The sequence below is a fragment of the Indicator indicator genome, chromosome 16 (genome assembly GCF_027791375.1).
Source record: "Indicator indicator isolate 239-I01 chromosome 16, UM_Iind_1.1, whole genome shotgun sequence".
In the NCBI taxonomy this organism is placed as follows: Eukaryota; Metazoa; Chordata; class Aves; order Piciformes; family Indicatoridae; genus Indicator; species Indicator indicator.
This window is the reverse complement of record NC_072025.1, coordinates 13,589,389-13,659,986: the sequence shown is the minus strand read 5'-3', so window position 1 is coordinate 13,659,986 and position 70,598 is coordinate 13,589,389. Positions and strand designations below refer to the sequence as shown.

At 50.1% G+C, this 70,598-nt stretch overlaps 1 protein-coding gene across 2 annotated transcripts; it reads left to right on the top strand.

The window, feature by feature from the left end:
* Positions 1–41,030: 41,030 nt before the first annotated feature.
* Positions 41,031–66,301, top strand: GOLM2 (golgi membrane protein 2). 2 transcript variants are annotated; one of them, XM_054387845.1, is made up of 10 exons: positions 41,031–41,357; positions 48,573–48,627; positions 49,423–49,525; positions 50,989–51,079; positions 52,121–52,265; positions 53,131–53,211; positions 53,553–53,651; positions 55,538–55,711; positions 61,098–61,265; positions 65,217–66,301. In XM_054387845.1, exons 1-10 carry the CDS (start codon positions 41,031–41,033, stop codon positions 65,288–65,290), a joined length of 1,317 nt encoding a protein of 438 aa, XP_054243820.1. In that variant the 3' UTR covers positions 65,291–66,301. The 2 variants fall into 2 exon arrangements, with proteins under 2 accessions (XP_054243820.1, XP_054243819.1); XM_054387844.1 differs by having other exon boundaries at positions 52,118–52,265.
* Positions 66,302–70,598: the final 4,297 nt, after the last annotated feature.

The window sequence follows — 70,598 nt, the reverse complement described above, 5'->3', positions numbered from 1 at the left end:
CCGCGCGGACCGAGGCAGTAACCGGGCGGGAGGCGACTGCTCCGGATCCCGGTCCCGCTCCCCGTCCCGCCACGGCACGCGGGGGGCGGCGGAGGCTCGCCCGGTCCCCACCGCTCTGAACCCTGCTCCGGACAGTTACAAAATCTAGCCGCTCATTAGGGCAGAGTTAATGAGGGAGGCAGAACCGGGACACCCCGGGATGCGGCGGAAGCCGGGGTGAGCCCTCCCTGCCCGGCAGCATCTCCGGTACATCCACCGCTGCCCAGCAGCACCGCCTGTACATCCAGCCCTGCTCGGTACAGCGCCGGTACATTCAGCAGTGACCGGTACACCTCGGTACTTTACTTCGCACCCAAGTCCGATCCGCGCAGCCTCCGCAGCCGGCACCGCCGAGCTCCGCGGGGCCCGGCCGCCGCTACCCCCAGTTCCCCTGGCTACCCCTGCCCCGCTTCAACGCCGGCAGCGCTCTGGTGATTGCAGACACCCCCAGCCCGGGTGCTCTCCGCGCTAGCCCCGCACACCTCCGCGGCGGGAGGCGGCGGAGCGGGGCTGAGGGGGAGTCTTCCCTGTAGCGGCGGGAACCGGGGATGAGGAGGGAGGGGCGTAGATAGGACGAAGATACCGCTCTACATCACATGTTCACTGCGGGGGAACCATGTACTACAGTCACTTTTTATTACTGCATATAGCGGAGATCATCTACTAGGAAAGCAGCACTCAGTCTTTATGCAATGCCTGCTGTGCACTAGTCTCCAACACATCCTCGGACACAATCCTTCCTAGGGGGGGGGGGGGCCGGTGTGTACTGGAACTGCTTGAAATTGTGTAAGTAAAACATCGAGCGCACGATCGATGATGTAACTGGATGCGTGCTAGCAGCTAGCTTCTTGCTGCTAGGCTGCGGAGCATTAGCACTCGCGCGTCGAACCCTGGCTCAGCTTGAGGCTAGTCCGATCTTAACCGAGCATCTGCCTCGTAACTACGGCACCATTACGTGACTCCCTACATGGTGTATACGCCGGTCGTTGCAGGGTGTACCCATTTTTCCTCTGTATAATTGTTTTATGTGTCAAGAGCAATTGCGAATACTAGATCGCGTTCATAAGTCGCTGTTTAGCAGAACAGGAGCGGAGCGAGGGCGCGAGGCGAGGCGTTGCAAACTGTATCCGCTGATGCGCTTCCTAGCATGCTTCACGTGAGGTTTCCCTCTAGCGCACAAGTCGAACAGTCAGTACAGGTTCGACTGTGTCTTGAGCTTCCTGCCAGCTAAGCAAGCAGCTCAGAGGGGGGGGGGGGGGGGAGCAGCTTCTCCGCTCGAGCACATCTGTCTCTCCAGAGGGGGCTAGCGAGTGATGCTGAGAACATCCGGTCGCTACTACCGCGCATGTATTCCCACTCGTCTGCACACTGTCTTCACGCTGCCTGAGGGCACATGCAGGGTAGCAGTCCAGCGGGCTGTGGCGGCTCACAGTGCGATCCAGCTCTGCCCTCCACGGCACTCAATCCCTCCCACCAGCCCCTGGCGTCAGACACAGCACAGCCCGCCTCACCAGGCGTCGGCCCTGGGCGCGCTGCTGAAGCCGTGACTCAGCCGCGCACGGCCTAGCAAGCCCGGCCGCGATCGCTTGCGTGTCCAGCCCTGAGTATCCGCAGGTAGCGCGAGACTGGAGAGCGCGGGCTCGACTCAGCTAGCACAAAGAGCCCGGCGTAACAACTTAGTAGGTAGAGTGGGATGGGTTGATGAGAGGGGGGGGGGGGGGGGGGGGGGGGGCGGGGAGCGGGGGGGGGGTGGGGGGGGACCGCATCATCAGGATCATCTGCAAGGTCTCTTCGCCATGCAACCGAATGGCTTGCTGCGTAGCGGACACAAATGCCGGCGCCCGCAACAACGATGACTAGGCGTCTCTGCCGCAACACCCAGATGCCGCTCGAGAGAGCAGGCGCGAAGCAGCAACGACAAACCCCGCGGGGGGGTTTGGGGGTATAGGGGGTAATGGTAAGGTAGTCCGACAGGGGTGTCGTGGGTGAGAGGATAGGTAGCAAGAAGCGGGAGCTTAGACGTTCTGTTTGGCACTAGAGTCCAGGGGCTGGCGGCTGGACCAGAGTTGCTCGGCCTTAGGGGCGTGCAGAGGAGAGGCTAAAGAGGGAGTAAGAATACCGAACCTGACCATCTGGCCAAGCCCAAGTTGACTGTTTAATTATTTGTACACAAGGGTGCAAATGACACGCCTCTCTAGCAAGCCCTGAGAGTGATCGCACAACTGCACGTGGGCAGCAGCGGGACACTGGCTAGGCGATGCTGTCGGATGGTGCAAAGCTGGACACGCCACGCACCGAGCGCACCCAGCCTCTAAAGCAGGATGACACACACGGAACTCTGGGATCGTCAACCTTAGAGCTGAGGTCCGTTTTGCCACGCGCGAGGAGAGTGTCTCTTATTGAATGGGGTGCATAGTGCGGCCGAGGATCGCCGAGAGCTATACATCATACTACGTTCTTTGCATGTCGATGCGATCGTAGCGCATAAGGGAGGGAGAATGGGACATCACTTTGTACCAGACTTTCACACAGAGACAGCAATACACATTTCACTCTGAACACAGTGCAGATAGGGATTGCCCAAGCATCTTGGAGTTCTCAGTCACAGCAGAGCGCAGGATCTCTGTTGGCGGCGAGACTGCCCACAGAACACCTACCACGCAGTTGATGGGAGGTCTGGTATAGCCCTCTTGCTGTGAGGTTCCAGTGCGTGAGAGAGTTGGGGTGTTTATGTACCCTAGGACAGCAGATAGCGCTCTAGGAGCTTCTGGTGCCTTGTAAGCGGACTATCACGAGTACCAGCATGCAAGAGAGGAGATATTCCTTTCCAAACAGGGGGGGATGGCCTAGATTCTGTTCGAGCAGGCCTGCTCGAGCATTGACACGATGTAACAGCAGGGACATGCCCGTTGCTATTGAGGTGTTTTCTGCTATCTTAATACACAAAGGAACCCGGAGAGAGTCAAAGTTGATGAACTAATTGGGGTTATTGCAGGCTTAGACAATTGAGTTAGACACAGTCTGAATAGTATAGGTAGAGGAGAATCCTCCGCACTACGTAGAGTAAGCGGTTAGAATAAGTACTGACTATTGAGTGACAGCGTGACACACAGGCCTGCTCCAGGAGTTGCCCGGAGAGGAGAGGGAGCTGGCCCAACAGCCCTGCATGACATTGCATAGCGAGACTGATATATAAAAAACACACAACGTAAGGATCTATTCTTGATCGCGTAACTCTGAGCACACATTTGCTCTAGGTTGCAGCTGTATACTCCTTCGTCGACGTCATGTATTTATAACGCGAAAAGTGAGAGGTTGAGCTGAGAAATACAAAGTCTCTAAAGACAGAGAGGAACATTGAGGGGGGGCGAGGCGGGGGAAGTAACCAGTGCGGAGACTTCACTACGTCAGATTTTCACATGCAACTACGCTAGAAGAAAGCAGCATCAAAACCGCACACTCCACACAACCAGACACATGATAATAGCCAGAAGGGTAGGGGCGGAGGGTCGCCGAAGGCGCGCGGGCCGCTGGTGTGTTAGCGCTAGACTAGGACTAGCACACTAGCAGTGCTACAGGACATGAGCTAGCCTGCCCTGCCGCAAGGACATCCAGACGCTCGCGAGTTCGGTGTTGGAAATACTAACAAGGCATGGTACTTCCTAACATCCAAATAGCAGCCCTGCAAGAAAGTTTCTGGATTAGGTGCGAAGAGGTTGAGCAGTAGGGCGCGTGGGCGGTGGGAACCGGGTATGATACATGAGACTGACTGGACGAGTCCATACGTCACCAAAGAAAGGTTTCAACATACCTCAAAGATAACTGTTATAAAGAAGAAGAAAAAAAAACATATCACGCTCACATGAGATGAGAGGTAGCTCATGGGAGGAGTCATGCACACGACCACACCCTATGTTAGAAGCTCAGCTTATACGTGATCACGTAGCTTATAGGAACGCAACGATAGCGCTGCCTGATCGACACTGATAGTCTGTGGTACTAACTCGGACGTCACGTGTACATGACAAGTGATCGAGTCGGATTGCCTAGGATGCACAGCTCGACTCTGAGCAATATGAAATACAACACCTAAGGAGCAGAGTGACTCACTACTGAGTCGATCCAGATCGGATCTTCGTACGATTCCTACAGCCAGCAGCTCTAGCTTGAGGCATACATCTCTCAATCTCTGTCTAACTACTGAATACATTAGCGACAACACTAAACGCCGAGGTGTCGTTCCACTTCTGCCACCAAATTCGTGCAACAGTCACCTCCCTCTAGAGACACTAACAGGACACGCAGGTGGAGTCTCATTTGACACAGTCTATCTCACACACACAGCCACGACAGCGCAGCTACCGACACTACGATCCAAACGACACTGAGAGAACGCGCGTCTAGACAGCGCCAACAGCAATGACAGGCATCCTTGTGATCGGATCTAGTCGGCTTAATCACTGCGCAGAAACACGAGCATGCCTATACGCGGCGTAGACAGACACATCTTACTCATTGAACATCCGCTCACTGGTTCCTTGTGCGCCGTGAGAAGAAGAATCTGGAGCATGGGGAGGGGCGACACTGGGTGATGAGAGAAGCTGGCTTACATATTAGTGAAGCGAGTTGCTGCTACAAAAAAGAGAGAGTGTGGATGAGAGAGAGGGTCGGAGGGCGAGAGGGGGGGGGGGGGGGTTTTATATATATCAACATTTGTGGATGGGACACATGCACGACAACAAGAGGACAACACAAGACACACTAAGTTTACACAACACGATCTAGAGAGAGTGTAGATGGGGGGGTTTAGTTTGTGCTTTCGTTGTTTATGAAATAGTTACGACAGGATCTGGAAAATAAAGTAGATATCGTATATTAGTTATGAGAAGGAGTAAGGGAAGGATAGTGGAGATTGAAAGGAAAGAAATGGGAAGATGAAGGGGAGAGATATGAGAAAGAAATTAAAGTGAATGTTCTCTGGAGATGGAGGCGAAGGGGATTAAAGTAGAGGAAAGGAGAAAATTTAAGAGATAGATTGAGTGAGAGTTTGTGGTGGAGGGAGTGTTGGTGTTAAAGAGTTTTGAGTTGGAGGTGGGTTTTTCTTTTGTTTGGGGGTGGGTGTGTTTGAAGGAGTTATAGAGTGTTGATGTATAGTAGGCACTAGAGAGGTGGTTGGTGACAACAGACTAGGTATAATTGTGAAATGTGTTTAGGGGGTGAGTGATGGGGGTTGTCTTTAGAGAGGAATTATATTTACAATGTAATGATGTGTAAGGAGTAGTATCACGGATAGGGTAGAGTTTTTATACGATAGGTGAGCCTGTGAGTAGACATGGCTAGGATTGTGATGACTATGGGAGTCTATTCGTGGGAGGGTGTCATGTAAAGTGGGATAACATGTATGGTTCACTACTGGGTTACTGGAGATTTATTGTGTGCGGTGATTGGTTAACACTATAGTTTGTTATGGGTATGAAGAGAGCTGAGTGGAGTTGATGAGTGTTGTGGTGAGTTTGGATACTGGTTTGTCGAGGTTGATTCATGTTTGCATGTTGGTATGGATTTAGGGGAGTGGTGTGACTAGATTGTTTGGTGATGTGAGGAATTGAATGGGCTAGCTATTTTTTGATGCTGAGGTGTGTAAGTTGATGGACGTAATGCTATTGGCTCAGGGTGCACACTCGCTGCTTTTGTTTAGCTAATATGATTGGGGAGGTGACTGGAGGCACGTTGGAATATGGGGGGTGGGGTATGGCACATGGTGGCATGGGGGTGAGCTGTTATATGTGAGCGTGGATGGTGTTAGGGGTATAAGAGAGTGACATTTGTGGTCTAGTGCGGGGATGCTCAGTGGTCATTGGAGTCTATTGGGGTGGGGTAATTGCAGAGACTGGATAAGATACTGGGATGGAGCGTAACTCAGGAAGTGGTACTTTTTCATAGAGAGAGAGGTGATAAGAGGACGCGACAGGAGAAAGTGTGATATGGGAATCAACATGTGTTGATGTGGCAGGTCGCGGTCCTGCTGGTCTAGTTTATCTTTCGGGCTCCCGAGATCTCCGCTACTGATGAGTTCCCTCAGCGTTCCCGGATGATTTTCGGGGGGAACTGGGTATCTCTACTACAGTTATATATGGGTATGGGGACTGGATTTTCTTTGGGCTGGGATCACACAGTGAGAGCGAGGGACATACACTGCGGGCTTCTGACTCTATTGAGCAGTGGATCCATGTGAGACTGGGATCCTGGTGCTTTTCTTTGGGATGGAATCCATGTGAGGCCTGGGATCCTAGTGCCTTTTCTTTGAGGAGCTAGTCGGATCCTTGTATGACGTCGTCTCGGCGATCACTCAGGGGTGCTTTGTCTTCTAGGAGCGTAAGGTATCCTCGTATGAGGATAGGGCGATCAGGACCTGAGAGAATGCTATATAATCTTGGCCGAGATCGCGAGGGGAGCGAGTGGGGGGTGTTACTGTGAGTGCGAGAGGGGGGTCAAGACCGGGGCTGAAGGATATCATAGTAATGAAACTGGCGATACACAGGGGGGGGGGGAAGGCGGGGGATCACGAGTGGAGCTTTATCTTCTATGGTGCGAGGGATCCCTGGATTAGGACCGGAAGGCATGTGTACTATAGGGTCACGAGCGATAATCTACAAGATTTCAGGAGATTCGAGGATGCAGCTATAGGTCTCTTTATGAGAATGTGGATCCCTTTGGTGCTTCTTCGCTACTGAGAGGCGTGGACTGCTATGTCAGGCGATCTTGCGAAACTCACTGAGCTGCTAAACTAACAATCATTTTTCTGATTTTTCTTATGACTGGGTATCCTCATGTATTACTGGGATATCGCTGCTACTTTCCAACTTGATGGCTTAGTGCATCTGACGATCTGTTCAGGTTCATGGTATTACGTGTGAGCGCGTACTCTTAATTAGATGGATAGGCTGAATCCATGTGCGGCACTGGTGATTGTCCAGGTGCTTTCTATTTGATAGTCCCTATATTATTGAGGCGCGTGGGTGGGGGGGGGGAGGGAGGAGGTTTACTCTGTATGTAGCATGAGTAGAAATAGAGGATAAGTTATTAGTTTGCTCTCTATATTATACACACACAGTTCTAAGCTGTTATTGTCACGTGACATTTATGATCGAGCGCACACGACTGATGAGAGGTCTCTTAGTCACGACACTCTACTAAAGTGAGTCCCACGTATCATAGGGTCTTTGTCTTCCATTAGGCTTGATGAACATACGGCATGGACTGAGTCTCTACTGACGCAGAGGCATACTATGAGATGAGAAGCGAGACGTTTAACAGTGTCTACACAAAGTGAGTTAGTGACGGGAAAAGCGGGATGCGCAACAAGGTGCGGCTATGAGAGTCCATCTCGGATATTAAGTAAGTAAACAAACAGCTGAGGGGCATATAAAAGATCAGTTACAGAGTGCTCCACAGTGAAGTGATTCTGAACAAACAACTAGCAGGCGGCGCACAGATCTTCCTCAGGGCGGACAATCATGAAGCATTGACACACTGTATCACTTCGGCGGTTTAAAGAGAGTCACGATGGATGTTATCAAAAGAAGGCACAAAGGACAGACAGCACACGGCCTCTCTCGCGACGGAGCAATACTGATAACGGACACCCACAAAGAACTCCAGCGGGCGCGAGGGATACAGCTCCACACAATACACAAGAACTTATTATTCTCCCCCAGAGAGAAAGTCTGACTCGGTCTGCAGTGACCGTGCTATCGCGCCAGTTAAGCCGATGCTAAAGACATGCGTGAGTCCTCGCGGGTGACAACACACACACTTTACACACACGCACACACACACACGACACCAGGGCCTGCTCCCCGACAGATGATGGATAACAATTGGTCTCAACACATACAGACACACACACTACTACATAAACACGGTAAGACACACACGGGACACACACATAACAACACAAACACACAACACACAATATCGTGTAGATTAACAGACACAGACACAACACAAACAGACTAGAAGCTAGTGCAAGGTTGGAGTATATTTATGATATCAGGGTATGTATATTTGATAGGTACATGTCAGGATGCGAGGTGATGGATTAGGGATTCAGGATAAGGATCAGGTAGTTATAAAGACAACAATTGATGTGGAGAAGGTAGAGTGAATGTCGTGGTAGTAATCATTGTCATGAGGAGTATTGGTAGATAATCAGATTGACTTACTTTGAAGTTACTGTTACTTCTAGAGTGAGTGCGGGGAAGATTGGAGGATTATGGACAAGTGGGAGTACAATAGCAGAGTGACAAAAACGTAGATCACGGCTATATGGGGGCGGTTGATTGGCGCTGTCACTAATCTTGTGAGTACAGACAGAGTGGACATATGGATGAGGGGCATAGTGCGGTCGGGGATATATGAACATATTTTCTGTACTATGACAGAAGTATGATTGTGTAGTTTATTCGTAAAGAGGGATTGGGGGCGTATACTTGGATAGTGTGATACGACATTTGTTATCTGGTAGACAAAGGCAATGAGACTTGAGAAGAGAACTGGAGATAGGGTTGGTATGGAGGGTCGGGGGCGACACACAAGATTAGAGCATACGCATCATGGAGAGACTTGGTGTGAGTTCTAGGAAGGGTGACGGAGAGGATGGATGGAGGGAGTGGGTAGAGGGACTGATCGGAGAGGTGATAGTGGTGACACAGGGAGGAGAGATAAGGGATATTAGCGGCAGAAATTGGTTGTGGACTGATGTCTCAGTGAAGTTATCATGTGATTGTGTCTTGACGTGACGTTGAACTCTCGATATAGAGTGGTGTATTACTGTATTTATCTAGATTGGGTACAGTAAATCGGTGAATTGGATATAGGTAATAGTGATGGGGATGAGGAAAGGGAGTGGTTGGTACAAGGTGGGGGAGGTGGTGGTGTTTTGAGTAACAAACAGAACAAAAGGGCATAATATTTGGTAGATGGGGGGGGTATTTTTGGGTTCTCTAGTCTATACAGGATGACACAGTAGGGAGGAACATAACTAGGTGTGGTTATGTTAGGTTATGACTAGGTGGGGAGGGGGGGTAGGAAAACACAGGTACGATGGTGTGGAGAACGGGATGAGACTTGAGAATATGTTCATGTACACATAGTGGGGTAAGGGGGGGTACTTGAATGGTTAGATATTTAGTGGGAGTTGATGATAGACTAGTATGTGTGATGGTGAAGGGCATCTTCATGGTGTTGTGGGAGGATAGTCTCTTTATGAGTGTCACGGTTAGGTTTTGTGAGCGCGGCGGAGGGAAGATAGTGTTGGTGGGTAGTTGACACGTGGTTAAATTCAGTTGGACATTGATACATAGTGATATTGGACATGGATATAAGAATTATGCGGAAATATGGGGATCACTGGTTGGAGGTGGGGGGATTTACACAGTTGAACTTATGAGATAACATGCTCAGTATAATGGTTTAGTCTATAAATAGCTGATATTAGGTCTCTCTCTTAGTATATAGCAGAGTCTCTATTATATGGAACGAGATATATCTATCGTCTAGAGGGGTAAGAAGGAGAGGATTACTGATAGGTGACGGAGATGGGGAAGGATGGAGAACGTTACTAGCTATATCATGACTTAACTAGAAGAGACACTCTGACATTTCAGGCATATATATGATATATGGAGATGAATTTTAGTTGGATCTTAAATGAAGATAGTTAGGCAGGGGTTTATTGGGGTTTCACAGTTACATCTTACAATATGTGGTTCTATTGGGATCAGAGATGTGATTAGGAGATAAGGTTATGGGGTGGAGTGAGCTATTATTGTCTTAACTTATATTTTTGGGGGGTAATGAGGTAATGATTTGAATAGACAGACTGAACTGATTTTGATGACTTTGACGGGGAGAGAGGGATGTTGTAGGCTTAAGAGGATCATGTGGTGGATGTGTGGTGATTGTATGGCAGAAATACAGTGAGAGTCATACAGCGCTACAGGATTGTATGGTCAGGAGGTTGGGAGGGAGGGGGGGGGTAGGGAAAATGAATGATGTAAGATGGTAAAAGGTGAAAGGAGATGATAGAGAGAATAGTTGGAGTGATATTGGGCACATTGTGGTAGTGATACAGGGATGTGGTGGGAGGATGGGACTGGAGGTTTTGTTATGTGGATTGTGAGTGGGACTGCTTGGGCGGGGTGTGGTGGTGGGGGGAGGGAGGGTGGTGTCTATGTGGGGGGGTGGTGAGGGGGATTAGGGAGTGGGTGTTTTGGGGATGGGTAGGGGGGGGTTTTGGTAGTATATCTCTCTATCTATATTGTATCTCTCTAGTCTTATCTTCTCTATTCTCTATAGAGTGACTGTGAGTGGAGCGTGGTAAAAAGTTTTAGGTGATTTGGAAGTGAATGGGCGGGTTAGAGGGTGTAGATGGGGAGTTGGTGGTAGTAAAGTATAGTGTCTGATAGATGCGATGTGGGTTATTTAGGGGTGCAGGGGTAGACTTGGGGAAAATATAGGCGACAAGTATGGACTATGAATGGGGGGTAATCACGGTGGGATGTGTCACTGGACGCTAGACACATAAGAGATGTTGGGACAAGGTAAGTCAAGGAACATTGGGTCATATGAGAAGGTTGAGAGGGGGTGCGTTGTAGTGTCATGGTATATCAGCTAAGACGAGGGGTCATGTGGTATTGTGGGTGGGGTTGCACTCAGGACAAACGTGAGATAGTGGGTATGGGAGTAGGGAGTGGTTTAGGGAGGGAATAGGGGATTGTGGGGTCACTTTAATGGAGATAGGGGGGGGATGGGACTGGTGGAAGTCAGGGGTGACTGAAAAGGGATGATGAGGCAGTAGAGGGGGGGACATGGGGGATTTGGTGTTGTGGGAGGGGGGAGGTGGGGGGGGGGACACACACACAAGGAGTAGAGGTGTGGTTGGATGCACAGCATGGGGGGGAGTAGGTTACAGGGGGATGTACGTGTGAGTGTGTGAGTGTATGAGTGTAGAGTGAATGGAGGGATAGGTGGAGGGGCGTAGGTGAGGATGTGGAAGACAAATGGGGGTAGGTGGGTGTTGGTGTATGACACAGGGGAATTATTGAAACAGAATGTGTAGGGGATGGATTCTTATATCATGCTAGAGGTACGGTATTGAATAATGAGGGGGGAGGGGGGGGGTGGGGGGGGGGGGGTGGGGGGGGGGGGGGGGGGGGGGGGGTGAGTAGAGAAGGGTGGGGAGGGCAGGATGGGGGGAGGGGGGGGTTGGGGGGGGGGGGTGGGGGGGGGGGGGGGGGGGGGGGGGGGGGAGTGGGAGGGGGGTGGGTTGGATATTGGAGTGTAATGTATGGTAGAGTTATTAGGGAGGGGGGGGGGGACGTGGGATGTGGGGACAGGAGGTTGGTGGTTTGTTTTGGGCATTTGTGTATTGTTTATTTTGATTGGGACTGTTTGGGAGGTTAGGTGTGTATACTTTGGGTAGTTGGGTTGTTAGGTTATGGTTAACATTGGTTCTGTATTGAGGAGGAATTTCTTAGGATGACAACGGGGGGTGGTAGGGTAGGAGCACAGGTAAGTGGAGCATGTGGTGAGAGAGAGAGCAAGTATGAGAGGGGAGAAGGTTGTTGGTGGTTTTACAATGTTCGGTAGTGATGGTTGGAGGGGGGGGTGGAGGGTTGCATAGTGTATTTGATTCTCTATGGATTTAAAGGAAAGTTGAAGTGTAGTGTGGGGGGGGGGGGGGAGAGATTTGGAGGGATTTGGTAGACTAGGGAGATTGGGACTGATGCGATGGGGGTTAGGTTAGTGGGTTGGTGAGGAGTAGGAGGGGATAGTGTGGGATTGGGTGTGATGAGTGTGAGATAGTATGGGTATTGTTATAGTGGATGAGGGATTGGGGTAGGGGGGGTATGTGGGGTTGTTGGTAGTGTTGGAGGATAGATTGTTTAGTGATGGGTACTAATTGATATTTTAGGTGGGATCAGGAGTGTTGGGGGTTCATTAGAGATTGATATTTAAGGAGTTAGGACTAACTATGGATATGAGTTTATGAGGGAGTGGAATGAGTGGTAATGGACATGGATAGATAATAAACATTTATGTAGTTGTAAGAGATTTTAAAATAATATTGAGATAAAAGGTGATAATGGTATCAGTGGACTTTGGTGGGTATTTATAAAAATTGACTAGAGTTGTAAATATGAGTTGGTGGAGTATGAATTAGCTTTATAGGGAGTGTGAGGGTAGTTTAAGGCTGTTTGGGGAGTGAAAATGGAAATTTAGAGGGGGTGGAACGCAATGAGTGTGATGAGGGTTGGTTAGTATATATCGATACGTGGAGTGTTTTCTTTGTTGTAAGGTGGGACAGTTGGGGAAGAAATTGAAGAAAATAGTATAGAGGAGGGGATGAAGTGGTGGGGGATTAGTTGGTACAAGGAGGTATGGGAGATGTGCAGGACAGGTGTACTGTATGTGTTGTGCTGTTGATTACTTGATTAGGTATGTTCATGAATTGGAGCATCGGCGATGGTGTATGCGATAATAATAGGGTATGGGGACGTGTGTAGAGAGATGAGACTAGTGCTGAAAATCATGGAGTGGAACTGATGGGATGTGGCACAGATGGTGTTGAGAGAGGGCAGCTTAGGGGGATGCGAACTTTACAGTTCGACATAAATTACCACGTTGTGTGTGTTGGAGGTGTTCTTTATTATGTAGACAAAATAGTGTTATATTTAATTCATAACATCCCTAGGAGACGAGAAGGGCGGGACATGATGGGGATGAAATAAGATGGTGTGGGTGTATGGTGGGGGATGTGGGGGAGGGCAGGGGGGGGCGTGGGGAACTATACAGGTCACGATAAACAGTATTAGAATATGCATCGATCTGTTGGGTGGAGTTAGGTCACGAAAACTATACTGAAGCTTCTTTACTGCATTGGGTAGAAGCCATATGGGTCTCTATAGGGTGATGTCGTAGTGGTAAGAGGTAAATCTGCAGGGATACTATAATAGTTTCATGATCTGCTTGGATAGATAGTTATTGGTCCTGATCACCTCGGAGCCGGCCATACGCGCTTATAAATTCATCGCGTGAGGAGCACATAGATAGATTTGGTGGTGGCTCATTCTCGGCATCCTGATGAGAGGAGGCGTAGGTGACTAGATGAACTATGGAGAGGGGGGGGGGGGAGGGGGGGAGGATATCTGAATGACAGGTGTAGGGCCTAGAGCTACTACTTACAGAGCAGTTATGCATGCGACTGACAGAACGGTGAGCTGAGTTGATTCAGGGTTATAGTAAGGCATCTAGGGGGGTGGGGGATGGGGTAATAAAGGAAATAAAGGGGGGGGAGAAGTATCTATCTATAAAGTCTATATGATCTCTCTCTATATCTCTTCTAGTATATATAGATACATATTTGGGGGGTGGGGGGGTGGGGGGGGGGGTGGGGGGGGGGGGAGGGGGGGGGAGGGGGGGGTGGTGGGTTTTAATTGATGTAAAGTTGGGGGAGAGTATGGAGGGGTTAGATATAGTGAGTGAGGTAGGATATGGTAGTGAGGATATGACTAGTAGGTCTAAGGGGGGGGGGGGGGAGGGAAATGGTGAGGGTGAAGAAGGATAGTAGTGAGTGGTAATAATGGTTGTGTAAATGATTTATTATTGTGGAGGTGGGATGGTGAATAGATGGAAGAAGGCTGAGAGCCCTGGGGCTGCTGAGCCTGGAGAAGAGCAGCCCCAGAGGGGATCTGCTCAATGCCCAGCAAGAGATAAAGGGTGGGGGGCAAGAGGATGGGGCCAGACTCCTCTCAGTGGTGCCCAGTGACAGCACAAGGGGCACTGGGCACAAAATGGAAGCCAGGAGGTTCCATCTGAACAGGAGGAGGAACTTCTTTGGTGTGAGGGTGCTGGAGCCCTGGAGCAGGTTTCCCAGAGAGGTTGTGGAGTCTCCTTCTCTGGAGAGCTTCCAACCCCACCTGGCCATTGTGATCCTGGGCAAGCTGCTGTGGGTGCCCTGCTTTAGCAGTGGGGGGCTGGACTGGATGATCTACAGAGGTCCCTTCCAACCCCCACTATGCTGGAATTATGTGAAACAGGGCTGGAGACTCTTCCTTTCCACCTGTACATTTCCACAGCCTTGCTGGGAGGAGGAGGTCTGCTCTGGCAGCCCCAGCTTGCTGCTGGAGGCAACAGTTCTGCAGATAGATGTGGAACGACAACTGCCTGCCCCAGCACTCCCAGCCCATGGGCCTCATCCTGCTGCCCTTGGTCAGGCTGTGAGATGCTGTGATGCCACGCTGGTGCCAGTGGGCTGGGGAGTCAGTGATTTTCCAAAGCAGGAGGACTGGGTGAAGCTCCATGACTGGAGCACACATGGGGCAGAGGTGTTAGAGCAGCATCTGCCAAGGGGCAGAGGGGAGGGGGCTCCTAAGCCTCAGAGACAGCCCTGAGGCATGTCCATGCCCCTGCTGCAGGTATGCTTTCCTCTGCTCACTTTTATTTTTCCATTAAATATGTTTAAAATCACTGTCTTCAGATTATTTCTGCTAGAAGCCCATTGTCTGCTGAAAATGGACTCCTGGGGTGCTTCTGCATCTGCAAATCCAACAGCCTGGGTCGAGTATTTACTATTATCTTCATTTTGTGTGCAGATTTGGGGGGAATTGGAGCCACAGGAGAACTGCAGAGAGAATTTGTCTGTTGGCAGAGATGTCGCTGGGCTGTCAGCAGGGAGGGGACAACCCCCACCAGTTCAGAGCCTGGGGCATTTCCTGCACACCTCGGGTGGAAAGAGATGGAGAGGCTTGTGGTGGCCATTCAGAGCCCACCTGGCAAGGCTGTGAATGCCCTGAGGTGCTGCTGTCCCTGGAGATGTTCTTCAGACATGCTGCTGTCTCGATGGCACTAACATATTTGGCCATTGACTGAGACTCCCACAGCTCAGTGCTGGGGCCAGTTCTCCTTAAAGATCTCAATCAATGATCTGGATGAGGGGACTGAGGCACCCACTTGAGAGATGACACCAAGCTGGGAGGCAGTGTTGATCTGCTGGAGGGTAGGAAGGCTCTGCAGACGGACCTGGCCAGGCTGGATCAGCGGGCCAAGGCCAATGGGAGGAGGTTCAACAAGGCCAAGTGCTGGGTCCTGCCCTTGGATCACAACAACCCCATGGAATGTTCCAGGCTTGGGGCAGAGTGGCTGGAAACCACCTGCTGGAAAAGGACATGAGGGTGCTGGTTGAAAGTGGTTTAAGACACAGTGTGAGCCCAGATGGCCAAGAAGGCCACCAGCATGCTGGCTGGAGTGGCCAGGAGGACCAGGGCAGGGATCATCTCCCTGTGCTCAGCACTGGTGGGGCTGCAGCTGGAATCCTGGGATGAGTTTTGGGCCCCTCACTCCCAGAAGCACATTGAGGTGCCGGAGTTATTTAATCCCAGAAGATCAACACAAGGATGACCTCCACTGGTTCTGCAGTAAGTGGCTTGGATCCTCTGTACAAGTTGACGAATCCTAAGGAAAAATGATGCTTTTCCAAGTGTTTTCCTTGAGGAGAGGATGGGGAGAGGATGAAAGCTGGGGGTGTCCTGTGGTGCTGCGGCAGGGCTGCTCTCTGGGCACCAGGGCAGCGGCACTGGGTAACAAATTCAACATCCTCCTGCACTTGGAGAGCCCCTGGGGCTTTGGCTTGGCTTTGTCTGGGGTTTGGTTGCTTTTCTTTGTATAAAGTTACCCTTTTATTTAGAGTCAACACAAAACTCTGCCATCCCTGCGGACCTTGGAGTGCTGCTGGAGTCAGAGACTGAGAGAGCTGCAGGGAAGCAATGGAAAAGGAGATGTTGTGCAGAGGAACTCAGAGTAGGTCCCCTAAGAACAAACATCCTTGTGGAAGCACGTTTAGGAAAGGGATTGGAATCTGTGTGAGCTGGTTTATGAAATGCAAGGAGCTCGTTTATCTGGGTTGTTGTCACAGCCTTGTCCCCAGCTTTGAGAGTCACAGCACAAAGGCTTCCCCTTCCCTGAGAGACTGAGAGATTTGGAGCTTTTTAGTCTGGAGAAGAGCAGCCTGAGGGAGGATCTCATCAGTGCTGATCAGTACTTCAAGGGTGGATGTCAGGAGGGTGGGGCCAGGCTTTTTTTCAGTGGTTCCCAGTAAAGGGACAAAGGGTTACAGGCACAAACTGGAACATCAGAAGTCCCATCTGAATATGAATCAGTCATCATGGACACACAGAATTGTTTTGGTTGGAAAAGACCTCTAAGATCATTGAATCCAACCAGCAACCTAAGACCACCATAGCCACTAAACCATGATTTTAGGGCAGTGGAGATCTGGAGCAGGCTGCCCAGAGAAGTGGTGGAGTCTCCATCTCTGGAGACATTCCAAACCCACCTGGATGTGTTCCTGAGTGACCTTCTCTAGGTGACCCTGCCTTGGCAGGGGGGTTGGACTCAATCTCCAGGGGTGCCTTCCAAGCCTTACCATTCTGTGATTCCACTCTGCTCTGCTTCCTCACTGCCTTCTCCTAACCCAGCCCAGCATTCCAGTGCTGTGAGTGTGGGTTCTCCCCTGAGGCAGAGCCCAAAGGTCCTTTATGGATCTATGAGCAGGAATAAATTGGAGGTGAGCAGCACTTAGAGAGTGCTGAAGCCCTTGACCAGGCTTCCTAGAGTGGTTGTGGAGTCTCCTTCTCTTCAGCAGCAGGGTTGGTCTGGATGATCACCAGAGGTCCCCTCCAGACTTCACCATGCTGGGATTCTGGGATTCTGTGAAGAGCAGCTGAGACACACCATGCTCCAACACAGTCATCTGGAGAGTTTTAATACAGCCAAGAAGAAAATGGGACTTGGGAGTGTAGGATCCCTTGGCCGTGCCCAGGCAGGATGTGGTGATGATGCCAGAGATGCTCCTGGAAAGCCCTGGGAGAGCAGAGGGCAGTGAGTGTGCCCAGTTACACCTTTGCTGAGGCTGCTTCTGCAAGCCAAGAGCTGCTGGGCTCAGCCCTGCTCAGAGCAGGACACCTGGGTAAGGAGCAGGACATCTGGGCAGGGAGAAAGGATCCCACACCCAGTGAGCTGGGAAGCAGGAGTGGTCAGCACAGGCTCCCAGACACCACAGCCCCTCCCGTCCCAGCCTCTTTAAACGGCAGGGAGTGCCAATGGCAAAGGGAGGGTTCCCATGGGAACGCAAAGTGCTGACATTTCAAAACTAAAAAAAGGAAAGAAGCAGCAAAGTGTCTGCTCAGCAGGACCAGGGCACCTGTGGCTATGATGCCTTCTCCTCTCTGCTCTGCTCAAAGGCCTCTTGTGTCAGGACAAGGGGTGATGGTTTGAACTGAGAGAGGGAGATTCAGACTGGAGAGAAGGAAGAAATGTTTGACCCTGAGGGTGGTGAGAGCCATGAACATCACTGCATGTTTCTGTGATTCTGTGAGCTGCAGGCTGTCTTTTGTGGTGGGCAATGGTTCCTTTAGAGATCTCAGAGGTTAGCTGCTCAGCTGAGCCCAAAGGTCCTCACCTCCCTGAAATTGTGCTATTAGGGAGATTAGGAAAAATGTCTTTGCTGCAAGAGTGGTCAGGCTTTGGAACAGGCTGCCCAGGGAGGTGGTAGAGCCACCACCCCTGGAGGGGTTCAAGAAACGTGTGACCATGGCACTTGGGGACATGGTTTAGTGGCCATGGTGGTATTGGGTAGATGGTTGGACTCAATGATCCGAGAAGACTTTTCCAACTCAAAGAATTCTATGATTCTATAACTAAGAGTCAAACTGGGCTAGGTGAGTCCACCAGTGCTGGAGCATTTCTGGCTCTGGGAGGAGAAGCTGCTCCAAGCTCCCTTTCCTGCAGCAGCTGCTAGTGTTGTGCTTGCTGGATGCTCTGTCTGGATGTAGGGTAAATTGATACTGGGCATTAGGAACAAGTTCTTTACTGTGGGGGTGGTGGAACACTGGAACAGGTTGTCCAGGGAAGTGGTGATGCCCCATCCCTGGAGACATGCAAGTCCCATCCCAATATTGCCTTTTTGGGAGGCAGAACCACTCTGCTGAGCAGGCAGATGTGGAGGGAGAGGTTTCCCAAGCAACAGTTACCAGGTGAGAGCAGGACCCATCCTCCTCATTCTCTTCATCTTCCTCATTCTCTTCACTCATCCTCCACACTCCTCCTCCTCACCCTCCTCAGTGATGGGCTCTGTGCACAAGCTGGGCAGCCAGGACCTTCTCCAGCCACCGTCACCAAAGAGGGAGATCCAGTGAGGGCTGGGATTGCTGTTCCCTCTCACTAGCCCATGGGTGGCAGCTGGCAGCTTGCTGCTGTCATGCAGGTCCAGCACACCTCTGGTCACAGCAGGGGCAGTCATTAGGGTAGGGAGGGCTCCAGGGAGGGCAGGGCACCTTCTCCTGCAGGCTGCTGGCTGCTGCAGAGCCTATTTGCTAAACCAGCTCATGCCTTGCCCCCTCCCAGAGCCTGCTCTCCTGCTCTGTCTCACTTCGTGACTGTGAGATGACAGCCGCAGGTTTATTGATGCCAAGCAAAGCTGCTCCTAAAATACCCACCAGAGCTGGGCGTGGGCAGCCCCCAGCCCTGTGCCCACACCGCTGCCAGGCAGGTGGGCCCTGGGTGGGGGCAAAGGCATCATTGCTCCCAACCAACCCTGCAGCCCAAGATCCTTACAGCACCATAAAAAGCACCTTCAGCCTGGCAACCTCTTCCCCAGGAAGGAACAAAGGAGTCCCCAGCTGAGGAGCATCCAGAGTGCTCTGCAGCACTTGCCCAATGCAGCACCAGGAGAAGCAGAGTGAGTCATGGGCTGGGCAGCATCCCTCACCTCCCAGACTGACTCATCATGGAGCACCACTCCTGGCCAGCTAGCTGACCTGTTTCTCCCTAAGGAAGGGAGCAAGCAAGGCAGGAAATGCTGCACTTCCACTGTCCAGGGCTTTCAGCATCAGCATCATGGAATCCCAGACTGGTTTGGGTAGGAAGGGAACTTTCAAGTCCATCCAGTCAGCAGGGACATCCCTAATGAGAGCAGGTTGCTCAGAGCCCCAAACAGCCTGACCTGCAATGTTCCAGGGTTGGGGCAAGCTCCCACCTCTCTGGGCAACCGGGGCCAGGCTCTCACCACCCTTTCTCCCTTCTCTCCAGTGTGAATCTCCCTCTTTCAGTTCAAACCATCAACCCTTGTCCTGTCACAACAGGCTCTGCTCAAAAGTCTGTCCCTACCTTTCCAATTGCCTCTTTAAGCACTGAAAGGCCACCAGAAGGTCTCTCTGGAGACCTTCTTCTCTTCTCCAGGCTGAACAACCCCAACTCTCTCCACCTGGCCCTCACAGCAGAAGGCTTCCAACCCTCCCAGCATTGCCGTGGCCTCCTTTGGCCCCACTCCAACAGGTCCATGTCTTTGCTGTGCTGAGGACTCCAGAGCTGGCCCCAGCACTGCAGGTGGGGTCTTAGCAGAGTGCAGCAGAGGGCCAGAACCCCCTCCCTCCCACTGCTGCCCATGCAGAACCACTGGCCACTAGCACAGGCAGAGGTCCTGAGCAGCATCTCTGTCTTCTCATATCCTCCCAGCAACCACTGACCACCCCAGCCACAGCAAAGCCACTTGTTGCTGCCTTCAGTAGCAGCAGTCCAGACATCAACACACTGCCAGGTGAGGTAGTTTCCATCCCTCTCCTACATGTTTCAGGGACAGGAGGACATGGGACATCCTGCAGCTCCTGCACAGCCTCCCTGCCTGGCATTAGTGGTGCTCAGAGTATGCTTTGGGTGCAGGCAGCTGCCTGGATCTCCAGGGTGGGCAAAGGAAATGGTTGTCATGGACTTGATGAAGGAGACAGGATGAGTTTCTTTGTGGTAGATTCATAAATTCATAGATTCATAGAATGGGTTGGGTTGGAAGGGACCTTAAAGATCATCCAGATCCAACCTTCCTGCCATGGGCAGGGACACCTTCCCCCAGGTTGCTCAAGACCAGCACTGATCCTGGTCCATGCTGCTGAGGGGCAGGAGCTCCTGCCTGCACCTGGCAGTGAGAGATGGGTGTTTCTCTAGGGAGAGTCTCTTGGCTGCCTCACTGACCCACTCTCACTGAACCACAAAGTGGTCTCCTTGGTTTGATAGCCTTAGCCCATCATCCTCTCCCAGGAGGACACAAGGAGCTGCCTTCTGCCCTTGGTTTCACAGCTCACGGGTGGAGTCTCCAATCTGGAGACAGAGAAGCAAATCCACCCATCCTTGAGGACATGGATGTGTTGAAAGCAGACAAGCTGTTCTACCAGGGATGGCTTCCCAACAACAGGACCATGAAGAGGTGCTGACAGACTGTTTGTCACTGATAGTGTTTGCTCCACAAGCTCTCATTAGAGGACTGAAGATGCAGGGATCTGGAGCAGGGGACAGTGGTGTTGTCACAGCTTCTTGTTTTGAGCCACATTCTGAGTTGACCTGAGCTGGGGCAACCCCATTGGAGCCTTGCAGGAGCTTGTGAGGGCAGTTCAGGGTTGCTCCATCCTAATGTGGGTGTAAATCACAGAATAATAGAATGGTAGGGGCTTGGAAGGGGCCTCTGGAGGTCAAGTCCAATGCCCTGCCAGAGCAGGATCACCTAGGGCAGGTCACACAGGAATGCATCCAGATGGGTCTTGAAAGAGGGCCATGGTTTAGCAGCACACTTGGTAGACCTAGATAATGGCTGGACTCAATGATCTTAAAGATCTTTTCCAACCAAAATGATTCTATAATTCTGTGATTTGTCCCATTCCACAGCATTTTTGCAGACACACCCTTCCATGTTACCTCTCCAGGCATCAGTGGGGGGAAAGAGGCAGCTCTTTGGTGTTCTCAAGCCTCCATCAGGAGCTGCATGGAGATTAAAATGGCAGTGCCAGCCCTGGGAACAACAATCTGGTCTCACATATGGTCTCACACCCCAAACATGCTGCTGCACTAACATGAGCACAGGGAAAATGAGAGAAGGCCTCTCAGCTGAGAGGTCAGCTTGCCGCAGCAGATCCAACTAAACAGGGCTGAGAACATGAGGATCCTTGGCTAGGGATCAGAGGACTCTTCTTGCATGGGAATTAGGCATGGCATAAAGCAAGGAGAAGCAGCTCAGCAGCAGGCTGGAGGAATGGCTGAGGGACCTGGGGTTGTTCAAGGACGGGTAGGATAAGGTCTTGAGCAACCTGGGCTAGTGGGAGGTGTCCCTGCCCATGGCAGGGTGTTGGAACTGGGTGATCTTTAAGGTCCTTTCCAGCCTAAGCCATTCTATGAATCTATAAATCCCACCCATGAGCTGGCCATGAGAGAGTGGAAAGGTTAAGGACACAGGTCAGCACAGATGCTCACAGACCCAACAGTGGTGTAAGCTTACCCTGGTCACCAGTGGGATGGTCACATAGGGATCACAAACAGGGTTTGACCCTCAGCCTATCTACTGGGCAAAAAGAGAATACAGATAGTGCACGTCCACCACCTCAGACACAGAAGTGGCCTCACAAGTCCTGACTTCAGTTCCCTTGACCTTCAGCATGAACATTTTATATCAAGGCCAAAAAAAAAAAAGGCAGGAAAAAAATCCCTCCATTTCAAACTCTTCTGCCCCAAATGGGCCACCAAGCTCCAAGGAGGTTACTAAAATCAATCTCATCCTTAACTCCAAACGTTCTGCTCCTCAAACTTTAAATCCAGTGAGTTGTGCTATTTTAATGCACTTCTGAAGCATGTCAGCTGCATCCTAACCACTGACCTTTTCCTCATGCCCTTCAGGCATCCAACAAATAGGTTACATCTGTTCCTGCAAAAGCAAGACAAGATGTGGAGGCCAACATCTCCGGGGGTTTGGAGTGAAGCAGCCTTATCTCTGATCTTTAACATAAACTGGAAGGCATGGATGTGAGCACCCAGGCTCACCAAGGGGGTCCCCACAGAGGGCCAAGCTGTTTTTTTCCAGCCCATCTCATGCTGAGCAGCCCATCAGAAAGCTCAGAGCTGGGTTTTCCCTACTTCTGCTGTTCCTCTTCTCTGGAGTTCAGCTTCTTTCATTCTCTGACATCGTCTTCAGTTCACAGGGTGAAATATGAGAGAAGATGACAGCTGCAGGGAATAACCACACAAGGACCTGCTTGCTAGGTGTGAAGGTGTCTGTGATGTACAACAAGATGGAAGGTTCCTGTCTTGAGTATCGGGTCCAGTTCCGGGCTCCCCAGTTCCAGAGGGACAGGGAAGTACTGGAGAGAGTCCAACAGAAGCTCTGAAGATGCTGAGGGGCTTGGAGCATCTCTGTGATGGATGAAGAAAAGGCTGAGAGACCTGGGGCTGTTTAGCCTGGAGAAGAGCAGCCTGACAAGGGATCTGCTCAGTGCTCAGCAATGCCACTGTCTCACCACTGAAGAGGTCCACATCTGCTCTGGAGTATCACAGACTGGTTTGGGTTGGAAGAGACCTTTAGAGGTCATCTAGTCCAAGGCTCTGCAGTCAGCAGGGTCATCTGCAACTAGAGCAGGTTCCTCAGAGTAGACTCAGTCCATCCAGTCTAAGTTCACCATAATGATGGAGGAGATCATCTTCTGCCCAGAGCAGAAAGGGGCTGTGCTGCAGGAGCTCACAGGTACAGAGGCAGCCTGGCTGTCACTGTCACAGCCTGCCTGTCACTCCATGTCTTCAATTAGCCCAGCTCGAGCCACCACACTAATTCCTGCTTGAGCCGAGGCAAAAAAAGGTCTTGTGTTAAGCAAGATCTTCTGCCATGGCCAACAAAAGGCAGCCCTCTGTTGGTAGCAGAGCTCTAGAGGTGGTCATAATATATGGTCACCACCAGCTTTGGCCTTTACCTCACTCTGTGCATGCTGGAGATGACAGAATCACAGAATGTTAGAGGTTGGAAGGGACCTCCAGAGATCATCGAGTCCAACCCCCCTGCCAAAAGCAGGATCACCCAGGGGAGTCTGCACAGGAATGCACTCAGGCAGGTTTTGAAAGTCTCCAGAGAAGGAGACTCCACAACCCTCCTGGGCAGCCTGCTCCAGTGCTCTGTCACCCTCACTGTAAGGAAGTTTCTCCTCATGTTGAGGTGAAACCTTCTATGTTCGAGCTTGCATTCATTGTTCCTTGAGATGGGATCTGAAGAGGTGGAAATCCATCTGACATCTCATGATTCCTACTGGACACAGCTTTCCCAGACTCTGCAAACTGGCTTATTTAACTCCCATGAGGAGAAAAACCTCTTTTAATCCAGTTGTATGATCAAGCCCCCCTGAAAGGCCTTCTCCTCTGACAGGAGATGTAACTCAACCCCAACATGTCACTGTGGATCACTCACCATATGCCTTGATGGCTGGAAGTGGGCATGGCCAGGGAAGAGCCTGAGATGCCCTCGTTCTCCTCTGGCTTTTTTTTGGTGAGAAAGCTCTTTGCCAGGATCATTCTGCCCACTTTCAGGAGGGTTAGCAGAGCTGACATGCAGCAGAGCAATAAAGCATATTTGATATCTTCTCATGGGCTAACTCCTGCTGGCAAAGAAGGTGGCTCGCACCACTGAGTCTCATCCTGCCCACAGTGCTTGGCACCAGAGAAGGATTCATGGGACACAGCATCCTCCTTCCCCATGGCTCAGGACAAGGTTGTAGCCTTAGAGTGCATCCCGAAAGAGCTTCTGCATCACATCAGCAACAACCATCTACCAGAAGCAGTTGGTGAGAGATCTTTGATGCCCATCATCTGAAACCATAGAAGCTTTTACCAGACCTGGTTTAATTCAGGCTTGGATTTTTCTGGCACCATTAACCAGCACTAAAAAAACATTGGGGAAAAAAAAAAGTCAAATAGCTGCAAAGTGGGAAGTCCAACCATGAACCCAGCACTGCCAGCTCACCCCAAACCATGGCCCTCAGCACCACATCTCCACAGCTTTGAAACCCCTCCAGGGATGGGGATTCCACCACTTGCCCTGGGCAGCCTGAGCCAGGCCTTGACAACCCTCAAGGGGAAGAAATTGTTCCTCATGTCCAACCTAAACCTCCCCTGGGGCAACGTGAATCCATTTCCCCTTCTTCTGTCACTTGCTCCTTGGGAGAGCAATTAACACAGGCACACAGAAAAGGCAGATGGTCAATCAGGAGCTCAACCAGGAGTTGCTCCCAGTCACTCTGTCAGGACTTGATTTCCCTTTGTGTGGTTTGTTCCTGCATGGCATGGTGAATCCTGACCCTATTCAGCCAACTACTGAACAAGGCGTTTCATCCTGGACACAGTGTTCAGCACTTTTCTGGACCACAACTGAAGAGCTCAGCACTGGAAGGACACTTTAGACTTGATGATCTTGAAGGTCTTTTCCAACCACAGTGATTCTGTGACAGGTCAATAAGAATCCCATCCCTAATGAATAGAACAGATTCACAGATTCACAGATTCATAGAATGGGTTGGATTAGAAGGAACCTTAAAGATCATCTACTTCCTACCCCCCTGCCATGGGCAGGGACACCTCCCACTGGACCAGGTTGCTCAAAGCCCCATCCAACCTAGCCTTGAACACCTCCAGGGAGAGGACATCCATGACCTCCCTGGGGAGGAATACAACACAATAGGATGCTGGAGGCACATTTGGGGTGCCAAGAGGCCAGATGGCAGGATCCCACTGTGGAACTGCAATCCCTCGGATGCAGTCCCCAGGCTGAAGGCCACAGTCAGAGCTCCTTCTCCTCTCTTCTCCTAGGAGACCTTCACATCCTCAGTGGGATGCAGTAATTAAGCTGACATAGCAGAACACAACCACTCTTCAAAGGGCTGGCAGATTGTTTGGGGATTTCTCCTGCAGTTGCAAAGCAGCACTTGGGGGGAACATGAATGCTAGAGAAGAGAAAAGGCAAAGGAAGCAAAGAAGAAACAAGAAAACCAGACAGTGGGGGAGGAGTGTGATGGGGAGAGCAGGCAGAGAAGGTAAAACCAAGGGAGAAGAAAAACCTGTTCTCTGCACAATGAAACACAGGAAGTCAGGAAGGACAGAGCATCAACTTGAACAGAAGAACTTCCATCTAAACATCAGAAGGAACTGCTTTACTGTGAGGGTGGCAGAGCTCTGGAACAGGCTGCCCAGAGAGGTTGTGGAGTCTCCTTCTCTGGAGACTTTCAAGGCCCACCTGGATATGTTCCTGTATGATCTGCATTAGGTGATCCTGCCTTGGCAGGGGGTTGGTCTTAATGAACTCCAGAGGTCCCTTCCAACCCCTACAATTCCAGAATTCCATGATTCTCTAGCAGAGCTCATCTGCCACTGCCACTGCTCCAGCACAGATGTTCAGGGAGAAATGGCAATGGCATGAGACTGAAATGTTCTGCACCATGGGTTCAAAGTCTCCACAAACATTCTGTTGAGGGATGGAGTTTGCACATCACAAGGTGCCTGCCTTCGTGTCCTGCTGAGAGAGAAACAAGTGTCATGGGGCATTAGTGGTGAGACACTGGAACAGGTCACCCAGGGAGGTGGTGGAAGCCTCATCCCTGGAGGTTTTTAAGGCCAGGCTGGATGTGGCTCTGAGCAACCTGCTCTAGTGTGAGGTGTGCCTGCCCATGGCAGGGGGGTTGGGACTGGATGATCCTTGAGGTCATCCTAACAATTCAATGATTCTATGATTATCAGCTCTTGCTGTGACTCTCCTAACAGGTCCAGGTGCCACTTCTCACCTCAGGTAGATGACAGAGCCACCAAGGTAAGAATTATAAAAGGGACAATTGAAAAGTAGGATTGCAAAGGAACCAAAGAGTAAGATGCAGCATCCAAAGCTATTTGCTGTGTGACTATCTGTTGTCTGGGATGACTATGGTCTGGGGTGACTATGGCCTGGAAGAAACTGTATGATCTAGGGTGGCTGTGGTCTGGAAGTGACTATATGGTCTGGAGGTGTCTACAGTCTGGGGTGGCTATGGCTGGACCTGACTATGGCACTCTGGGACATGGTTTAATGGCCATGGTAGTCGTAGGTTGAAGGTTGGCCTTGATGATCTTAAAGCTCTCTTCCAACTGAGGCAATTCTCTGATTCTGTGATTCCATGGTCTGGGGTGTCTGGAGTGACTGTATGGTCTGGGCTGATTATGCTCTGGGGTGACTCTGGTCTGGGAGTGACTCTGGTCTGCTGTGCTTTTGGTGCACCAACACAACCACACCCTGACCAGAAGGGGCTGCCCACCTGCCCTGTTTTAGGCCCGGAGAGGAGATCACATCCATCCCCACAGAGATCTTCTGAGGGACCCAAGCCAGTGTGTGTGCTGAACTCATTTAATTACAAACATTTCTCAAACATCTTCATGATCCTGCTTTGGCTCCAGATTCATCCACAAGAAACATTCCCGGGGAAAACACAAAGAAGGAAAAATCCTCAGAGCAATAAAGATCAGTCTGATTAGGAAGACAAATACTTATAGCACTTATGCTTTAATTAATAGACCTAATCTTTTTGAACCAGCAGTTTCTAGCATGTCCTCTACCAGACCAAGAAGTTAACTCTTTGATTCAGTGAGATGCAGAAGGAAAAGGCATGGATCCACTTCACTGGCAGCTGGATATGAATCTGCTTTGGGAGTATTTACCCAAACCAGGTATGAGCCAAGGCAGTCTGGAAGGAAGGCAGCAAATGTTCTTTAGGGTCCAACACTGCAAGTGAGTGTAAACAACTTATAAAATCATCACAGAATGATAGCAGATGGAAGGAACCTCTGGAGACCACCAAATCCAACTCCCCTGCCAAGGCAGGCTCACCTAGAGAAGGTCAGACAGGAAAACATCCAGGTAGGTGTGGAATATCTCCAGAGATGGAGACTCCACCACCTCTCTGGGCAGCCTGCTATAGGGCTCCATCACCCTTAAATTAAAGAAGTTCCTCCTCATGCAACTTCTGATGTTCCAGTTTGTGCCTGCTACCCCTTGTCCTGTCACTGGACACCACTGAACAAATCCTGGCCCCACCCTCCTGACACCCACCCTTGAAGTATTGATCAGCATTGATGAGACTCCACCTCAGGCTGCTCTTCTCCAGAATAAAATCTCCAATTCTCTCAATCTTTCCTCATCACAGAGATGCCCCATTCCCCTCAGCATCTTTGTAGCCCTTTGCTCTACCCTCTCCAGTGAGTCCCTGTCCCTCTCAAACTGGAGAGCCCAGAACTAGACCCAGTATTCCAGACATGGCCTCACCAGGGCAGAGTAGAGGAGGAAGAGAAGCTCCCATGACCTGCTGCATCTTCTTGATGCACCCCAGGATGCCATCTCTCTCTTTTTCTCCATGGCTGTTTCTCCAGGGCAAGGCTGTTATGCTCCCAGGCTGCTGCCACAAAATTCTGGGCATGCAAAAGGCACTGAAAAGGAGCAGAAAGAGTCTAGACAGAGGGAAGCACTTCAATAGTGCTGGAAGCAAACATGAGCTGTGGCTTGGAGCCATGGCTGAGATGGAATTTGATGTTCTTACTGCACAGCAATCCAGGCTCAAAGCAGAGTCTTGAGCCAAGAAACAGAATCAAGTCCTCTGCCTGTTGACTCTCGTCAGTGGAAATGCAGTGGATGGACAGAGCCTCCCTGAACCAGGATGAAATGGCCAAGAGGTCAAAACCACCCCAGCTGCACCAATCCCTATGAGCCATGGTCAGGTATCCTCAGAGAGGTTTGCATTTGGTGATTATAAAGCTTCATCTCTCCCAGGGGTGGAGCTGAAGGTGACCATTAGCTTGTTAGATGAACACAACTACACTGGGGCTGCCACAAAACCTATCTCCAAGTCCCTGCTGAGAGATTGTGACATTTCCTGGCACAATCTCAAATGCTTTTGTGGGTATCTCAGAAGCCTGTTCCTGTTCTATTCACCCCTGTCCTTGAGGTCAATCTCTTTGAAAGCAAACTTCAGTCCAAAACAAAGAGACTTGTAAGAAATAATTCTGCATTTCAAAGCGTTTTTCGATCTCATAGATGCTGGATCTTGCCTTAAAGTGACAGGATAGGACTTGGAGGGGGCAGTGTTTTCTTTCTTCTCTATGGAAGACTGAGGAACAAGAAGATGATTGTCTCATGCTCAAAATGAATGGTTTTGTCCATCTGAATAAGCAGCCCTACCAAGCACTGTGGAACAACTGACCTTTGCTTTGAAATCATGCATAAATCTGAAGTGTGCAGAAAGATTAGCTGGTGTACCTCAGAACTTCTACCATTTGAACTTCTGGCCCAAATTAAAGATCAAACCTGGCCCCAAAGCCACTGAAAGTTACACAGTGGGTTGGTCAGGACAAAAACCTTGCAGGGGTGAGGAAAGTCCAAGTGTCAGCAGTGTTTCACCCCACAGATAAAGAGGCTCCTCTGCAAGCCCAGGGTGCTGTGACACCCTGGAAGCTCAGTTTTAGCAGACATGGCAAGATCAGAGCCACCAGCATCTGTCCTCAAGGGCTGTCTGCAACTTAATCTAGCCTTGAAAAGACATTAGTTAACCTGCTTCTGAAGAGAACCTTGCTTGGTGGGGTCAAGTACAGCTGAGGAGACACACATAGGGGTCAGCTCGTGGCTGTGGGCACAGAGGGATGGAGCTGAGGTTCTCCACTGCCTGATCCCAGCTCAGAGCACGGCAGGTGCCAGCAGAGTGGGTGGTGGAGGAACTGGGAGGAAGGATCCAGGCTTAGAAAGGAGTGAATGAGAGGAACATCACAGGTACAGACCTACTTACCCCTAAAAATATCTCTCCATAAGCAGCTGGGTGTGGCCAGACCCTTAAAGGTGCTCTGGGGAGAAAGAGCAGGAATTCAGTGAAGAGCTGAACTAAAGACACCCCATTACAGGATCCCTGAATCCCAGCATGGTGGAAGTTGGAAGGGACCTCTGGAGATCATCCAGTCCAACCCCACCTGCTCAAGCAGGGGCACCCACAGCAGCTTGCCCAGGATCACAATGGTTGGAAACTCTCCAGACAAGGAGACTCCACAACCTCTCTGGGCAGCCTGCTCCAGGGCTCCAGCACCCTCACACCAAACAAGTTTCTCCTTCTGTTCAGGTGGAACCTCCTGAGTTCTAGATTGTGCCCATTGTCCTTGTCCTGTCACTGGGTATCACTGAGAAGAGTCTGTGTTTTGCCCTTGCAGACACCTCCTGATGGTCTCCAGTCCTTCTCTCTTCATTCAGCCCAATGGGGACATGACTGACCACAGACCTCAGCACTCTGAGGAGCAGGAGATGTTGCAGCCCTACACACTTCTGTCACAGCAGACAAGAGGCACAGAAGCTCTCAGAAGGGGACTTGCAGACAGGCAGATGGTATGATAGCAAAGCCTCCTTTCTTGGGAAAATTGGGCTAAAAATGTGGATCAGTGTCACAGAAACAATCCTGAGGAACAGCCTTGAGAAGCTGCACTAAAGCCATTTGAGGATGACCTTTCTGAAGAGGTCCCAGGGAATAATCACTCCATTCTGGCCACCCACTGCTTACTCCTCCCTTCATCCACAGCAGGATGGTGCTCGTGGTGTCTGCTCCTCACCTGAAGACACTTGAACCACAGGGGACCAGCTCAGGACCACAGGGGACACAGCTGATGGTGGCAGCTCTGTGCCAACCTGTAGCCTGCTGCACATCCTCAGGTGCCCTGAGCACTGGGGTGCTCTTCAGCTGAAGAGCTTTGTTATTACAGCCCAGACACTCAGAAGCAGCTGAGCGACCCAAGCCCCACCTGAACCAATTAACTGATATCAGACATGGCTCCTGCTTTCCTAAACAGAGTCCTGCATTCTGCTCCTGACTCACTGTGAAAAGGCTTTTTAAAACACTTTAATCTAATTAACTTTTTGAGGCTGAGAACCTGTTGAAGGAGCTCAGGTGATGAGAATTGGATGTTGCTCCACGTGGTGCTGACCAAGGAGAAAAATCCCTAAGGCTCCCTAAGGGAGCATGAGGAAGGCGAGGGGTCAGTTTTGGGCCCCTCACTCCAGGAAGGACATTGAGGGGCTGGAGCAGGTCCAGAGAAGGCCAACAAACCTGGTGAAGGGTCTGGAGAACAGGGCTGGTGAGGAGCAGCTGAGGCACCTGGAGTTGTTCAGCTGGAGAAAAGGCTGAGGGGCAACCTTCCGCCTCTCTACATCTCCCTGAAAGGAGCTTGGAGCCAGGTGGGGTTCAGTCTCCTCTCCCAAGGAACAAGCAGAAAATGGCCTCAAGTTGCCCCAGGGGAGGTTTAGGTTGGACATGAGGAACAATTTATTCGTGGAAAGGGTTGTTAAGACCTGTCCCAGACTGACCAGAGCAGTGGTGGAGTCCCTGTCTCTGGAAGGCTTTCAAAGCTGTGGAGCTATGGTGCTGAGGCACCTGGTTCAGTACTGACTTGTCAGTGCTGGGTTAATGGTTGGCCTCTGTGATCTTGGAGATCTTTTCCAACCTTGATGATTCTATGATCCTCTGAAGCATTTTCAGAACACCATGGCTATGGTTCCCCTCCAGAGAGTAAACTGAAACAAAAGGGGAGCGTGTGACTGAGACCACAAATCTGAGGGACAACAGGGAAGGCAGGGACATGAACACAAAGTGCACACACCAACCTCAACACTCCCTGATCCCAAAAGCTTCACCACAGGAACCCAGTACCCCCTCCATCTGCTAAAAGGTCCCTTCAGAGGTTGCTCTGCTTTGTCCTGACGCAGCAGGGAGGGAGAGTCCTGACCGTGGGCTGTACTGCACAGCCAGATCCTTCAAACCGAAACTGGAACCTGCCCAACGTGGAGCTCGGTGCTGCAGAGCTCTGCAAGAGCAGGTAGCAGAGTCCCTGGGCATCTCAGGCCAATCATCCCCATGGCAATGACCTTGTGAGCGTCTGTTACAGGAAATTACAGAGCACAGACCCTGACGAGCTCACCGAGAATTAAACAGCCATTGTGGAGTCCCCCACCTGCACCTGAAGGCAGCAGGAGAGCACACAAAGGGACAGTAATTGCCCTGGCCCATACAGCAAGGTGGGAAGGAAGCCAGGTCAGAGGGTGGTGTGTGGTCAATGATAACTGTGTTTAATGTCCATTACCTCCCATTGCTTCTGTCTTGAAATCACCAATGAATCAGAGGAAGCATCAAGGATTAGTCCTGGCAGGCCCTGGCAGTGTTGTTGTGAAATAAAGTGGGGATGTTCTCTATGATTCTCTCAATGAATGAAATAAAAAGGAAGCAGATTAAATTACCCAGCTGTTACTGGAGTTTGCAAACAAGATGCTGAACCTCACAGCCCACACACTTCAGATGGTTAAAACCAGAAGGTTTATTATTATTATTGTGGCATTTGAGGTCCTCTGGATACACCTTGGAGCACACACTGACACTGGACAAACTAGATGGCCCAGGGTTGCCTCTGCTGGGGAAATCAGCCTATGGTGGTTGGGGTAATACCAATACCAGGCTGGGATAAGGTCATGGGAGTCCTGGTGGCACTGTTCCCCACCTGCCCAGCCTGCCCAGTGCATTTCCATCAATGCTCACACTGAACATCCCTACCCAGTCCATCAGGCATCTCCACTGTGGCTTTGAATCTCCAAACCCCACATGGGCACCCCACAAACCAGCACTTTCACAGGGTAAGAACAAGGACAGTAAGGAGCCAGGGACAGTCTCCATGGGCAGCAGAAAGGAACCAGACTCCCTGGCAGGCTGCAGAAGACGAGAGGAGCAGAAGGTTTACAGCATTTTCTCCACAGGCCAGCCAGCCCCTCTGCCCAACCCATGGCCATGCAGAGGAAGCCTGGCTGACACAGCTCCTGCTAGTGAGCCAGCAGTGGAGGCCAGCCCAGGCGTGGGGCTGTGGAGGACACAACGTCCATGGGATTCCCCTGGCCACCAGAGGCAGTGGTCCAGACAATCTGAAGTGACATTGAGGCTGAGGGCACTCTGCTCTCTAAACCCACAAGCTTCCACCCCAGATGGGTCCTCAGGCAGGACTTCTTCACTCCTCCAGCCTGTTCCACTCAATGGCATGCAGCAGAGAAGGGGAAACAAGAGAGAGAGGAGGGGTTGTCACACCCCAAAGGCAGATGGAATTTGTGCTCCCCTGGTGTTTTGGGACTCTCTCTGGATGCAGGGATGAGATGAGATGAGGACATTGAGGGCATCTTAGATTCTCAGCTGCTGCATAAGCAGATTAACTTTACATGCAGCTGATCCATGGAGAAATGGATCAGCAGGAGCCCCTGACAAAGACAGATTTCTCCCCGACTCACATTCTGCTTGCTCACAGAAAACACCCTGGGTGATGTTATTTACCTGACCTATCTTCTCTACTCTGACTTGCATCACTTTACTACTCAACCTCCAACCTGGGCTGCTGCCATCCTATTAAATTAGGCCCATTGTGGAAGCTGCCCTGACAGTCATTTTTCTTCTGATCCCTCTGTTCCCCCAGGCATGCTCTTGATGCCAACCACAGTCCACTGGAAAAAAGGATTTAGAAAAGAGAGAAATTAAACCAATTGGCACGAAAAGCTTCATCACTTTTCCTCATTAGAGGAACAAGAACTGGACTTCTAAGCTGCCTTCCAAGAAGGAGGACTTGATGATGTTCATTGATCCCTTCCAACCCCTACCACTCCTGACTCTCTCAGTCAGCAACTGCTGCAATGGGCTGCTCTGCTCCTCAGGAATCTTCTGTGTGTGCAATAGGTGCTATGAAGGAAGGCAGGAGGACACAGGCGAAGGTATATCCTGGAGAGGTGAAGCTGCTGTGGCTCTCCAAGATTCATAGAATCCTAGACTGGTTTGGGTTGGAAGGGACCTTAAAGATCATTCAGTTCCAACCCCCTGCCATGGGCAGGGACACCTCCCACTAGCCCAGGTTGCTCAAGGCCTCATCCAACCTGGTCCTGAGCATCTCCAGGGAGGGGGCATCCACAACGTCCCTGGGCAACCTGTCCCAGTGTCTCACCACCCTCACCATGAAGAATTTCTAGTCTCCAGTCTAAATCTCCCCTCCTCAAAGCTTCAGGATGCGTCCCTATGCCCACCTGTCCTCTTTTTCCCTCTCCCAGAGCCTGATGGGACGCAGCTCCTACACCACAGCATTCACAAGGACACCCTGGTGATGAGGCAGCTTGGCTATGTCCCACGGATTTTCCTTTCCTCATGCCCATGCAGTAGAAAACTTCCTGTGAGGAGCTCCTCGTGGTAATGGCTCATCTTCAGTGCCCTTCTGATGCTTTGAGTCAGCTCACCCTGAGCTGCCAGTCCAGAGCAGCTCTGATGAAGCTAATGGAAATTTACTGCAGTGCGTTCGGTGGAGTGACTCCAGGCTCCCACCATGAAAGTGGGAGCACAATTGACCCTCTTGTTCTGCAGCTCTTGGCTCAGAGGGCTTCATTAGGCTGAGCTCTGAGTGAGGAGAGGGAAGCTGCTTGGTATTTAAAGAGCAACCAAACATGTGGAGCGGGTCCACGGCAGAGGACAAGGAGCAAAGGCAGGGGCAGGAAGAATCATGTTTGCAGGAAATGAGAATTTTCTCTGGAAGCACGACTTAAATAATTTGTAACCTAATTTAGCACATCAAAGACTGTTCCTCAGAGCCCTGGATGGATGTGGTACTTGAGGCCAGCTCTAACTTCCAAAGACACAGGCACTTCTCTGGATGTAATGGAACTGTTTGCTCTCAAGCAGGTATCAGCTATCATATTTCTGACCTGTGTCAGCTCTTCCTTACTCATTGAGCAGCCACACAATGCCTGCTTCCAGCAGGGAATTAATGGAAGAAGTCGCTCAGGGATGTGGTGGAGGCTCCATCCCTGGCAACACTCAAGGTCAATGGTTGGAGGTGTCCCTGCTGACTGCAGGGGTTGGAGGAGATGCCCTTTGAGGGTCCCTTCCAACCCAGCGCATTCTGTGAATCAATCTGTGAATTCCTTTAGGACCAGAGGCCAGGATTTTACTGCAGTGACTGATGTTCAACAGACCCAGAAGAGAACTGGGAAGTCACCTCATCCACTTTAAAGCCTGTGTCCTGCTAAGGAAGGACTCCAGCACCTCCAGGCTTCACTAAACCATACACACTTGATCCATACCTGGGTACAGCAGTCAGCTGTGAGACTGCTGCAAGGAGCTTTCTATTCTCTCCTCCTCCTCCTCCTCCCCCCCTACACAGGCTGTCTGTGCCACTCACTGCTCTCTGAAGGCTCCCAGCCAGAGAAGTCCCAGGGAAGATGACCTCTGCATTACATGAGGAGCATAATGAGAGGAGGGATGAGCACAGCTCTGTGCTGGAGAGACAGCAAATATCAGCTGCTGCAATGGCAGCTGCTTCCCTGACACCAAAATGAAGTGAGAGAGCTGCACAGCTTCATCTCACTGAAAACACAGTGATCCACCATGACCTGGACAGCTTGTCAGGTCCTCAACTCAGCAAACTCCTTTGTCCTGCACAGAGATGCCAGCTCCTGCTAGAGCAGTAAAGAGGGCCTGCCAATATTCTGGGCAGCAGTTTATCATTCAATCCCTGTTCTTTCTACTGCTAAGGAAGAAATAAATACACAGAGGACAAGCAAGACAAGACAAAATGGCCTCAAGTTGCCCCAGGGGAGGTTTAGGTTGGACATGAGGAACAATTTCATACCCTTGGGGGTTGCAAAGCCCTGGCTCAGGCTGCCCAGGGTAGTGGTGGAGTTCCCATCCCTGGAGGGGTTTCAAAGCTGTGGAGATGTGGTGCTGAGGTTTGGTGGTGAGCTGGCAGTGCTGGGGGAATGGTAGGACTCCATGATCTGCAGGGTCTCTTCCAACCCAAAATACTCTGTGATTCTGTGATTAAAAGTGCTTTCCAATCCATGAGTTGTAATTATTTATTTGGGGTTGTTTGGGGGGGTTCATTTGTTTTGTTTTGGTTTGGTTTGTTAGTGTTTTGTGAGGGTTTTTTGTTTGTTTGGGTTTGGGTTTGTTTGGGTTTGGATTTGTTTGGGGTTTTTTGTTTGTTTGTTTAGGACAAAGGAAGGTTATGGAGGCTCCAAGCCTGGGAGTGTTCAAAGCCAGGTTGGATGGATGAGGTCTTGAGCAGCCTGGTCTAGAAGGAGGTGTCCCTGCTCATGGCAGGGGTTTGGAACGAGATGACCTTTAAGGTCGCTCCCAACCCAAACCATCCTGTGGTTCTACAGTTCTGTGAGATATTGTGAAGCTACACTTGGGAGTACAAAAGCTCCTCCGTGTCCTGGTTTGACACAGAGAGAGCAGCGATCTCTGCTGCTCAATTTGCAGTCTACCAGAGAAAAATGAACCCTTCTAAACTAGGAATCACAGCAGTGAACTAACTGAGAATGAACCAGGCTCCAGCGCTGCTCCACAGCCCAGTGAGCTCTCATCCAATCTCTTAATCCTTAATAAGCATTTGGCCTTAATTGCTGATTTTATCCTACGATGGTACTTAGGCCCTAATTGATGAGCATTGTTTGCAGCAGGTTGATTGCTCTGGTCCAGAGGGAAAGCCTCCTCCAGTGCTCCTGCAACTGGATCTTCCACTCCTTGCACAAGGCTCGGTGGAGCCTGGCACCATCTAGTGCTGAGATGCCAGGCTGTGAGGTGGCCAGCAGGCGCTGGGGACTTGGGTGTCACAGCTTCTGTCTGGGATGCAGCTGTCCTTAGAGCAGCTCCATCAGCTGAAGGAAAAAAAATCACCTTGAAACTTGTGGTCAAGCTGCCTTGAGGAGAGCACCTCTGTGAACCAGGAGCTTGGGGAGGGGGGCAGACAAATGTCATAGAATCATCATGGAATGGTTTGGGTGGGAAGGGACCTTTCAAGCTCATCCAGTCCAACCTCCTGCAGTCAGCAGGGACATCTGCAACCAGAGTAGGTTTCTCAGAGCCCCAAACAACCTGACCTGTAATGGTGCAAGGGATGGGGCAGATCCCACCTTTCTGGAAAACCTGGGCCATGGTCTCACCACCCTCAGTGTCAAACATTTCTTCTTTCTATCTAATCTAAATTCCCTGGAGAAGCTGGAGAGGCTTCAATGCCTTCAAATCCTGTCCTTAAGCTACTATTATACTTAGCACAGGCAACAACAAACATAAAGCTGCCACCCTTGCAGCTGCTCCACAAATCCATTGTTTTAGCAGCACTCAGATTGCCAAAATAATTTTTTTTAAGAGGTGTTTCATGACAGCCTGTTTGAAACCAGCCCCCAGTTATCAAAGAGTATCTCCATCTAATTCCACGTACCAGACAGAAGGTTTATTTTTTAATAAGACTGTTCTACATGGAATAAGAATTGTCCACTGTCTTTTTGAAGCTCATATGAATCAGAGTTAATTAACTCTACTGGAAGTAGCAGGATTTTGCAGATGGAGTCTCTAGTAGAAGGCAATTCCAGCAATCACAGATGAGAAAGAGCTTCACTGTTCTGAGAGTGAAACTGCAGAGTACCTGCCCTTGGGATATATAAATGTGCATATTGTGAGCATCACCATCTGGGGTAAGAGAGGCAATACACACATTTTTGTAGGATATTCTTCAAACTTGAATGGGATGGTCTGACACCTGTATCAGCCTGGACTCGAATCCCCACAGATAAATCCAGTAACGATCAGCAGCATATGGATATCACAGAATGGCAGGGGCTGGAAGGGACTTCTGAGGATCATCCAGTCCAACCCCCCTGCTAAAGCAGGGCACCCACAGCAGCTTGACCAGGATCACAATGGCCAGGGGGGTTTGGAAGCTCTCCACAGAAGGAGACTCCACAACCTCTCTGGGCAGCCTGCTCCAGGCCTCCAGCACCCTCACACCAAACATAGAGCCTCCTGGGTTCCAGTTTGTGCCTGTTGGCCCTTGTCCTGTCACTGGGCACCACTGATAAGAGCCTGGCCCAATCCTCTTGCCCCCCACCCTTTAGCTTCTGCTGAGCATTGAGAAAATCCCCCCTCAGGCTGCTCTTCTCCAAGCTCAGCAGCCCCAGAGCTCTCAGCCTTTCCTCCTCACAGAGATGCTCCAGGCCCCTCAGCATCTTGGAAGATTCTGCAGAACTCTCCCCAGCAGTTCCCTGTCTGTCTTGAACTGGGGATCCAGAACCGGACCCAGTACTCCAGATGTGGCCTCACCAGGGCAGAGCAGAGGGGCAGGAGCATGTGTGTGGCTCCCAGAACACTCACACACTCCTGGAGGCAGTGGCTCTGTGTGTGTTACCTCAACAATTTTACAACAACACTTACAACTGTTTTTAAGATGCTCCAAGAACATTACCAGCTGTAGTAGAGCCTTTGAAGTCTGGCACAGCGAAACCCCCTCGAGCTAGAGCAGCCTCCTCTTTGTCCCACAAAAACTCATTTATATTTAGCAGTGATACATTTAAGTGATTGTTTTCCTTCTCTGCTCGTGTTCCCCAGCAACAAACCAAAGCAGTAATTGAAGAGGAATGCTCCGTGAAACCACAACCACAGCCCCACACCACGCTGCATTAGATGCTTGTCCTCACTCCTGCTGAGCCACAGCTGCTCCTCCACAGCACATGGAACATGTTCCCTCAAGAAAGTAGGGACTCCTCAAAAGCTTTCTCCACCTACTTTGGGGGCACAGCTACATCCAGCTCCAAGGGTACTTTTCTTCACCTCCCTCTGACCTCTTTGCAGGATGTGCCACCAGCTCTTGTCCTCCTCCTGTGCTGGGTGTTCTCACCTGCAAGACCCCCAAATGTGTGAGGAGCACTTGGGTTTTCTGCAAGCACTGTTCTGAGGTGCAGCCTGTCATCCTGTGAGGAGCAGTTGAGGGACCTGGGGTCGTTCAGCCTGGAGAAAAGGAGATTGAGGAGAGACCTTCTGGCTTTCTACAACTCCCTGAGAGAAGATTGGAGTGAGGTGGGAGTTGGTCTCTTCTCCCTTGTACCAGGTGATAGAACAAGAGGAAATGGCCTTAAATTGTGCCAGGCAAGGTTTAGGTTGGAGGATTAGGAAAACTTTCTTTCCTCCAAGAGTGGCCAGGCATTGGAACAGGCTGGCCATGGAGGTGGTGGAGGGGTTCAACAAATGTGTGGACATGGCACTTTGGGACGTGGTGTAATGGCCATGGTGGTGTTGGGTTGATGGCTGGACTCAATGATCTCAGAGGGCTTTTCCAACCAAAACAATTCTGATTCTTTTCATTCCTCCCTCAGCATCCAATGGGGCTTGCAACAGCTGGAATTCCTGCAGCATGCTGCCCTCCACCCCTCTAAAACAACACCTTATTGGGCAGACCTGCCCAAGGACACGCTCAAAAGAGAAGCATGAACTGGTGGACTGCCTGTCTGACCTCACTCAGCAGGTTCCCTACTTGTCACTACTCCAAGGATAAAAGACACTTTTTCTGCATGGCAGGAATGTCTTTGCACTGAAAATAAGGAAGCAAACCTCATCAGCATAGGATTTGCCCAGCCGACCCTCACTGCTTTACCATGAGGTGTGTCTGTAGTGTGCACAGATGTCCAGGCCCACACATCACGTGGATGTGAAGACATGAGCTCCTGCAGCTTGCTTCACTTCTCTTTCTGCTCCCTCACTTCCAGGATCACTCTGCTCCCATGTCTCTCAGCTGCTCCTCACCAGCCCTGTTCTCCGGACCCTTCACCAGCTTCACAGCCCTTCTCTGGACCTGCTCCAGCCCCTCAGTGTCCTTCTTGCAGTGAGGGGCCCAAAACTGAACCAAGTTCGGTAATATCAAAAAAACACCAAACTTGTGCCTCTTAAACTTTACAGCCGGGGGGAAATGGAAATAAATAATCAGCAATTCTTTTGTGAAGTAAAATGTCTGGAGGGAAGAAGCAAAACAGATTAATATGATGCATCTCATCAGCAAACCTTGCTTAGCAAAAGCAGCCAGAGGGAAGGGCTGTCACTGGCCTGTAAATGCTACAGAAGATGATGCCCAGGCAGCTCTGCAGCAGCTCCTGCAAGGCTGGGCTAGGCATCTCCAGGGGAGATCTAGGTGTTACTCAGTCAGTGTGTGCACTGTGGGCAGCCAGCAAGGCCACTGGGAGCTTTGCTGCATCCCTGCCCACCACCACACATGCCCTAGATCCAAACAAACAAGGGATGAAATGTCCTTCCCCCTTGACCCATCTGGTCTTACAGCATCCAGCAGCATTTCATTTTTCATTTATCCTTTTTACCACTCCAGGGTGAGGGGCGATGGCTTTAAACTGGAACAGGCTGGATTTTGAGTAGATATTAGGAAGAAATTCTTCCCCATGAGTGTGGTGAGGTACCAGAGCCAGCTGCCCAGAGAAGCTGTGGAAGCTCCAACCCTGGAAGTGTTCAAAGCCAGGCTGGATAGGGCCTTGAGCAGTCTCGTCTAGTAGGAACTGTTCCTCCCCATGGCAGGGGGTTTGGAACTAGATGACCCCTTTAAACCCAAACCAAATCTGCCATCTTTATATAGTATTTAAATGATTTAGACAAACATTTACTTTCTCACAGTGTTCAAGTTTGTACAGCAGTGCATCCAGAAAGAAAAAGCTAAACAGGGCAGACTTAAAAACTGAAAACCTGAAACTTAAAAAACCTGAAAACTTAAAAACCTGAAACTGTTTAAATTCACAACGAAGTAAAATCTGCAGTGCCAGATTTAGGTGAATCTCCACTGCCATCTGCAGAAAGCAGATTGGCAAATCAATTGGCTACCAGCATAGCAGCAATTAAAAGTGCCAACATGCAAATATTGGTATGCAAATACGGTGTAAAATCAGGTGGGAAAGAGAAAGAGATATTTATATATGGCTTGACACCATCATCACAGCTGGCAGATTCTCTGTGTGCTGTGTCTCAGGAAAGTAATGGGGTTCATACTTTATTCCTTCAGTGTCTTTTTTTTCTCCTTTTAGCGGCAAAATTGGTCCCTTTCGGTTTCTCCCACACCCTCTCAAACCCTTTCCTGGAAGCTGGAAGCGCTGGGATTGTATCGAACCTGTGCTGCAAGGAGCTCACTGCAGCAGCTGTCTCCCGAGGCGCTTGCCACAGAAGTGCTGCACAGCTGCTACTTAAATCCTGTCATGGAATAATAAATAAAGGTCCTGAAGCAGTAAAACTTGCATGTCTGGCTTTGTTGTGTTCTGCATCCCCTCACAGCCGAGAGGCGGCTCTGGGTGCTGCTGGGGACCAAGCAGCGAAAACTCACTCCAGTTGTGTCTCCTTTTCTCCCGTGAGACATCCCTGTCATAACGACAGGAGAAATTAACGGCTTGAGGCAATCCGATTAACAATTAATGCTTTGTCTTAGTATTTATTGTAAAGCAAAGCATTCATTTCCTCGCATAATTGTAAGAGACGCTGCGCTTCCTCAGGAAACATCCTTCAGGTGAAGCACCCCGCGGCCCATTCCGCTTCTCCTCCCAACCGCCGCTATTCGACGTTAGCCCGCCCCTCTCGGGTCCCGGAGCTGCCGGGTGTCCCACTGGCAACACAACCCTACTCGCCCCATCACCGCCACGCCACCCGCCCCATCACCGCCACACCACCCGCCGGCGCCACTCGTGCGCTCCGCACAACATGGCGGCTCCCCCGCGGCGGCAGGCGGCGCCAGACAAGGGCCAGTCCCAGGGGCGCCGGAAGAGGCGGGACCTGCGCAGGAAGAGGCGGAGCCCTCACAGCCCGCTGCCGGCCGGCGAAGGGGGCGGGGTGGCGCGCCGCGGTGGCGGCGCCAGCGCAGCGTTGGGGCCTGTCCCTGTCCCTCCCCACGGGGCGGGAGCGGCCACGGCGGCGCGACCACGGCCCTGCGACCACGGCCCTGCCCCCGCCTAGGCTTTCACTCCCCGCTCCCCTCGGCCGCCCCGGGCAGCCCGCTCTCCTTTCGGTTCCTCTTTTCTACCCTGCAGTCTCGTCGCCTTCAGGGCTCTCCGCTGCCAGGGATGCTCCCGGCCCCCTGGGGCAGCGTCGCCACCCGCCGCCCGGCTCCTTGAGCAGCCTCCCTGCGTCCCCAGTCTCCTGTCCCAGCTTTTTCTCTCTCAGGTGCGGGCGGAGGTGGTGAGCGGGTGAAGCCCCCGCCCGGCGGCCTCCTCCATGGTGGGCTTCGGGGCCAACCGGAGGGGCGGCCGTCTGCCTTCTCTTGTCTTCGTGGCACTGCTGGTGGTGATCGCAATCCTCGCTTTCAACTGCTGGAACGCCTCGTCCCGCCAGGCCCTGCTGCAGGAGGAGGTGGCAGAGCTGCAGAGCCAGGCCAAGCGCACCGAGGTGGCCCGTGGGCGCCTGGAGAAGAGGAACTCCGACCTGATGGGCAAGGTCGACTCCCACAAGAAGCAACTGGAGCAGAAGGAGGCCGACTACAGCCACCTCAGCAGCCAGCTGCAGGCCAGGGACGGCCAGGTGAAGAAGTGCGAGGACAGCAAGGTAAAGCAAAGGCTGCCTGGGGGCAGCGTGAGGGTCCCCCGGGACCCTGCGGGGTGGCTGTGCCTGGGTGGGGCACCGTTCGTTCTTCCCTGGTGGTGGCCGGTGCCTCTGCAGCGCCTGGAGCCTGAGCATGGGATAAGCCGCCGGAGGCACTGATTTCTATACCTGGTGCGTTTGGTTTGGTGGCTGTTGGGACATCGTTGTCTTTCCACAACTCCTTGAAAGGAGATCGGAGCCAGGTGGGAGCTGGTATCTTCTCCCAAAGAACAAGGGGCAAGATGAGAGGCAAAAGGGCTCAAATTGTGCCGGAGGAGGTTTAGATTAGATAATTGGGGGAAAGTCCTTCACTGAAACAGCGCTTAAGCCCTGGCCCAGGCTGCCCAGGGTAGTGGTAGAGTTTCCATCCGTAGGAAGGTTTCAAAGCCATGGAGATCTGGTGGTGACCTGGCAGTCCATGGTCAGACTCCATGATCTGAAAGGTCTCATCCCATCTACACGAGTCTGTGGTTCTGTTTGCAGCACGCTCGGATTTCTCAATGCATCCCAGAAGAGAGCTGAGGATCCGGCACAGGCAGTGTGTGTACTAGCAGTGCAAACACTCACAGCTCGCTGTTTGCCAGATGGCTTTTTTTAATTTAATTTTTTTTTTTAATTAGCTTTTCTCCTCTGCTGAGCTTATTTGATCTCTCGTAATCAATTCAAAAGCTCCTACATAGCCCTAAAAGCAGAATTTGCTTGGTCTGAAGGACAATGAGACAGGTATAAAATGCTGAGGTGTAGCACCCCGAGCTTGTTTTTCCCCTGTCTGTCTCAAAATGCCTGGCACATCAGGCTCTGCTTCTCATGCAGCCAGCGTGTACTTGGAAAGCCAAAATTCTTGCAGCTGACAGCAGGTGTCATTTTCATTAGCTGCTAAGGGACAAGCTAATAGAAAATTCAGCTTGCCCTTTTATGTGGTGGTGGCCTGGGGATTTCTTTTGTTCTGGAGGGGGAATGAGTGAATGCCTCAGCTTTGTTCTGCTCTCACAACCCTCCCAGGCAGCTCTTGACAGAGGAGGTGAGCAGACGAGTTCCATCCTCAGCCAGGGATGGTGGTGTGCACTTTATTTGCATGCAGTTCCTAATTCTGCTAATTGAATGCTGCTTGGCACAGTAGGATTTATGGAAATCTCACCCTCTCAGGGTTATTACTGCCTGAGTTTGTTTTTTCTAGCCCTTTCGTGTCACACATTTGATGAGCAGCACAAGAAAAAGCATTTAATTGTCATAGGAAAATCTGAAATGCCAGGGGGTGAGAACTAGATGGTCCTCAAGGTCCCAAATCATTCAATGAATGTCTCATTACAGGCTCATTCAAATCGATTTAGTTTGCATTAAAGTCCTGTTTTCTTTCCTACTGAACCATTAAAAGGAAGCCATTTGTATGTTCAACAAACTTTCTTTTAATTTTTTTTTTCCTTCTTAGATTGGACTTCTGAGATTTCTTAGGTTTCTTCCTGAGACTGGAACAAAAAGCCTGAGGAGAGATTTAATGGTGGATACTCATGCTCTCCACAGGAGATAAAGGCAGCTGAGACCATAGATTAAAAATATTAGAATGACAGAATATTGTGATGCTGTAAACTGTAGTTTAATTTACAAGTATTCTATACAGAAAGCAAAGTAGTTAAGGCTGAGTAAGTGAGACTGAGCTCAAATTAAAGCAGTTAAGATTTTAACAAATATGCTTCTCCTTGTAAAAGAAAATTGGTGGTTTTCTAAAAGACTCTTGGGCTTTTTGGGGTTGGTTAGGTTTTAACTGAACTTCTACAGTCAAATAGAGGGCAAATAGGTTTAGTTGTCATTGTCCTATTTGATAAAAACAAGCAGCCAAAGGTGGTGGTAGCCTGAAAACCCAGGAGGTGGGCAGTCATGGCATGGAGTTGGAATTCCCTTTCCCATGCTGTTGGGGATCTTCCCTCTTCCAACTCAAAGCCATCACCCCTCGTCCTATCACTACAAGCCCTTGTTAAAAGTCCCTCACCAAACTGATTTTTTTACCAATGATCTTGAGATTTTTACCTATGAAATTTGAGGAGTGAAGATTTAGACTAGGAAGGAATTCTTTACAGTGAGGGTGGGAGACACTAGAACAGGTTGCCCAGGGAAATTGTGGATTCCCCTTCCCTGGGAGATGTTCAAGAACAAGTTGGATGGGACCTTGAGCAACTTGGTGTAGAAGGAGGTGTCCCTACCCATGGCAGGGGGGTTGGAACTGGATGATCTTTAAAGGTCTCTTCCAACCCAAACCATTCTGTGAATCTCTGGATCTTAGTCCATTTGTAAAATGCAGGAGTTGTAACAAGCCACCGGCACTGATGCTTCCCAGGGTATCAAGTGATCACAGCAGGCTCTGGTTTTTACCACAGGTCAGCTCTGCTTTATGCTTCTTTGTCCTCCTAAGAGAGTCATTGCCTTGTGGACATGCAGATCAAATGTACATTTCCCAGTGCTGAGGCAACTGGAATTTCTGCAGGCAGCTTCCTCCTAGCTCGGTGGTGTCTGTAGTCAAACCCAAACCATCCCTCTCCTCCCTCCCCTGCGTGTGTAATGAGCCAGTCACACTGCACCAGAACACTGTCTGCTCTTAGGAGCAAATGTAGTAGTGTGACCTTGGATTTAAAAACAAAAAAAAGACAAGAGAAGTCATGAGTTCTTGAGAATTCTCTTCTTCTGTCACCCTGTGAGGAGCTTATGATCTTCTGGAGCTCAGAGCAAAGCAAAGAGCTCTCTCTTGGAGCTCCTTTTGGGAGGCAAAGAGGCAAAGATGGTTGCCCTGGTGTTTGGTCAGCACAAGTTTCCTGAGGGTTTCGTGCTTTTTTTTATACCATGCCTTGAGGAAACTTTCTCACAGCTTTACACATCCCTTTGCAATAAGCTCAATGAAATGACTGAGTGGCAGGAATTGGTGGTGGAGAGCTTCCAGGTGGCAGCTGTCCGGAGGTTCATAGCTCTGTTTGATTGCAGCTCTCAGGAGCTGCCTTCCTCCTTCCAGAGCTGTCACTGGCAGTGCCAGGTGGGTAACACAGCCTTGCCCCTTGGCTGGTGCTCCACAGGATGAAACTGTTGAGTGAAATGTCCTGGGGAGCAGCTGGGGAAGTTCCTTTTGCCAAAACTCCCTGAGAGCTCCTCAGGTTGCAGTGCTGTAGCTTTACAGCAGTGATGTTGAGAGCATCTTCCAGTCTTACCTTGTGTTCCTGATGGTCACAGTGTCACCTGCAGTGCTGTACTGATTGTGTGATAGTTGTAGAATTCTAGAATCACAGAACTGTTTGGGATGGAAAATATCTGTAAGCTCACAGAGTCTAACCCAGCACTGCCAGGTCACCATCAAACCATGTCCCTCAGCACCACATCTGCACAGCTTTGAAACCCTTCCAGGGTGGGGACTCTGCCACTGACCTGGGCAGCCTGGGCCAGGCCTTGACAAGCTTCAAGGGGAAGAAACTGTTCCTCATGTCTGATCTAAACCTCCCTTAGTGCATCTTGAGGCCATTTCCTCTTGTCCTGTCTCTTGTTTCTTGGGAGAAGTGACCAACCCCTACCTGGCTCCAGCCTCTTTTCAGGCAGTTGTAGAGAGCCAGAAGGTCTCCCCTCAGCCTCCTTTCCTCCAGGCTGCTCCTCACCCTCAGCTGATCCTCACCAGCCCTGTTCTCCAGCTCTCTGTTGCCCTTCTCTGGATCCACTCCAGCCCCTCGGTGTCCTTCTTGGAGTGAGGGCCCCAAACTGAACCCAGAATTCAAGGTGTGCCCAGTACAGGGGAACAATCCCTGTTGTGATCCTGCTGGCCACACCATTGCTGATCCAGGCCAGGATGCTGGTGACCACCTTGGCCACCTGGGCACACACTGGCTCACCTTTGGCAGCTGTCAGCCAGCACCCCCAGGTGCTTTCCCACCAGGCAGCTGCCAGCAGTACCTGTTCTGGAGAAGGCAGCTGGTAGGCGTAGAAGGATCCCGGAACTGTGGCATGATCTTGTGCAAACAGACTTCTGAAGAGCTTTCCTGTGCTGTTCCAGCACATGCCCCAGCCATAGTTGGGAGTGCCCAGGCTGGTGAAGCTGCCCAGAGGATCAGGGCCAGCTGCTTGTGCTGTGGCAGGCACTTCAGAGTTTGCTCTTGCTAGATAAAGCTCACAGGGAGGTATGGGTGAGTGTTTCCCATTTACCACCATTTCATCAGGAAGCAATCCCACCAGTGTCCTGTCCTGCAGCACACAGATAAGCTCCAGCCTGTTTGTCACAATGTTCCCCACTGACCGTTCCAATCCAGCCCTGGAGGGTTGCCTGGTGTGGAGGTAACTCCAGCATGTGCTGGGTTTTGGGATGTGTTTTCCCTCTGCAGAGCTCGTTGGGCTACAGAGAATTTGTCTTCTGCATCCCAACTGCTCTGGAAGGAGAAACAGGAGCAGAACAAATTGGTCTGGACTCAAGGAGGACACAGCTCAGAGAACTGGACTTGGGCCATGGTTTGTGGAGTGTGATTTTTGCATGTGTAGGTGGAACAGATCCCATGAATCACAAAAAAGCCTCTTCCCTTTCTCTCCTTCAGATGAGGGACAGCTGAACTGTCAGCTGAGCTCTTGGGGATGTAAATTCTGTCACTTCTCCCTGAAAGTCAGCATCCCCAAAGTGAAAGATTGTGTGATAAAACCAGTGCAATCTTCATCCAGCTCCCACCAACAGACAGCAGCTTTGGAAGGAGAAACAGGAGCAGTACAAATAGGTCTGGACTCAAGGAGGACACAGCACAGAACTCCCCCAGCCCCCTACAAGCCCAGTGGTTTCTGGGATGAGCAGAAGCCAACCAGTGGGGAGGCTTCTGTGGGATGAATTTTGAAGATGAAGGTTGGAAAACCAAACTCCCTGCCTCCCAGCATCTCTTCATTTGTAGATGCATTGGGTTCTGGGAGAGGAGAGTATTGGACTGGAAGGCAGGAAAAAAATTGGTCATTATTGCAGATGGCTTTGCAAAATAAGGCAGGATGCTTCATTAATGTTCAGTAAATCTTTTTCATGTGTTCTCCTGTCCTGATGACACAGATTCATAGAATGGTGTGGGTTGGAAGGGACCTTAAAAATACCTAATTCCAGTCCCCATGCCATGGGCAGGGACACCTTCCATTAGACCAGGCTGCTCAAGGCCTCATCCAGCCTGGTCTTGGGAGGGGGCATCCACAGCCTCCCTGGGCAACCTGTTCCAGTGTCTCACCACTCCCACTGGAAAGAATTTCTTCCTAATCCCCAATCGAAATCTTCCCTCCTCAAGCTTCAGTGCCTTCACTTAACAGCTGTCACCCTGGGCATGCTGGAGTAGAAAGCCTTGCAGAGGATGCTTCAGTGGTTCCACATGAAGGTCCCACCACAGGCTTACTTGTGCTTTTGAACTGAAGCATGAGGTGTCAGGAAGATGGGGCCAGACCCTTCTCAGTGGTCCCCACTGACAGGGCAAGAGGATGTAAGCTTGGACATATGAAGTTCTACCTAAACATGAGAAGGAACTTCTTTTCTTTGAGGGTGGCAGAGCCCTGGAGCAGGCTGCCCAGAGAGGTGGTGGAGTCTCTTCTGGAGATGTCCCAGCCCACCTGGATGTTTTCCTCTTTGTCCTGCCCTGGGTGATCCTGCTCTGGCAGCAGGGGTTAGACTCTATGATCTCCAGGGGTGCCTTCCAACCCCCACCATTCTATGACTCTTAACACCAAAACATTGGGTAGAAGGTTACAAAAACCATAAATAATTCACTGAAAGGGAAGGTGGAGGTGGGTGGAGGAAGTCTGAGAGCCAGGGTGTGTGAGGGTTTGGTTTGTTGTGACAGGAAATGTGGGTGACTGCCTCAGACACTGAGCTACAGAGGAGGGCTGGGAGCTGGAGTAGCCTCTGTCTTAAGGCCTGTGACAGAGGAGATGTCTTTGTGCTTCACTTTGGGATTCTGACAGGTAGCTCTGACCTTGTCACCCCAAAGTGACAACCCTTTTCCCAGCACCCTTGTAGAGTGACCATTTATATGTCAGTAGTGCCTGATTTATATGTAGAGTGCCTGATGAGGGTGAGAAGCGAAGAAACCACGACCATTTCTTGGGATCATAGAATCCTAGAATGGTTTGGGTTGGAAGGGACCTTAAAGGTCATCTAGTTCCAACCCTCTGCCACGGGCAAGGACACCTTCCACCAGGCCAGGTTGCTCGAGGCCTCATTCAACCTGGCCTTGAACACCTTTGGGGAGGGGACATCCCTGGGGCAACCTGTTCCAGTGTCTCACCACCCTCACTGGAAAGAATTTCTTCCTAATCTCCAGCCTAAATCTCCCCTCTTGCAGCTCAAAGGCATCAGCCCTCATCCTATCACTAACAAGCCCTTGTCAAAAGGATGTTCTCCACCTGCCTCTGTGCTCATTTTTGGTTTTACACCTCTCTTCATGTAAGAACAAGACCAAGCATCTTTCCTTACTGACTTCGTGCCCATGCATTTCTTATTTGTTTTAACTGCTATTTTTTTCCCCTTTACTAAAAATAGCAAATTAAAAGCTGCTGTGGGAGTCTGCTGGTGTCAGAGTCTCTGTTAAAAATAAAATGTGTTAGGAATTTTAGGCAGCATCACAGAAAACCTTTACTTTAAATACACGTTAGGTAAAAATGGGGTTTGCTGGTGGTGCTGCTCATTTATTTTTACACACTTAAGCTTTGACACTGGCAATTCACCATCTCTTCCTGCAGGGTGTTTATTTTAGTCCTGACAAGCTACTTTTTGATAGATGTTCTGGAAATAGCTCTAGGTCCTTCTTAGCCAAGCCTAAATCCAGTGTTTAGCTTGGAGAGATCACTCACAGATAACTGAGCAGTGGTTTGAAGCTGGAGCAGGGAAGATGTAGGTTGGACATTAGGAGAAAGTTCTTCACAATGAGGGTGGTGATAAACTGGAACAGGCTGCCCAGGGATGTGGTGGAGACTCCATCCCTAGAGACATTCAAGGTCAAACCTGATGTAGGACTGAGCAACCTGCTCTGGTTGGAGATGTCCCTGCTGACTGCCAGGGGGTTGGGCAAGATGCCCTTTGAGGGTCCCTTCCAAGCCAATGCAATCTGTGATTAACAAGGCAGACAAACAGCCCTGAGTCCTGTGCTCCAACCCTTGTTCCCTGCTGCCTGTGTGCATTTCAATCTCACCATTCCTTCCTCCCAGGTGAAGCTGCAGAACAACATCTCCTATCAAATGGCAGACATCCATCGTCTGAAGGGTAAGGGGGTTATGGCCACTGCTGATGGGGCAGGCTGGCAACATTTGGGTGGGGTTTAACTGCCAGGTCCTGCAGAACAGACCTGAAAGGAAAGATCAAGTGGTGCTGGAACGTCCCAGGGGGTGACATACTGTTGTGTTTTACATGGGCTGGCTCAGCATAGGGTTGGCTCTTGTTGGCTGTCTGCAAGAAGAACATCTGCTCCGGCACCGCTCACTTCCAAGAGATTAGAATCACTTTCATGACCAACTACACAGCTCACTGTAGTTTGGATCAGCAGTGCTGAGCAGTGCTGGGTTAGAAAAGGTCCAGGAAACACCTTCTAAGGCCGATCCATACAAACTTGTGTCTTACTGTGTGGGCTTCCTAGAAGCCTGGGGCAGTGAGCATGCCAGCAGACACACTTGGTGTTTTTGCCTGGCTCTGTAGTCACATCCCCTTGAGGCACACATTGGATTTCCCCATCCTCCCACCACCTGCACCCAGGTTCTTCAGCAAAAACAGCCTCACAGATAGGTTTTCCTGCAGCAAACCCCAAGCCAGGACTGGGGTTTTGCCATGGTGTCAGAAGAATTGTTCTGTCCTTCAATGACATTGGCACACCTCACTAAATTGGCCTTTGTTTTTTTTTTTTTTTCCCAAGTGAGGTTAAGAATCTTTCCATTTGAACAAACAACATAAACCTTGAGCAAATTTGGAACCTGCCTGGCAAGCTGTACATGCTGTGGGGCGTTTTTCCCCTCTTATTTCTATATTAATGTCAATGAAGTTGTTTTTATTTGCTCTTCCCTCCAGAACAACTGGCAGAGCTGCGCCAGGAGTTCATCCGCCAGGAAGATCAGCTTCATGAGTACAAGAAGAACAACACTTACCTTACCAAGAGGTTGGAATATGACAGGTGTGTGTCTTCAAGAGTGGTGGGGATTGTGGGGAGAGGTGTGCTGGACATCTGTAGTTACTAAAAAGGGCAAATTAATCCTCTTTCTGCCAGTCCTCAAACTGGAGTGGCGCTCACTTGGTAGTGAACTTTGACTTACCTAGTTGTTTGATTTTGAAGTTCTACCTTTTTGTGGTGTTCTGCTCCTCCACTCAAAGTGAGCTGTGATCTAAAAAAAAAAAAAATCTTGATTCATTGGAACTGTGTTGGACAATTTTAAGTCTGCATGTTTGTTTTTTTTTCGTAACATGGAGATCTTGTAGTGATAGAATGAGAGGGAATGGATGGAAGCTTGAGGAGGGGACATTTAGGTTGGAGATTAGGAGGAAATTCTTTCCAGTAAGGGCGGTGAGACACTGGAACAGGTTGCCCAAGGAGGTTATGGATGCCCCCTCCCTGGAGGTATTCAAGGCCAGGTTGGGTGAGGCCTTGAGCATCCTGGTCTAGTAGAAGGTGTCCCTGCCCATGGCAAGGGGATTGGAATTAGATGATCTTTAAGGTCCATTCCAACCCAAACCATTCTGTGATTCTGTAAATCCTGGTTAACAACTACTGTGAAGAACTTAATCCACACAGTTCTGGTAGCCCCTAAGGTTGCTAACTGCTGTCTGTCTAAAAGTGTAACTTTATTTTTTTTCAACTGCAGTTGAAGGGATTGAAACTTTTAAGTTGACTTCAGCCTTTTATGATGGAGAAGCAGGAAAACATCTGAAGTTCTGAGGAATGGGAGAGATGAACATTAGAAACTTTCACCTACACAAAAATACTCTGCATGGTGTTGAGTGTTTGTGGGAGACTGGAGTGTTTTAGAACTGGGTTGATGTCTTTGTGACTTGTTGGAGAAGTTGTGGCACTTTGCTGTTATTCAGATCTTGATGTTTGAGTTGGTAGCAGTAATTGATAGCAGTAGTTGTGCATCTTGTGTGTCAACAGCCATGAAAGATACCTTGCTCTTGCAGTGGTGACAGATTAACTGTCAAGCTTGACTTCCCTGTTGCTTGCCTGCTTTTGAAGGAAACATTCACAGATTCATAGAATGGTTTGGGTTGGAAGGGACCTTAAAGATCATCTAGTTCCAAACCCCCTGCCATGGGCAGGGACACCTCCCACCAGAGCAGGTTGCTCAAGGCCTCATCCAACTTGGCCTTGAACACCTCCAGGGAGGGGGCGTCCAGGACCATTCTGTTTATTTCACTATTTTTCTGCTCTGTCCCAATTTTCCCCCAGTTATGCTTTCTTTCTGTGTCTGGTCCCTTCCCACTCCATACTCATTCCAGCCCAAGACTTTTTTGGACTATTCTGGTTGAGATTTAACTTTGGCTTTTTGTGCCAGTTCATTTTTTTCTTTTTCCCCCTCTCCATTTTATTTCTGGGAGAGCAGATGCACCAAATGAAATACAGCTAACAATGTGTTTCTAATCAAGTCTGCAGTGTGGGCAGCAGATCAAGGAGATGAGACTGCAACATGAAGAAAACATCAAGAAATTAATGGACCGAGTTGTGCGGGAACAAAAGGTAATGAGCAGCTAAGTTTCTGTTGCATTAGAAGAGCTGATTGTTTTGAGGCAACATTTCAGATCTGTGGAGGCCTTGGATGTTAGGAACAGTTTCTTTCCCTTGAAGAGTTGTCAAGGCCTGGCCCAGGCTGCCCAGAGCAGTGGTGGAGTCCTCATCCTTGAAGGGGTTTCAAAGCTGTGGAGATGATGTTCTGGGGGCCATGGTTTGGTGGTGACCTGGCAGTACAGGGGGAATGGTTGGACTCCATGAGCTTGGAGGTCTTTTCCAACCTAAATAGTTCTGTGATTCTATGATTCTCACCCCTAACTTTCAAGTATCACCCTGCACAGCCCTGATAAGTTTTCTGCCTTTTTGGCTCAGGCAGTGAACTGAGCCTTGAAGATCAGGCTTCCTTCTTTGCTGCAGCCTCCTTGGTGATATCATTGCTGAGGATTTCAGCTGCTTCTTTGTAAACTGGATATTATTTTACAGCTCTCCAGGGTAGGATCTGTGTTCTTACAACATTATATATGTTATTGTACAGAGGAACCTGATCTCTGCTGAGGCTTCGAGGTGCTAATGCGATGCAAGTAACAGTGGTGTTTGAGTGGTGCCAGGAGGGTAATTACATGGTGCAAGCTGCCAGTAGAACAGGGGCCTCTTTCCTACAGACAGATTAAATAACCTCCATTTCTTAGCTTCTCATTTCCTGGCTTCATCTCTGTTTGCAAACACTTCAAATAAAAAGGCAGATTGAAGTAGATCTCAGTCAGATCTTTCTCAAAATCTAGAACAGAATCTCTGACCTGAGGCTTAAGGCTTCTACTTAAGAGCTGCCCACACCAATATTGATGTCACAGGGCCTTGCTGGTCTGTTTTCTGTTCAGTTGTGTCCATGCCCTCAGGATTCAGTTTGGCATACAGGGGACTTCTGCTGTTGTTAAGATACCACCAAAATCAAGCACATAAATATGAGTAAGCTTGAATTTGAGCATGTTTGGTTTGTGATTTTTCAGGGATCTGCTTAATATTGATTTCCTTATGAATTTGTTCTAGCAGGCCACACAAAAAATTCAGTCTAGTAAAGACACTGAAGTCAGTCCCAATAATGATGACCAGGCAATATCTAAGACTGTTCAAGAGGCAGAAGATGAAAACACAGTGAAGAACGAGCAGCCTTCAGACCACGCTGTAAATGGCAAAGGTACTCCCTTCTTTTGGTCATTCCTGATAGCTCTGGGGCCAGTGGTGCTGTTTCCTTTGCTGTCACACAGAATTGTGTGTTTCTCTGCAGTGCAATGGTGAATTCTTTGGCTCAGATCACTTGATAAGCAGCATGTGATTGTGCCAAGTTAGAGTCTGATGTCCTTCTCAGGGCCTTTTAATGACAATAGCTCCCTGCATATTTTTGTGTTCATTTTGTTGGCTCACTTGGCATCTCCTTCCTCATGTGGCCAGTTGTGACCTGGGGATGGCCTCTCTGCTCCCTGTGGGATGGTCTTGGGGTGAGCTATAGGGAAGGGACAGCTTGTTGGAGGGCTGGAGTCTGCATGGAGAAGGTGACTGGGGGTGAGGAGCACCAAAACTCCTCTGAGAAGTCTCTAGGTCATTAAGGCAGCAGGGACAGTGGGGACCTTTGCTTGGCAGGGGCTGTACAGGAAACTCTTGGCCAGTAACAGCTGTGGGTGTTTCCTCCCTGTAGGCCTCTCCCAAAGGCAGAGGAGTTCTTTTTGTTCCCACTTGGTGCTGCTGAATCAGCACCTTCTTGTATCAGCTCAGTGTGTGTGTTCCAGCCAGCTTCTTGCTGCAGGCTCTCCTCACTCTGCTACCTGCAGCAGTGTGTCCTCTGCCCATCCTTTCCTGAAGACTGCAGTGACTTGGGAGCACTGCTCCAGAGCAGCAGTGACTTCAGCAGTACCAAATCAGGAGTGTTGTGGTTGTGTTAGCAGTATGGGACATGTTCTCTGGATAAAGGACTTTTCTTCTGGTCTTGGAGCCTTACACAAGAGGGAAATTTGCTCTTCAAACTCAAGGTGAATAAGGCAGAATGTCCTTTTCGTGTCTTGCAGAGAAAATCAAACCAGGAGGAGATGCTGGCATGCCTGAGATAGAAGATAATGATCCTGCTAAAGCTGAAGATACTCCCACTGGTTAGGAAAAGACTCTAATAGTTTCACATTTGGGTTCTTGGTGGTGGTACCCTGATGGAATAAGATGAATGTTTTGTAGTGAATGGAAAGCTGAAAGTCTGCCTCTGGCAGTAGAATTTAAGTGGGGTGTAAAATCTCCTCGTTTTGCCTGGGCTTTAGTGGTTTGAATGGTCAAAACTGAATGCTTCTGGTAACTAACCCCTTCAAAGTATTGCATTTTATATGTTCATCCGTGGTTTAAAAACAAGTGAAGAACTGGGGGAAAAGAAAGCTTTAGAGGAAGACCTGGTAATGTAGTGTCTGTTTCCTGTTAATGCTTTTGCCCATGTCTTTTGTTTTAGCTCTGAAGAAGCCACTTATTTCAGCTCCTAAAAGTGAGGCTCATCAGCCTGTGATAAACTTGCCAACTGAACAGCCCCATGCTCCAAATCTGGCACCAGGTAAAGTCTCATTAGCAGGTGACAGGTCAGCATTTTGTAGGAAACATCATGAAGCCTCTCTTCTGGGTCTGAAGTGGTTACAGAAACAAAACCAGGAACTTCTGCAGGATACAGGCTCGGGAGGATCCTTAGTCTGGCACTAAGGGTGTTGGTTGTAGGCTCTCTTCTTCTCCCAAGTAATTTCTGAGCCTTTTGACCAACTTCAGCCAAATCTGAGTTAGAAGTTTCAACAGCAGTTGAATAGAGGAGAGTAATTAAAGTCAGGGTTCTTCCTTAGGGGTGCTAACTAGACAGGGCTGCAGCTTATGTCAGGAGTTGGTTGTTGATCTCCTGGTAGCCAGTTGTACTCAGACATTAAAGAGCAGGACTGTCACTGCTCAGTGTCCTCCTGTTTGTGTCAGCAGCTCCCTGGAGAGTGATGTAGGTGAGATTTAGGACTTGAGAGAACTGCACTGAAAGGATTTAGAAGAATTGCTGTTAGAAAGGACACAAATCCACAGAACATACAGGTAGTGTAGTGCTCATGGATCAAGACACTTTAATGTCAGAGAGAACATGCCCTGATCCTGCCTTGGGTTAGCTACAGTGCAGCCAGCAGGACCAGTGAGGGGATCATCCCCCTGTACTGGGCACTGGTGAGGCCACACCTTGAATCCCAGGGTCAGGTTTGGGCAGGAAGGACACTGAGGGCCTGGAGCAGGTCCAGAGAAGGGCAACAAAGCTGGAGAAGGGTCTGGAGAACAGGGCTGGTGAGAAGCAGCTGAGGGAACTGGGGTTGTTCAGGCTGGAGAAAAAGAGGCTGAGGGGGGACCTCATTGTGCTCTAGAGCTACCTGAAAGGAGGTTGGAGCCAGGTGGAAGTTGGTCTCTTCTCTCAAGGAACAAGCAACACAACAAGAGGAATGACCTGAGGTTTTCCCAGAGGAGGTTCAGGTTGGACATGAGGAACAATTTCTTCCCCTTGAGGGCTGTCAAGGTCTGGCCCAGGCTGCCCAGAGCAGTGGTGGTGTTCTTATCCCTGGAGGGGTTGCAGAGCCATGGAGATGTGGTGCTGAGGGCCATGGCTTGGTGGTGACCTGGCAGTGCTGGGGGAATGGTTGGACTCCATGAGCTGAATGGTTGCTGCCAGCCTGAAGGATTCTCTGACTCTGGTTAGGTCATACCTGCACTGCAAGCAGTGTGTGAAGTACTGCCCTGCTGAAACCCATGAGCTGTAGGGTTTGTATTTGAGAGGTGACCAAGCAGCTGGAGGTTTGTTATGCCCATTAGTGATTCTTTTGGGAAAAGGCAGCAGAAGTGTTCCCTAATTTCTTCCCCATGGCAGTGGATGCCTCAGCAGGTTAGAATCCCAGAGCCAGTGAGCTCACAGCCTGTGCATCCCTAAAGCTGATCGTTTCCAAATGTCAAGACTTCGAAGTAATTAGACTCTCTTTGTTGTTCTGAGGTTCTCCTTCACTTTTTTCCTTTAATTAATCAGAAAACAAAAGCTGCCAAGTGAAAAGCTTGCCTGAGAGTTTATCAAGAGAAGGTTTGAAGCGAGTTCCAAGGGTTCCAGGCTTCTCTGTGTTCCTCAGTTGTGTAGTCCTGTGACTCTGGTTATTATTTTTAGCATAGCTCCTGTGACCTACAGCAACCTTCTCCTCAGATCATAGCTCTTGAAACAAGAAATGATGCTTAGGAGATTTGCAAAGCAGAATTGGCAGAAAGATAACAAACTGCATAAAGGTGATGTTAGTGCTTGGGGCTTCATCAAGCACTTCAGCAGACACAGCAAATCAGTTCAGAAGGTGGCAGCTTGGAGTTGATTTGGTCCTGACGTGGCATGAATTATCTTCTAGCCTTCTTTTGGAACCCTGTGAAAACCAAAGGTGCTTCCTCACCCCCCAGGTCTGCACAGTGACACTGATGGCAACGCTGACATGGCCAAGGAGATCCCTCCAAATTCTTTCCAGCACTTAAATTTTGGAGAAAACATGGAAAACCCAAAGGAACACAGAATTGAGACAGACCACATAAAAATCCCAAAGAGCAGAGTGAGTGACCTGCAGAAGATGAAGCAAAGTAAGTTGGCCAATCCTTTAATCCCTTTGTGTTCTCTTTGTGATGGACCACTGGAACCATTGCAGTGGGTGGCCTTCTGGAAAGGAAGCCTGAGAAGAAATGTGACATGCTGTGGATGATGGATGCAGCTTAGAGAGAGATACTCAGTTGTTTAAAAAAAAAAAAACAATCCTTGATAGTAATTTAAATGCTTTTGGAAATCACTACACACTTAAATTAAGTCAAGACTCCCCACAGCTCCCTGAAGGGAGGCTGGAGCCATGTGAGTCTTGGATCTCTTCTCCCAAGGAAGAAATGATAGGACAAAAACCAATGGCCTCAAGTTTCCCCAAGGGAGGTTTCAGTTGGACATGAGGAACAATTTCTTCCCCTTGAGGCTTGTCAAAGCCTGTCCCAGGCTGCCCAGGGCAGTGGTGGAGTCCCCATCCCTGGAGGAGGGGTGGAGGTGTGGTGCTGATACTTGGGTGCTGGCTAACAAATGATGTGAGGGGTTCAGCAATGGAGAAGTTTGTAACCATGAAAGTAGCCAGTACCCAAAGGATGAAAAATTAGCTGTGCAGAGCAAGTGACAAAGAGCAAGTGAGCAGCTCAGTCAAGAGCTGATGTGGCCAGCAGTGGCTATTGGTCATGAGCAGGTGTTGGAAGTGAGGATTTTCTTCTGGGATGTGTTACCAGGAGTGTCTGATAAGGATCTGGTTTAACTGGTGAGGCCATCAAAGAGAGGTGGTGCAAAGCTGGAAGGAGTTCAGGGGAGAGGAAAGAAAAGAGGACAGGGTTTGTATGAGGAGGGGGAAAAAGCTCTGAGAACACCATGGTTGAAGAGTCAGGGAATTCACTTCAATTCACTGCTCTGTTGTTGGGGATTTTAAGAAACAGATCTTCAGGGAAGGCTTCAATTGTCTCAGTGTCCCTGGTGGATCTTTCTGCTGTAGGTGTGTTCAAAATGGGCCTGCAGCCTGTGCAAGCCTTGTTTCCACTTCCTGTATCCTGAGATGTGCCAGACTCTAGCTGAGTGAAGGAGCATCTTGAAGACCCCACTCTTGTCTGAGTGACTGCAGCTGAAGTGACAGAGCTCCCTGTGCCAGTCCCTGGGCTTGCAGTGGGTTTTGGCTGTCTCCACAGTGATGAATGAAAGGGTCTGGATGTGTGGGCAGGAGCAGTGAATGGGATGTCTGTTGTAGGCTGTGAGTGGTACCTGAGAGTCAGACACATCACAGGTTAGTCTTTTCTCTTTGCTGCTTCCTGTTTGGAATCACTGACAGTGCACATTGCAGTGAGAGACTCTGTCACACACACAGGAACACACTGGCTAGCAGGACCAGGCCAGGGATTGTGCTGGGTCCTGGGAAAGCCACAACTCAAATCCTGGGTTCACCTTTGGGTCCCTCACTCCAAGAAGGACATCAAAGAGATTGGAGAAGGTCCAGGGAAAGGCAGTGAAGCTGGTGAAGGGTGTGGAGAACAGGTGTAGTGAGGAGCAGCTGAGGGACCTGGGGTTGTTCAGCCTGGAGGAAAGCTGAGGGGAGACCTCATTGCTCTCTACAACTCCCTGAAAGAAGATTGGAGCCAGGTGGAGGCTGGTCTCTTCTCCCAAGGAATGAGCAAGAGGACAAGAGGAAATGGCCTCAAGTTGCACCTAAGGGGAGGTTTAGGTTGGACATTAGAAGAAACTTCTTCCCTGAAGGGTTTCTCAAAGACTGTAACAGGCTGCCCAGGGAGGTGGTTGAATCCCTACCCCTGGAAGTGTTTAAAAGCCACAGAGATGTGGTGCTGAGGGATGTGGCTTAGCACCAGCCTTGGCAGAGTTAGAGAATGGTTGGATTCAGTGCCCTCAAAGGTCTTTTCCAGCCAAAGCAATTCTGTGATTCTATGAAAAGATGCTTTGGTCTTTTATTTTATTGAATAGATTTTAAAAGGAGCTTTGGTAGCAGGTACAGAGATGGGCACACTGTGGGTGTTTGGTTTCAGAAGCAGCAAAAGCTGGAAATGACTGCAGCAGGGTCAGGATTTGTGCTCTTAGGTGGCACCTTGGAGAATGCTGGGTGCAGCAGAGCTCCAATGAGGCTGCTGTTCCAGGTTGTCCTTAGCAATGAGCCTATGGACAGCTGCTCTGAGTCCTGTTTGCAGGGATCCAGCCTTGAGTCACACCTCCTGTCAATACAGAGCTCATTCCAGCAGGTTTTAGCAGCAGTGACATCCTCCTGGGGCTGACACTGACCTCTTGTGCTTCAGGACGAGTTACTCCACTGTGCCTCAGGCAGTCAGTCCCTGCAAAGGGGACCAGTCAGGTTTGGAGTGATTGGAGATCCACTATGCCATCAAGATCCCAGATCCTAGCTGTCTGCTTCAGAAAGCAGTTGGTGCATTGCTGGGTCCAGCCACCTGTGACTCTTACTCTGTTGTTTGTCTAAAGGGTTGGTGCCCCCAGGAGTCTTTCATGTGCCTTGTGTTAGAGTGTGGATGTTCTCCTGGTGGTGTGTGAGAAGTCACCTCCTGCCTCAGGCTTTTGTACTCCTGACTCTGCAGTGGAGCTTCTGTCAAGCCTGCCCAGCCTAAAATGAGTGCTGGGGGTAGGGGGTTGTGAGCTCAGCTTCTCCTGCCTTGGTTTGCAGCAGCTTGGGCTGAAACACCAAACTGCTCAATCAGGATGAAGCATCCCTAGGGAAGGAGCAGCTGCCTCTGAGGCTGTGTGGGGACCTGAGCTCCCCAGAGCTGTCCAGTGGGCTGCTGGAGTCAGCTGCAGCTCCTTGCTCTGCTTCTAGGATCTCTGGTTATTATTTTAACCTTTTCTTCTTCAGACTGTGGGGTACTCATCTGTCACTTGTTGGCTTCTGCATACCTGGAGGTTTGGTTTTCCTGTAGGTTCAGAGGGTTCTGTTGTCTTTCCACAGCCTGTTTGATATTTCAGGTGGGAATTGCAGAGTTCTCCCTGCTTTTTGTGTACTGTGGCAGTGTCCAGACCCACAAATAGCAGCAAGGGTTCCTCAATTAGAGGGGAAGAGAGAATGGAGAACACATTCAACTTCTGATCCCAGCCTTTGCTTGCTTATTGAATGAAAAGAACCAAATCTTCTGTTTCTGTCCATCTGAGCTGCACTAGATGTGACTTTTTGATAAGCTCTGGTTACTGTTCTGGTGTTGGTGTGCTGCTACTTAGGATCTTTTTCACTCTTTTCACCAACATTTCATTTTCCCCTCTGCCTGCTGTAACCCCAACCTCCTTTTCAACACCAGTGTTGGAACCATACCCACCAGTGAATTGCTTCCACTGCAAATCACCACCTGCCTTGGCAGAGTTTTTTCTCAGCCCATTTCCAGTCCTTATCCTGTTTTAATCCCAGTTTTTCACTTGCACATGATCCCTCCAGACTCTGCAGACTCAGTGCTGTGCTCTTTGGGCAGACTGACCTGAGCAGATCTCCTTGTGTCCCATTACACACCAGCTCTGAAGCCAACATCACACCTTCAGCTCTCATTGTGTGCTTGCTTCACTGTTTGTCATCTCCTACTTCCAGCTAATTCTCTTTTTTTCTGTGGATTGTTTCAGTGTCTGGAACTATGTTTCATTCTTTGGGAGACAAAGATGGTGGGTTCAGAACAGCCTGAAAAGTGCTAAAGGACCAGAGTGTGAAGCCAGGTGGATGAGGTGGTTAAATAGAGCAGAGTGGAGATGCAGGGCAGATCTCTGCTGAGTTGTCAACACAGAGCACACTCTGCAGGCATCACCATGGCTGAGGTCAGCAATGTACTGCTCTGTTGGGACAGGAAAATGCCAAGCCTGCTCCAGAAGAAAACTAGGGACAAACCCTAGGGAGCTTCCAGAGAAGCCTAGGGACAAACCCTTCCCCTGGATGCTTCCAGAGAAGCCTAGGGACAGACCCTTCCCCTGGGAGCTTCCAGAGAAGCCTAGGGACAGACCCTTCCCCTGGGAGCTTCCAGAGAAGCCTAGGGACAGACCCTTCCCCTGGGAGCTTCCAGAGAAGCCTAGGGACAGACCCTTCCCCTGGGAGCTTCCAGAGAAGCCTAGGGACAAACCCTTCCCCTGGGAGCTTCCAGAGAAGCCTAGGGACAGACCCTTCCCCTGGGAGCTTCCAGAGAAGCCTAGGGACAGACCCTTCCCCTGGGAGCTTCCAGAGAAGCCTAGGGACAAACCCTTCCCCTGGGAGCTTCCAGAGAAGCCTAGGGACAAACCCTTCCCCTGGGAGCTTCCAGAGAAGCCTAGGGACAGACCCTTCCCCTGGGAGCTTCCAGAGAAGCCTAGGGACAGACCCTAGGGAGCTTCCAGAGAAGCCTAGGGACAAACCCTTCCACTGGGAGCTTCCAGAGAAGCTTGGGGACAAACCCTTCCCCTGGGAGCTTCCAGAGAAGCCTAGGGACAGACCCTAGAGAGCTTCCAGAGAAGCCTAGGGACAAACCCTTCCACTGGGAGCTTCCAGAGAAGCCTAGGGACAGACCCTAGAGAGCTTCCAGAGAAGCCTAGGGACAGACCCTAGAGAGCTTCCAGAGAAGCCTAGGGACAAACCCTTCCACTGGGAGCTTCCAGAGAAGCTTGGGGACAAACCCTTCCCCTGGGAGCTTCCAGAGAAGCCTAGGGACAAACCCTTCCACTGGGAGCTTCCAGAGAAGCCTAGGGACAGACCCTTCCACTGGGAGCTTCCAGAGAAGCCTAGGGACAGACCCTTCCACTGGGAGCTTCCAGAGATGCCTAGGGACAAACCCTTCCACTGGGAGCTTCCAGAGAAGCCTAGGGACAGACCCTTCCCCTGGGAGCTTCCAGAGAAGCCTAGGGACAGACCCTTCCCCTGGGAGCTTCCAGAGATGCCTAGGGACAAACCCTTCCCCTGGGAGCTTCCAGAGAAGTCTAGGGACAGACCCTTCCACTGGGAGCTTCCAGAGATGCCTAGGGACAGACCCTAGGGAGCTTCCAGAGAAGCCTAGGGACAAACCCTTCCACTGGGAGCTTCCAGAGAAGCCTAGGGACAAACCCTTCCCCTGGGAGCTTCCAGAGAAGCTTAGGGACAAACCCTTCCACTGGGAGCTTCCAGAGAAGCCTAGGGACAAACCCTTCCCCTGGGAGCTCTCCAGCATTTCAAGACAACATTTGCTAGTGTTGTTGGGTCAGCAGAGCTGGGGCTGTGTGGGGATGCTTGCTCTGGCTCTGTCCTTGCTCCAGGGAGTGAAGCTCAGCACCACCGGATTGCCCAGGATCCAGACACTGAAGGATCCAGAGGCGTCCATAAGCCATGTGGTTCTTCTTCCCTCTCCCCCTTTCCTCCTCCAGCTGAAGCTCTCCAGAGCCTGAGACTGTCTTCCCCTGCAGCCTGGTGAGAGCCTTGCTGTTTTCTTTCCTCTCTGCTTCTGACTGAATCCTTTGCCTACTCCACAGGCCGGTTCTTTGATGAGAACGAGTCCCCTGTGGACCCGCAGCAGGGCTCTAAGCTGGCAGATTATAATGGGGATGATGGGAACGTGGGTGAGTACGAGGCAGACAAACAGGCTGAGCTGGCTTACAATGAGGAAGAGGATGGTGATGGTGGAGAAGAAGACGTCCAAGGTGAGCTTGGGCCTTGTCTCCATCCCACTGTGATGAAACCCACGCTGTTGACTGTGTGTAAAGCTCTGTGATTTGGGGTGGATTTCCAGCACAGGAGGACTAAGCTGCAGGCAGTCTTGGCAGCTGGGTCTTGCTGTCTTTGAAAGCAAGGTTCCAGCAGCTCTCAGGGAGAGGATTCAATACCCTACTGCACTCCTGTGTACAGCTTCTGCTAGGCAAACACAGACCATTCCAGCAATGGTTTTTGTCTCATCCCCCACCCCCAGAGCTGTTCCTTTTGCCATCACTAAAGCAATTACCAAGCACAGAAGTGCCCTGCTTCTGACAGCCACTTTTGTCCCCCTTCCCTGCAGGTGTGGCATGCACCCAGGGCTGGATTGAGCAATTCTAAGCCATCAGTTTTTGTGCCTTCTACACAGATTCAACAGGCCCCTGCTTTTCCTTTCTAACCAAGCTTGCAGCCTCAGGAATCCTGTACCAGCCTAACCCCTGGATGTGCATGCTGACCCCTGGTCCTGCATGGCAGCCTGTCCCCTCTCGTTGTTTGTCTGCCATCCTCCATCCAGCTGTTTGGTGATGTCTTGGGGAAGGTTTGCATGTCTGCAGGCTGAAAATGTTGCCCTATATATATATATATATATATGGTGTTAAGGAAGTGGGAAACGGGGTGGGGAGGGGAAACACCCTGATTAAAGTTCATAGATTGGTTTGGGTTGGAAGGGACCTTGAAGATCATCTAGTTCCAACCCCCCTGCCATGGACAGGGACACCTTCCACTAGGCACCCTGAATTTGTTCCTCCTACAGCAAGTTTTTAGTTGCTAGTTTTCCAGGTGTGTGTTTAATTGGTGTAATTAATGGGAAAAGCTGAAAAAAAAAAAAAAAGAAACAACAGATTTCTGGGGGCATGCAGCTAACTCTGCAGTGTCAGCAGTTTGGGGCTGGGCTGGCAGCTTGAAAGTCATGAGCAAGCAAAAGAGAAGTGTGGATCAGAACCCTGAGCAATTAATGAACTTACTGATTAAATGGAAAGGCTGCTGCTGCTCCAGAGGATGTGGCCTCTTGTGTTACACTTCTGCTCCACACCAGTGGGGTGGGTTTTAGTCACTCTGGCTTGATGATGATGTCTGTTCCTCAGGATGGGGTGTTGCTGGGCTGTAATTTGCTTGTACAAGCTGCCTTCCAAGTGAGGGTGCACAGGTGGAGAGCTGCTGCTGTGGAAGCAGACCTGCTTCTGATCATTCTGAGCACAGGGTGAGGAGGAGAGCATGGTTTGCTGGGCACCTTTGTGTGTCTGAGCTCTGCAAATCAGAGCAGTTGTTGGGGTTTTGATGATTTGTAGTTGAGTTCCCCTTAACAGAAGATGACAGCTGGCTCCTCATAGTATAGTTCCTTAACTGCCCTTCAGCACAGGATCTTTGAGGTGCTAATCAAGGCCATGGAGCTGTGACTAAATCTCTCTTCAACCATTCACCTTTGGGCTTGCATTTACACTTCTGCAGGGAGGAGGAGGAGGTCTTTACAATGAGGCTGGGGAGACATGGGAACAGGTTGCCCAGGGAGGTTGTGGATGCCCCTTCCTGGAGGTGTTCAAGGACAGGTAGGATGAGGCCTTGAGCAACCTGGGCTAGTGGGAGGTGTCCCTGCCCATGGCAGGGGGTTGGAACTGGGTGATCTTTAAGGTCCCTTCCAACCCAGACCATTCTGTGATTCTGTGACTGGGCAGAGGCACAGCTCTTGCTGCACCCCAGAGCTCCATGATGGTTTGCTTCCCACCATGTTGCTGCAGTGGTCTTCACATGGAAGCTGTTGGCCTTGGCTAGCAAGAGCTGGCATCATGTTTGCTTTAAACCATTCCCAGTGGTGTGAACAATGCAATCCAAAGCTGGCTGGAAGTGACCTCATAAAACCATTTCCCTGTTAGCTGTGGTACCTCTCAGGTTACTGCTCGGGCAGCTTTAAATTTGGACTTGGTGACAATCTCTTCTCTGATCACCCCTCAGCATATCTGTGTAGACACAATGGATTTAATTAAAGAGTGCCTTCTAGAAGCTGCTTCATGAAGAATGGGCTGAGCAGGGTTTGTTCCTACCTCAGACTTCATTTCCCAAGCCCTTTGTTCTGTTGTTTCCTAAGAACTTGTTGACTTGCTGTGATGCAAGTCAACGTGCCTGGCAAGGGGTGCTTCCAGAACCAGTGTCTGCTTTAGTCTCTCTTTGTAGGGTAGAAGAAGGCAGAACTGAGGTAGGGTTTGGAAGGGGGGAGGGAGGGAGAAAAAAACAATCTGAATTTTTGTCTAAAACCTATCAGGAAAACATCACATGGCTGGAAGCAGCAGGCATGTGGCATCTGCAAACAAAGCCAGTTCATTAGCTGTGGTTTTCTGCTGCCACCAGAAGTCTGTGGGCCTGGGGCTGGAGGCATCTGAGGAGCACACACCAGTAGGTTGGGGGATGTGTCAGTCTCCAATACCACCTGCTCCAAGTGCAAGGTGAAACTCCAGAGTTGTTGGCTCCTACTACAGTTGGTGTTTTTTGTGGTGACTGGGTGGTGGAGGATTGTACAATCAAGTGACAGCTGTGTGCTCTGAAGTAGTTTCTTGGTGACCAAAAGCATGTGCTGTGTAGATCAGCCTTAGCTCTTGGCTGTCAGGAGCAGATCACCATCAGGTCCCTGCCTCATGTGCAGGCTGATGAGTTGTGATAAAATAATGATGAGTAACTGTTGTGGAAGTGCTGAAGAGCTGCAGGTGGTTTCTCAGCTAGTGAAGGTAACCCTAAACTTTGCTTTCCATACCTCTGAGCAGCCACCTTCCCTGAAGGTGAAGGAGCACAGCTCTGAAATGCAGCAGAAGCTGAGGAACTGATGCAAAGTGGGGTTTGGGAGCTCTTTCACTTAGGGAGGGAAGAAAGGTGAGGACCCACACAGGAGAGATCTGAACTACACAGCAGGTAGAACACAGAACATTTCACATGCTCTGAAGCATCCCTGAAGGTGCCTTTTCCTGATGGATTTTGGGGACATGCTGTAGTAAATGGTTATTCTGAGGATGCACAAGCTCGGAGGGGTGATTTTTCAGGAGGCTGAAAATCCAAAAGCAGAAGTCACAAACTAGGAATTTTCAGGTTCAGGTGGAACCTCCTGGGTTCCAGTTTGTGCTCATTGCCCCTTGTCCTGTCACTGAGCACCACTGGCAAGAGCCTGGCCAACCTCTTGTCCCCCACCCTTTAGCTCTTGCTGAGCACTGAGCAGATCCCCTCTGGGGCTGCTCTTCTGCAGGCTCAACAGCCCCAGGGCTCTCAGCCTTTGCTCCTCACAGAGATGCTCCTCAGCATCTTGGTAGCCCTCATGATGCCAGCTCTGTAGATACCCAGCAGGTACAGATGCTGACAGCAGAGTTAACTCCAGCATCAGTCAAAATCCCATCACTGAGAAGAAATGTGCCAGGCTAGGTTTGTGGGGAAGGTGTCCTCTGCCTCATCTGAAGAGGAGGTGGGACCAGTATTGCCTCAGCCTGCAAGGGTCATTGTCCCAGGGGTGCCCAGCCTGGGTGGAATCTGCCAGCTGTTAACTCTAGAGCAGGATAACAAATGGCAACGTGACCTCCCCGAGTGGTTGACTTTGAAGATGGGTGTTCTGGGAGCTTTGACACCTTTCTAGGAGGATTCTCCAGTTCCAGCAGGCAGTTTAACCAGTTCTGTCATCTCCTAAGTCACTCAATGTCTGGAATAAAGCCCAGGACGCTGTCCCAGGGGGCTGCCCTCATGGCCCCACAGTGTTCTCTGTGTTCCCAATGACTTCATCCCTGTGAGCAGAGCAGCCTGGTTCTGGGGGGGGTGAATGAAGGGGAGGGGGACACGTTGGTGTTTGCAGCATGCTCTAGGAAACTGTGCTTAAATATTTTCTCAGTAGCATCATCACATCAGATTCCATCTGAGTGCTCTCATTGCAGATGATGAGGAAAGAGACCTGCAGAATGACCTGGCGGATTACGGCAAGTCACGCTTCAGCGATGGCGTCCTGTGAGGTGGGAGTGGGCTGAGAGGAGAGCTCAGCTGAGGAACCTGAGGTGCTGCAGAGCTGAACCATTTCTACTTCAGCATTTCTTACTCTGAAGGAAGCTGCTGATGAAAAGTGATGAGGAAACTCCAAAAATCTGTGAAGTAAGGAAGGGGAGGAGACTTTCTGTACAGATGTACATAGTTGTACTCTTGCAAACGGTATGAAACCTACAGGTCTGTGCTGGCATCCAGCCAGTCACTCAGACTGCACCTTCTGTAATGATCTCTCCAGTTAAACCCAGCACTAGCAACAGGGCTGAATCGTTTCTGCCACCCAGAAAACTTTGTAAGCTGCAGAACTTGTACAGTTTGTACCTGATGTCACAAACACCCTGTGGAAACAGACAGCCAAAGGACTCCTTTTCTATACCACCCCAGCTGGTCCCACCAGAGCTGTGTCTCTCTGACTGCAGGTGAGCTGAGGATGAAAACTGAGTGCTCAGAGTGTTGCTCCTTCCTTCATTTCCCTGGATAAAGGTCTTGGGAAGCAAGTACCATCCTGGTTCTCATGTACCGTGACCAAATCTTGTAGCTAGAGCTGGAAATCAGCAATAATAGAATGAACGTTTGGTACATTCTGAGAAGTTGTGTCACTTACATTGAAAAGGTGACAAAAAGAATGGGGCCCAGCTTGTAGGAGAGCTTTGTGTGGGTGTTGAAAGGTGTTAATGAGGAACAGACAACTCTACAACAGCTTTGTGGGACCTGACTGGGAGAAACAGCCCCTCTTACCCTTGGCAGACACGCTGCATGTGCTGCCACTGTCTCAAGAGCATTGTCCCTCCTGTGTCACAGCCACTCCAGATGGTTTACAATGTTGTGCTTTGGTACAGGACTCAACATCCTCCATGTTTCGTGGTTTGAGTTTTTCCATCAGGTTTTGTCACTCAGAACCTTTTGGTACCTGTCTGAGTTCCTCCATCAGAAGGTCTGTCAGTCAGAACCTTTGGTATCTGAGTTCCTCCATCAGAAGGTCTGTCAGTCAGAACCTTTGGTATCTGAGTTCCTCCATCAGAAGGTCTGTCAGTCAGAACCTTTGGTATCTGAGTTCCTCCATCAGAAGGTCTGTCAGTCAGAACCTTTTGCATCCTGTGTTTAAGCACTTTCTGATTTTTATGGAGCCGATTCTGTTCCTCTGCAGTGGTGGAAATGGTTTTGGACCCAGCCTGCTTCTCCAAAAGGGCTACTGTGACATGATATGATAGGGCCTATGACATGGGTGATTGTACTTCTCTCTGTACTCAGGTTTGAGACAACAGTTTGGGTTTGCTCAATCCCAGTTCACTGAACCTTCTAAATCCATTTCAGTGGTCAGACCACTTTAATTTTTCTTTCTTGGCTACAGGGATCTTCTACCAATCAATCTGCAATAAAAGGCAGATTCTGGTGATGCATCTCAAGGGGATTTCTTTTTTTTAAATTTATTTCATTCTGTATTCCAGGAGGCAAATGGGGGTGGGGGGAAGTAGCCCTTTGCATGGTACCTTCAGCTGAAGATAAAACACTGAACCTGCTCAGAATTAGATCCCACACTAACATAGCACAACGAGTATGGGTTGTGCCAGGAGCCTAAGAATAGCATCTGCAGTAAAATCTGTATTTAAGCACTACCAATTTTTTGTCTTAAAATGTAATTTCACCCTGAATTAGATGTTAACTTGGTTCTTATAATGAAAGCAGCATTTATGGGTTCTAATAAATTAAGTTGTTTAAAGTATGTGAGCTTCTGGCTGCCTCTTCTCTTCTCTCCTCAAAACTGGATTTGCTCAGGGCTTTCCAGAAGTCAAGGTTCCAGCTCCAGTGCTTCCAGTTGCTTCACAGAGGTCAGCTCTGGGGCAGTGATGGAGATGAGGAGCTTGCTGCATGCCTCTCAGTTTGGTTTTGTTACCCATGGGGTGGTGCTCCCTGAGTGTGCCCATCCCAAAGGCTGCTTCAACCCCAGAAGCTGTGTGCTTGGTGGGAAGGGGCACAGGGACACAGGCAGCAAATCCTGAGCTGCTTGCACAGGGAAGAGAAATGTGGCAGCATTGTGCCTGCTGTAGAGAACCTGAAGAGTGTCATGGTGTCACCTCTGGCTCTGTGCAACAGCTGCTTTGGCCAGTCCCTGCACTGCAGATGCTGGAACTGCTGCTTCCATCCCTTGAAGCCTGTGAGACTTGGGGCCAAACTTCAGAGTTCCTGAGAAGCTGCATGAGGTGAAGGTCACCACAACTGCGAGCTGCCCTTTGGTAAGTGCCCTCACAAATGCTCCTGCACCCAGGTCAGTGACTGACTGTGGTTGTGGAGGAGAAAGAACGGATGTCCCTGCTCACTGCAGGGGGGCTGGACTGGGTGACCCTTAAGGTCCTTCCAACCCAAACCACTCTGTGATTCCATGAAATCAGCCTGCTTTGGAGCAAAGAATAGAGGCTGAAGGGCAGGGCCTGAGGTTCACCCCCAGCTCAGCTGTCAGTAGATCCTGTGAGTGCACTCTGACTCAGCCTCGTGTCACCTTTCTCAGCAACGTGGTGGGGACATTCACCATCACATTTTATTGTGCACACAATCCCAGCATGGTGGGGGTTGGAAGGGACCTCTGGAGATCATCCAGTCCAAACCCCCTGATAAAGTCAGGGGCACCCATAGCAGCTTGCCCAGGATCACAATGGCCAGGGGGGGTTTGGGCTCTCTCCAGAGAAGGAGACTCCACAACCTCTCTGGGTAGCCTGCTCCAGGGCTCCAGCACCTTTAGCTTCTTGTAAATAACATTTCATGTTATTTCTCTAACTTCACACTAGTGTGGTGCTTTTGAAGACAAGAGACCAGCCCCACCCCTTCTGCTCAGCAGCAGAATGCTCCATCAGTGCTCAAGGACCATTTGGGGACATTTTCCATCTTGGGTGAGGTGGTGAAGGATGTAGAGGGTTCCTTGATGTGTTCTTGTCTATTCTGATTTCCCCTGTAGCCTGATTGCCTCTAGATATGGCACAGAAGAATGACACCTGGAACTGCTTGACAAAATCATGAGGAAGTAGGGGAATTTTATCATTATGGTCTGGTATCATCCAGGGTTTTCTTGTATGCCACAGGCTGTCCCTTACCTTCTAGTTAGGACAATCCCATTTGGAGTGTCTTTAGCTCTAATGCTAGTCAAAATGAAACCAACTTTCAGCCCTGCTCTCATGCCTCACTAAATCCTCAGCCTTTACTTAGTGACTGAAGGTTTTTTCCCAGGAAACACCCACAAGCCTGCACTCACCTTCCTTACAGGTGAGGAAAGGAGATGGTTTTGATACTATTTTTCTAAAATCCCAGAATGAAGCTATGGATTTAGTGCAGAAAACAGGTCTGTCCAGTCACAGATTCCCATACTGCATCAGATTGGAAGGGACCCACAGAGGTCATCTTGTCCAGCCCCCCAGCAGTCAGCAGGGACACCTCCAACTAGAGCAGGTTGCTCAGGGCCCCATCAAATTTGACCTTGAATGCTTCCAGGGACAGGGCCTCACCACATCTCTGGGCAACTTGTTCCAGTGTCTCACCACCCTCATTGTGAAGAACTTCCTCCAAATGTGCAACCTAACTCTCCCTTACTCCAGTTTCAAACCACTGCCCCTTGTCCTATCACCACAGACCCTTCTAAACAGTCCCTCCCCAGCTTTCCTGTAGCTCCCCTTCAGATATTGACATTTTGAGGCAAGATGCCAGCTCAGATGGACATCTGGTCTCAGCTGGTGTGCTCACCTTGTGTGTGCCTGTTCTGTTCCTGGAAATCAATGCTCACAGTTTTCTGGCTTCTTCCACAGTCACCCAAGGAAGGAGAAACAGAGCTATGAAAGCGAGGCACAAGAGTTCATCTTGAAAGACAAGGCCATCCCTGGTTTGGTTGGTGTCTTCTCACAGAACAAGTTGCTGGTGCACCCCACAGCATCAACAAAGTGGTCACAAGAGATAAAAGGTGCCAGTTCCCTCCTGAAAGGACCAGGAGCCCCAGCAGTGACCTGGACATGTGAGCTGCAGCCTTGTTGTGCTGCAGTTTGCATGAGTTGCCTCAGCTATGGCCTGTGGAGCAACAATTCAGTCTGAGCAGGTATCCTTTCAAAGAAGCTGATTTAGGTCCCTAAGCCCTTCATCCTTCCTTAGTCAGTGAGCCAATGGTGAAAGAATTTTATTTCTCAGGGGAATCATTCTGGCAAATTCCACTTTGGTACAAAAAAAGGTCTGTGATGCTTTGGGAAAGGAGTTCAATGAGTTCAAGCAACATTCCCTGAGCATTTTTGTTCGTAGGTGGCTTTGTTACAGCTGTTTTCTGAGCCATGTCCCCTCACACGTGGCTCATGCTGCTTCTTCCACCTTACCACTCAGTCTGGTGCCACCTTTTTACCCCTTTCTCCTTCAGGCCTGCAGCTCTACCTTGCTGTCCTCCTCTTCACACAACACCAGCAGTCTCTTCTGGCCTGTGGGCATGCTGGGTTCCTCCTTCACAGCCCAGCCTGGCAGCGGAATCCCTCAGCAGCACTCTGGTGGTGCCTTCTCTGACCTGTTCCCTATCCAGCAGCACCTTCCCTCCTGTTCCATGCCTTCCTTCCAACAGCTCTTCACCAGCTGGAAACCAGGAACTGGCTCTCTGGAGGGCTTGGGGTGTTTGATTCACAAAGGCATTAATTCAGTGTCCAAAGAATCAAGCTGAAGATGCAAGACAACAAATAGAGGCACCTTCATATTTCAGGGATTCCTGGAGCTCCATGTCCTCAACTCCATGTGAGATCTGTTCTTTGGACAATATTCTGGGAGGCAACAAGTCCCACCAGTTTAATCCTGGTTTTTAATGCTGCAGCAACACTGAACTGAGGTAAGTGGCTGTAAGTTGATCATTCCTAAAGCAAATGTCCCCAAAGGCAAACAAAGCAACCCCAAAAATGGCTTTGCTTCATTTTCACACAGAATCATGGAATTGTGTGGGTGGGAAGGGACCTTTCAAGCTTATCCAGTGCAACCCTGCTGTACTGAGCAGGGACATCTGCAACTAGAGCCCCAAACAACCTGGCCTGGAATGGTTCCACAGATGAGGCATCTCCCACCTCTCTGGGCAAAATGGGCCAGGATCTCACCAACCTCAATGTAAAAAAACTTCTTGTAAGAAGATCTTCCTGAAGATCACAAATTATCAGTTCTGTGTTTCACAGCCACTTCATAGAAGATTTTAAAGCCCAGTTTGCCAACTAGCAGCGACCTAGCTCTCCCCCAGTATATGTTTCACCTCACTTGAGGAAGGTGGAGCACTGAAGCAGTGA

Excerpts from the sequence above, each read along its gene's own strand:
- GOLM2 (XM_054387844.1), top strand. The coding sequence starts at position 41,031 with ATGGTGGGCTTCGGGGCCAACCGGAGGGGCGGCCGTCTGCCTTCTCTT. Across the intron at positions 48,628-49,422 it reads AGACATCCATCGTCTGAAGG|AACAACTGGCAGAGCTGCGC; the intron begins GTAAGGGGGTTA and ends TCTTCCCTCCAG. Across the intron at positions 55,712-61,097 it reads CCTGCAGAAGATGAAGCAAA|GCCGGTTCTTTGATGAGAAC; the intron begins GTAAGTTGGCCA and ends CCTACTCCACAG.